Here is a 67875-nt window from a genome sequence, read left to right as displayed (position 1 = left end):
CTAGATGTTCATGGAAGTATTACCAAAATTTTGCATTAAAATATTTCATGAGTCTCACAAACAAAAGACAAATGTCTAGGAGAATGATATTGTTAACTTTCTACATTGCAGGTTGCCAAGCTGCGATACACTGCGCAGAACTTTGAGTTGCCTGATGGTGCACCCCCAATTCTCTCAGAACATGTAAGATCTCCAAAGTCTAATCATTAACCTGTGTGTTGTGCCCGCAAATGATGTCAAATTTTGGCAAAATTACCATTTTATGGGTGCAATGAGCCAGCAGTCATTCCTCAATGTCAGTGCCTGACTGGACTCCCAGAAACACGGAAACCCGGCATTGACATTAGAATTGCACGAAAGGTGCATAACAAAACAAAGTAGTTTCGCCTTTCTAGATGAAAATAGGCCACATTAGCTACAAATACGTGTTGGCAGCTAGTTTCCGCTAGCGTGCGTTTTTACACCACCATTAAAATTTCAAAAAAATTTTTTTCAATTTGAGATGGGAAATGTTTTCCTTGCCTGTCGCTTTGAGTGCACGCCCCGTAAAAAGGTACAAATACTATAGCAAAATAAACAAGAAAAATTATAAAGAATTCTGATATTTTAACTTCCATGACCATGCTGAGTATGAAGCACGCTGCAGTGGGGCACTCCTCAATAAGTTTTGACCGCCGGGGGTTCTTTAACATTCACTTTAGACATGGTACAAAAGCGTTTTTGCATTCCCCCCATATCAAAATGCGGGAGTTGTGGCCTGGAATCAAATTCCCGCCCTCGTGCATAGCTTCCGCAACGTCAAATCCAAGCAAGCCTACTACTGGAGTATTCTATTACAAGCACCACATCACATGGAATAAGAATATGAAGTAAAAAATATTAGGTTGGGCCACGACGGCTGACGTGTTAAACAGTTGAAGAGCATAAAGTAACACAATGTAGCCAAATCAACGTAGCCGCGAATTCCTGCCTAACTCGTTACACTCTTCGATTGAATGTTCATCTAGTGTTTTTACGTCGCAGGTACTGATGCTGCTTGACTGCGTCGAAAGTGACGTTTTCACAAACTCGTTCGGCGGATTTATTGCAATCCAGCCCTCCTTAGTCGCTACCGTAAGTAGACGTAGTCGTTACTTTGACACACAGACTCGAATTCTAAAACGTTCCTAACCTTAGTCATGAAGACTTCTTTTCTGTTAGGTCCCCCTAGTTCAAATCGGAGAAATTATTTAATAAGAGCAGTTATAGCGAAAGCTACTTTCGTGCTTCGAATCCTCACAGGAAGGCAGCCCCGGAGATACCTTCCGTTTTGATTACCCGCTGCTTGACCTCAACGAACATTTCACCTCTATGCATAGCACTGTGCAAGCGCTTCACCTAACCGTTGTCCCAAGTGACGCTCACCAGTGTGTGAACGAGGTTGCTTGTTACTGGCGGGCAGCGGACTCCATTAGAGGAGCGAAACTGGGCGAAGTACACAAGAAACTTTAACAAAATATCTTTCCCGACGACGGGATGCCGAGGTTGCCCGATATAACTAAGTTCGGACTCGTTTGCGTCAATTCCTAAAGTAATGTAACCAAATTCGCAGAGAGTTGCTCATGCGTCTCCTTATTAGTATTTCGATTTAAGGACTTTGCCACAAGTTGCTGACTGTGACTGGTAAGGTTTCTGTCACGGCTCTCTTTCAACAACGCGATACTGTTGTTCTGGATTCCGCGTAAGGAAAGAGACCGACAAAGTGAATCCTTTAAAAGAACACTAAATTCAATTAACCCATGAATTCAACTCTCAGTTTTTAAAACGATGCGAAAATTTCGTTCGCCACCGAGAATGCAGTTGTACTTCACACAATGTATTGCACAAAACGAAATTACCAGTGTTTCTCAGAATATATATATATATATATATATATATATATATATATATATATATATATGCCGTGTATGGTAGCATCTTCACGTGTGTGTGTGTGCGTCTTTTTTGTGTCTGTAAGTTTTATTTTTTTCCGCTCATTTCTTCCAGGTAATAGGTGCTGTGGCCGCTTACACTGTGCTCCTTAGACAGACAACAGACGTCCTCACAGCCTTGGGAGAAACGCGCTGTGAACCGTAACACAAAAAATAAACAGAAACTATGCTAGTAAAAAAAAGAAAAGCTTTTGTTCACCTTTGTCTTCTATGTATTTTCTAGATTTACGGTTTTATGGTATTTTCATGTTTTGGTAAGTATGGGGAACATCTCGTATTCACAATGAGTAGGCCTATAGTTATTTCTCCGTGATTCAGGGTTCCTTTCTTTGATTCATAGTGGGCAGGGACTGTATACATCATGAATTCTCTTCGATTATTGTATGCAATGCAAAAGCATAAACGACAAGATTCAATGTGCTGTTTCAAAGCCGTTTCGACCTTATGCCGGCTTCCCACCAGTAGACAACTTCCGAATAAAAGACGTGGGCGCGTCCAGGCGACAGTCAATTATTGATCTCCGCGCTCCACCCAGAAGGCGTTCTTTTGTATCTCCACAGGGTCATGCCAGCCCCCCCCCCCCCCCCCCTCGGCATGGTGACACACAATCACGCAGACAGTACAGCTTGTTGTTGTTTTTTTCTTTGCCCCGCCTACGCGCGTCGATTTCTCGACACGTCCTGGTTTCCTGAGCAGTTTGCGCAGTCATAAATGAAACTGGCGACATGCAGGCTGCTCATCACATTGTTGTAACTGCATGAGAAATAGCAAGCGGAACTCCAGACATGGTAAAAACTACTCCACGTAGAGGCAATCAAGGGCGTCTGTATGTTTTCTTGGCTAAGTAGATAATGTTTGATTAGGCCGCATCTTCTAAATTTCGTTGAGTTTATTCCTAACCAATCCTGTGATGAATGTCCGAACCACCTAAAGATTATTTCATTGCACGGGAAACGTTCATTATGTCTCGATGTGTTGGAATGTACCTAAGAAACGTTCCTGAACGAGCCAAGGGTACTACAGATGGGACTACAGACAAAGCGCACGAGCATGCAGCGTATCCGGGATACCGCATATTCTTAATGACCTGCAAACTGACCGGCTGCTGCTTCGTCAATGGCCTTTGGACGAAACAACATGCGGGCGAGCTGACCACGGGAGTCGGTTTCGGTTACGTTTGCTACGGCATCATCACGCTGCTGTTCTACGTATGGTCCCTGAGCGTCATCGTCACGACCCAGGCTGGACCAAAGGCAGGCCTGACCCGTACCGCAGCCGTCATATTCTACGGTTTGTACATCCTAGTTTTCGCGCAAGCCGCCGTTAACGCCGTAACCATCGCCACCCGATCTGCAAGGCTGTTGGAGATCCTCAGAACCTGCGCGGCACTGGAAACTCAACTACACCTGAGGAAAACTGAAGCAAGACGGAGGTTGACCAAGGTGTCGCGATGGTGTCTCGTCTTGGCTATCCTGGACAGCGTGAAGTACGTCACCTCGGACCGAAAAGTGATCCCGGCGGCACTCAAACTGATGACGGCAGTTCACGACTGGATCAAGATCATGGCAGTGTGCCTGTATTGCGTCGGCGTGTTCCTCGTAGGCATGTGGTTCGGCATGACCTTCTGGTTGATTGTCTACAACGCGCACGTCATGCGCGAGTACTTCGCTGGCGCGAACGAGAATCTTGTGCGAGCTTTGGTAACGCCGTCGGGATGTGCAAAGACGCTGCAGAACGTGCGCTTGCACCAAGCTGAACTCCGAAGGGTGTTGTCCATGATGAATTCGGTGCTGGGAGTTCCATCAGTGCTGTTCTACGCACAGGGCGTGTTCTTCATGTGCGCCACCACGTTCGGCGTCCTGCTCTCCGGTGTCTCCGTGGTAGACAGGATTCTCAGCGCTTACTACGCGGTCAGCATGGCCGTGATCCTGATCGTCTCTGCCAGGGCAGCCCACAAGATGACGTCAGAGGTAGTGTACTTATCCACTGCAAAACTGTCAATCAACTTCTTGTGTAGGCAAATGAGAGTAAACATACTGTACATGCAATTTCTCGTGCTCACATAAAACATCATATAAGTTGTTTACTTTTACATTCTTACCTGTAAAGTTTTGAATATGTAGCTCTTGCGGTAGTACTTATTACTTTTAATAGTGTTACTCAATGAAAAAAAGGGAATATTTAAAAAAAGCGTCCTGCAAAATCCAGCACGGCGTTTCTAATGAATGTCCGAAATTAAACCTCAATAATGGCTTCATTTATATTACGAACTCACCAAACCACAGACAGGCATTTTTAAAAGCTATCTTGTCATCTACTTCCTATTTCCTTTCAACTAATCATTCATGCATTTCATCTAAAAGTAACAACTGGGTTCTCCTGCGCTTTGCCTGGCTTTATTGTATGTTTCTTGTATGCCTTGTAAGTATTAGCGAATGAAAGCCCGCTGAGTGTTTTGAAAAATTAGTTTTATTTTGGTAAAAATATGTTGACAGCATATATGCATCAGGTTTGTTTCTGTAGTGATGTGTAGGTTCTTGATGCATGCAAAATGTTATTTGTTGCAAAAATGCAATTTTACATATTCCTGCACTTTTGAAGTGAAAATATGCGTTCAGCTTAGCTTCATCGCTCTCCTCTATACAGTGCCATAGCTGTTGTCATGGTTCTATCGTCCTGAGTTTCATGCATGTCTATTTTGTCTTTACAGCGAAACAACTACTTATCGACAATTATATTCATTGACTCGTATGCTATTGGTATTGCATTCAGCAGCGTAGCCAGTCTTCCTGCGCTAACTTTTATCTTGCACTTTCTTACCTTACCACGAGACTTAATTAGTTTTGATTCATTGAAGAAATTCTTATTTTGCAATAAAAGGTACTTTGGCCTTATACAAGGGAAGTTAATAGGAACTACGTTCGTAAAAGCCGTTTCAGAATAATACACCATGGATAGTGGGATAGACCGTATGAACTGTTTGTTTATTAGGTATCGAAGTTTATTACATAGTGAAAGTGTCAATGCTCTTCTGAATGAAACGAGTCTTGCTTTGTCTTGCCATGTCACTCCTTATGCGATAAACACTTCATATGCTCCAGGGTTTTCTTGGTTAGTGGTATCTGTTGCTTATTGTTATGGCGCCACACTAAAGGTCACCTTCTGCTGTCTCTGCCCCGTATTATCGTGCAAAATGTATTCAGAAATGTCACATGTGTTTTATTCAGGGACTTATCCCGCAAGTGTCGCGTTTCAAATGCTATTGATTTGAAATGCCGTGCCGCTATCTTTATCTATGATGCTGGCAAACATTCACTAGGCGTAACACATTGAATTCTTCTGCCAAACGAATTACAGCTTCTATTTCGATTCACTGCTGTTCGTCGTTTACTAGCAAAGAACATACAGATGCGGTCCAGGACTTCTAGGTGGTAACCATAGGTGGATATCACCTCACCGGAGGTCAGCCTAAAGGGCCTCCTTGCCACTATTAGACGGCAGACGAGGGTTCCAATAAAGGATCCGTATCCTTCCTTTTCCCCTCCACCTCTAGTCCCCCTCCCCTCCCCGTGTGTGTACGGGATTAAGTTACTCACGCAACGGCGAGCTCAAATCTGATACTGTTGAAGAAGCCTCCCTGTACTCTCGAGAAGTGGACCTGCGATCCATATTTTAAGTGAAATGATTTCGTCACTGGGTCGAGAACAGAAAATGTTGTCTACAAAATGAGTCAAAGAAATTATCACCGGGAACAATGCTAGACTTTAAACATCTCCATTTTTGCTGGAATGAACAACGGTGTCATTCTCGGTAATTGGAAGTTTCGTGCGCGAGATTACGCTGTGGTATACCACAGTAGAATGTTTATTTTCGTAGAGCTAGTCTGACGATCTCCACTATATCTCATGCTTGAATTGAAATTGAATGATTAGAATACTACTTCTTAACCTACCTATGATGCTGAATCCAGAGAAAGAGGTTACTCCAAGCCCCACTTTAAAAGGTCGGACTAGGATTAAGTGTTCAGTTAATATCATCATTTGGGGCATATACTATAGGCTATATTCACTGTGCGCAGTGTTTGATTTTATAACACAAACGAAAGATTATGGCGCTTTGTAGCTTTATCCAGCTTATATTATCACTATTCCTTTCACTGGAATTTATTCCCCAAATCTTTTATTAACGTTGCTTTTATTCTCTGACTCCTCACTAGGGTACTATTTTAGTAATTCCAGTATCTCTTTTTGTTTGTCCTTGTAGTTTTTCTTTCCCCTCTCCAAATAAGAATTTCTGTTAGGCTACCCTCAGCCGCCCAGTTCTTTCCGTGGCATTGCGGAAGCATCTACAATTCCCAGTTGGCGCTCCTGGTTTCTATTCCTCATCAGACTTTCCTTTCTCTCTTTTTTTACAGCAGTTTCTATGACGTGACAAACATATTTTTTACGCTTAAATGTGCAATTTACAAATGAAATCAAAATAGCGTCATCACTGTTGCTCGACAGCCACATCTCTTGCAACGTCGGACCATGCGTAAAAGCACGTTTATTGCACATTTCTGAAGCTACGTTTATTCCCCTGTGGTTACACATGGTGGATAGTGCACCAATGGATCGATCTATGTGGCTGTCTGGCAGGAGTGACGGCGCACCGCTTGCTGTCATCTTGCTTTGTCAGACGTAAGTGGCCAAAAGTGTTTGCGCCACGTCCCGCAAAGTGCCGCATGCAAAATAAAGGGCAAGATAAAAAAATTATTTGTTTTCAACCCAGGCGTCCAGCGTAGCAAATAGAAGATTTTGCCGCAACGCTAACAAAACGGCGGACTTGTGGTCTTCTGTATTTGTAAGACTATAACCACTTACTGCAAACTGCTCAGGCTTCTGCGCGGCATACGTCTTGTTCAGTTCGGCGTTTCTGAAGGCCAATTCTCGCCAGTGTGCCAGTGAAGTGTTCGGAGAAGCGTTTCGCTTCACTCCTTCGGTTAGGTAACGTTTCTGTTAAACTCTGGATCTCTGTTTCCACTCTGAAATCTTGATGACTGTGAAATACTTCAGCACGGATGCATTTCCCCAAGCCACATAAGTGGATTACTTATGAATTATTCACGCATTCAATTATGTGGAGTTGCAGAGCGTGATTGCATCATTCGTCTATTTCCGAGAAGCACACGTCGTTATCATATCGGGTCGAAGGGAAAGGATTGTAATGAATTTTGCTTGCCGTGAGAACGCGCCTGGAGAAAGATTCAGCAGTTTTTACAGCAGTGATGTGCCCGCCGATCACCGCCGGCTGTACCCACTCAGGTACGCTGCAATGCCACACACACACAATGAGCGTTGATGCGGGGAAAGCATATAATTAACTGTTTAGCTTGGTTATACCCGACACAGCTTAACGTCAAAGATGGCAAAACGACCCAGATACGTTGGACGAATTTCTATAAAATAGGCCGGATCTGTCTAGCACACCTGTAAAGAACGCATAAGGGTTACGTCAGACGTACGTTTAGCCAAAGAATTTTGATTTGCCAAATAGTGTGTAGTTTAGGATGATACTGAATTCTGCGCCTTTTATTTCAGGCAAATCGAATCAAGGACGTTGTGCAAGACACCGACTACGGTACCCTCTCGGACGCAGCAGCAAATCAGGTGAAAAGTAGACGTCATTTCCTGCAGTGGCGTCAACAGCAGGCAGATCTAGTTTACGCGTTGAAGCAAACGTTTCGCAAGTAAATGGCTGCAGGTACCTGCTTCTAGCAGTTTGAGAGTTCGCGTGCTCCTCAAGTAAATTTTCTTCCCTTGTTATCCTACGAGATTGACTGTGCTCCACGGGGGCGATGAATGTCTAAAAATGTTGGCAAATACAGTAAAAGAATTTCAGAAAAGAGTGTCCAGCACACTACTCTACAGAGTAAACCTGCTTGCCCAAAACATGTTGAAGGTCACACCTCAATGTTCACACTGGTCACACGTCATCACAGCTCATAGCTCATGTTGTGTTTATTTTCAAGATGAAAGCAGAATTGCCAGTGAATCGGACAAATAGGTTTCCCTATAACTATGCAAAATAGATTCCGCAATTGAAACTCTCTAACCTGTCCGTTTTTTTTTTTTTTTGCTTTAAGAACAGTAGATTTAGCCAACTAAAGCAGTCAGAAGGTTCCGGCTGCACATCGCAGTTAGGTCTCGTTTTTACGAGGAAATTATGTCGCACTGGTATATGCTGAGCATATCTTCTGTAGCGAGAAGTGTATAAATTATGAAGACATCATTAGGAAAAATTTGGAGGTCATTACGCCTTCACACCTCTTGGTGAGTGCCAACATCGATGATGTGCGCCGTGAAGTTGAATGTATAATATTCTAAAACGAACCTCGTTATGAATCAGAGCACATGAAGATTGCTTATAAAGAATTTATGCCTGTCTTCAGTGAATGTCTTCTAGTTCCTGTTCGCGAAAAAAAAACAGAACGAATAAGGTACTTAGAAACCACTCTTATTTCCAGCTACACCTTGTAGTTCTTACATCAGAAGCTGGACAGTCTGCCTTCAGTGGCTGGGGTTTGTTCGAGATCAACCTCCCTCTTCTGGTGTCGGTAAGGGCACAAGCTATTGTTCCTTTATTTTCACTTGAATTATACATCTGAATAATTCATTGAATAATTTATATTCATTATTTTTTGTTTATGGAAACTATGACCTTGCTTGATACTGTACGACATTTTACCATAAGTTAGGGAGAGCTGGTATGAGGCCATTAGAAGTTAAGAGAAGCATACAGGCGATTACAAATCAAGAAAATATCACGAGGCTCTCTCTTGCAATGAAAAAGCTTAGTTACGAAACAGCGTTCGTGGCGCTTACGCCTACTGTTCACTCAGAAAACGCATTTTCTTTCTTGGTATCGTGCCTGGCAATCCTTCAATTTTATACTTGCGCAGATTTTTCATGTCATGATAGCCTCAGCGCAACATACATGAAAACTTAACGACGGCAATAACGGAATGTGAAACGTTTTAAATGTCTTGGTTGCGCTAAACTAGCATGTCGTGCACTGCGGTCCACCGTTAAACGGAATACCAAGCTTGTATTAGAGGGCTCACTGCAGGGCATTTTTAACATGAAGACCTCCGCAAAATTTTTTGTCATTACGTGTCTACATAACACTACACACCAAGCACCTTTGTTCCTGTGAAATTTATGACATGGTAAAATTATGCGGATTTGAACACTCATTAGGGTGATTTCTCTAATTGTACACCATACAGTTCAGCATCAAATTACTTTCCCAGCAATGTTGTTCTAAATATCATGTTTTCTGATTTCACGGTATTACGCACACCTCACTGCTCTTTCCTTTTTTTTTCTTGACTTAGATATCTGGAGCCATCATAACCTACACCGTGGTCCTGGTACAAACAGACGAAGGAACAGCGCGGAATTGCGTGTGAAGCACTACTTCATGTTCATCATAATATTTTCCTTCCTTTCGCACTGTGTGAGACGTTTCCTTCTTCGTCATTGTGTTGCGGCTCAGACGAGACAATAAAATTGATTGAACTGTTAAAGCAATCGGCGCAATGATCTAAGTGCAACGCATGAATGATATAAATTATTCCTCGACATTTCGCAACTCAATAAATAAGTGACATGCTATGTCTTCAAGACCTAGGACACGTCCTGTTCCAGCCCGACTTGTGCGCACTGTCAATCCCTCCCGGTATACCTTTGTTTTCTTTTTTCCACCTTTAACCCTCTTCTACCGCTCTATAGCGTATTAAACCCGGCGTGTGTCTGGCTGATCTTACTCTCTTTCCTTTCTCTTTACTCTCTGTTGTGCCATGCTTTCTATAGAAAACATGGAACAACATTGATAACATGGTTGTGCGTAGTTTTCTGTTGAAAACATGGCCCAATGGTAGTTCATGTGGTTGAGAAGCAATGTCTCACAATGTTTCAGGGAATTCGGAACATTAATAGCTCGGGCACAAGCATGCAGCCCAACCTCTATTCGTCACAGGCACCGTGGCTCCTAACGTTTCGGCAAAGACTGAGCATAAAGGTTTGACGTCGACGAAAGATATGTGTCGCTCGTTTACGCCCAAATGTCATACACACAGTGCATTCGGCAGGGAGTTGGTTTATAGTCAATATTCGTTTATCTAATACTATACAGATATCTACAGACCTGCCGAAAATGGCTGATCCAACAGCAAACATATCATACGCTGTCACACTTTTATTCATGCTCTTGAACAAACTTGAAAAAAAAAACGTACCTTCATTTCTGAAGCAATTGCAAGATCTGAATAACTCTCTCACTTTCAGTGTTAGCGTTTCTGTAGCCCCAGCCAAGATGCTGGCGATGCTACATTTTACGAGCTTGGAATGGCAGGAGCTGAAGGGGAGCAGTGGCTTATTTGCCCGATGCTCATACTGCGAACAGACGTGGTTAGTCGATAAAACTGTCTTGCATCTAAAAATTGTTTGGAACAATCGACTACAAGTTCATGGGTCACTTTTATGGGTGAAAAAATATGCCTAAAAGTTGTCAATGTATTTCTAACGACTACGTCGGAGGCAAAGGAAGTCTTCTCAACAAGGATTAAAAAATACTCAACAAATCTGAAAATTTTTACTACACCGATATGCTCGAGAACATCAGACATGGTTCTGCCCACACGAGCTAAGAAGTGAGCACTAAGGATTGGCGTTAAACATGAACCCATACATACGCCGCTCTTTTACAAGCAAAGACGACCACACCATTCAACGTAGATAGAACTCGGATAGACTTCCAGCATCGCCAAGAATCTATCTTCCGGAATACCACAGTCATATTGAAATGACAAGGAGTCGTATCTGTCTATGCTGTCCTGAACGCACCGAAGCAGCTTTCTTGGGTATGGAATAATAAAGATCTTTCAAATCAATAGAGAAAGCCTCCAGGGTTGACTCTGCATGCCCTGAAGGGAAGTCAAGAACCTCAACGGAATCTTTTACCAGGAAAGGGTCGTTTACCGGGAGAAGTTTAAGTTCGTATTTTAAAAAGGCAGCGAGGGACTTCTGCCATGTGTTGCTCTCCGCCACGATTACTCTTAAGGGGCAGTTTTCTTTGTGTGTCTTGGCACTGAAAAAGACCTCTTTTTAAACGTCGTGCGAAAACATTGTGATGATTTCTGGCGTACTTGTAGACATTTTGGCTGGTCACAGACGCCTAAAAAATGCCAATATTTCCGCAAGCTATACACCCTTTCACACTCATGTGCACTCACGCACGTCCGTAATCACTTTGATTCATAAAATGGAAGCTTGGGCAGTTGGTAATTCAATATCGACTTGTGTGCACAGCGCAAAAGACGAGTACTGGAGGACTGTGTAGTGTTCTTCCTTCAGGCCTCGTCCTTTTCGCTTTGCACACATGTTGACATTTTGATTCACACTTACCGGCGCCAACTCGCACTCATACTCGCATCTACTTTCACTCACCGGCGCTCACTTACACATCCACGTCCACTCACTATCACCGTTACTAACTGTTCGGACTCGAGTTAACCAACGCTAGCTCCCGATCATACTCATGTTTACTCACGCCCTTCGTCACTCCATAACGCTCTTTCCGACACGTGTGGAATGAGTGTGGAGCGAGTATGATTCTGTGTACTCTTGAGTGAACATGCTGACCTATGTCGAGAGAAGGTGGCGCTTCGGAGACTTCGCTACGAGGGTGCGCTTACGCCGGCCGAGATCGCCCTGTGGAAACAGCAGCAGCATGGCGAATATGTATTCTCCTGCCTCTTTTGTGACTGTGCCATGAAGGACATGAACCTGACGCACATGTTACGGTAATGCCAGGCAATGTAGTCCTATAAAGCAGACGCTGAACAATTTTACTGCACGGCCGTGACCCAGCCATTGTCTACAGGTAGGTGAATGTTCTTCCAATGCCGTCTTGAATAATGTTATGGGTCAAATATGCAGCCGTACATGTCGTACAATCTAGAAGTTTATGTGACTTTCATTTGTAGAGTTCATTGCATAAAAATATTTTATACCAAATTAAACAGGCAAAACGTCTAGGCAAAACCTAATAAAAGAATGAACTCTCCCAACTGTTCTCTCGATTGCGCTTTTAAAAAAAAGAATCAACAACAATTCACATTAATCACCCATTGATTTTTTGAAGGTATTTGAACTGTTACAAACTATTGCTGAATAGGGAAAAGTGGATTACCTAGCATTTGCTCTTCCTTTAAATTAAGTGTAATTTAAGTGTCTAACAACGCGAGCCTACTATTGGTCTATGAGTGACACTGTTGTGGAGAGCTCCGGATTAATTTCGACCGCCTGAGATTCGTTAACATGCCACTATAGCAGAGTACACAAGAGTTTTTTTCATTACGCTCCCGTTGGAGTGTGGCCGCCGCAGCCGAATATTGTACCCTTAACCTTATACGCGGCAGCACAAAGCCGTCTATTCCTAATCACTACTGGAATTAAGAAATGAGTACGGTATCGGCAACATCACCACGGTCATGTAGGCGGACAGGTTGTATGCTGTCTCAACGGTATGAATTACATTGTAGTTTCTCGTGCATAGATTTCCCAATGTATGCTTCATTCATACGAACTATTGTACAAAGGAGCTAGATATTTCTGAAACGGTACCATGCAAAATATTTCAAGGCACTGAAGAGCGCAAATAACACAATTTAGCTCATTCAGACACCTAAATACCCCACATTCGTCTTAATTGTTTTTCGTGCATCACGTATTTCAGGCCAAATATACCGTTGAGTTTTCTTATGACTAGGTTTTAAGGATGCACCAATGTTTGACACTTGTTGTTGTGCACGTTTGAAGTTGAAATACGTTCGGTATAAGCAGGCAAAACAGCTAAGTGCATGCTTTTCTCGCGTCCGCACTCATTCGCTGTGCGTAGTCGTACAGTGTACCTGAGTCTGCACAACCCATGCAGATCGGCGTGCTCATCACTGCTGTCAGAACTGCCGCATCTGCTTCGATAGCGTTCGTGCACACTTTCCGAGCAAGAAAAACGCATTCCATTCAGTGCCATCCGACGCGATACTCTGAGAACGTGTCCTTTTCGCAAGTAGGCCAATGTTGCAATTACACTCCGCTAGTGATCCACTCAAGTGACTGGTGCAAAGGCATTCGTGTTGCAACATTTCGCAATAAGAACGATGGGGAAGTTGAAACTGTGGTCCACAATTTAACAGGAGCTTTAACTAGCCCAAGCTGAGAAGCGTAACCCTTTTCTCAACTGCTAGCTCCACTGACCGCTCTTCAAATCGCCTTCAGTTTTCGTTCGCGAACAGCTGCGTGTGAACCTTCCATCGTTTGCTGTGTTTCCCAAACCAGTTCTTTCTTGACTCATTTTCGGGATACTGAATTAATCACACCGCCAATCAGGCCACTTATGAAAAATTAATTATTTTTATAGCGAGTCACGGAGTCGTATAAGTCGTCCTAATTCTGTATACGTATTAAAGCATTTTTAAGGCCGTTTCTGTAGATACATATTTCTACTTTGATGCTGTTTCATCTACTTAAAGTAGTAAGTGCTGTATTAACACCGAGATCTTTGAGTGGCACCCTCTCGACTGTGACGTCAGTGGGGGATCCCCTCCGCTGCCGCGCAACGCGCGCGATCGCTACGTGAAGGCAACTTCAACCTGTCGGCTCGACCAACCTTGCTCAAGTTTTTGAAATGCGAGTCTGCAGGTGTTTCGACCCATACGTACGGAATCTTACAGAACACTATTCCCAGGGAAATCGAGTGGAGTAGTCGTCGTCCTCACGCTCAGTGTGAATTGGTCCTGGAGTCGTCTGCTAGTCATATGTGCGTATACGTGCTTGTATGGCGTTGGCAGATGATTCATTGCGACCTTATGCCTGTTTTTTTTTTCAACAGTGGTACATATGTGATTCTTGCAGAGTGCTTTTCAGATAAACCGATAATTACTTCCTTCTTTACTTAAATGGAGCTTCCAGTGCATTACAGTTCATTTCCAGGTTTATATAAGTTTCTAATATGAGGTATAAGCATCCATTTCTCGTGTGCTAGTATTTGAAGATTATAATATTTATGTAGCATTACTCAGTCTTATTGTACACTGGATTACAGTGGTGCTCACTTGTGACAGCTGATTTCCCCATTTGACTATTATATGCTATATTCACTTTAGTGTTGCTTTTTGGTTTGATGGTTCTTTAAATTCTCACACCATTACATTACATGATCTATCCTAAAGGCAATAGTTTTGATTTTGGCACGTTCCCAGTGTTTCTTTTTGATGGTATGCGGCGTTATTCCTTTTTGTGTTCTTTTCAAGCATCGAGATTGTTATTAACATTGCTTGTAGGCAGCTACCATGCGATTAACTCTCGCATTTCTTAGTCTGCTTCTTGCAGTTGCTGTGATTATAATTTTCTAAATAAGTCTAGTGTTTTCATCCGAGAGCATGGGCTGTTTACCTTGACAAATACGAAACTTTACGAATTTTGTTTGTATGTTCTACTCATTGTTTATAAGTTTCTAGTTCATTAAGAATTGTTTCTGCGAGCTTTAGTCATTGTTGAGTACTTTTAATTCAATTTAATTTGTATTTATTATACATTTTGCTCAAATCTTGCAGAAGTATTACTTGTTCAATAAAGTTGCTTTGTCATGCTGTCCTCATTTCATGCACGCTTGGCGCAATAGCCCTGGCCTGGGCGCTCGTCGAGACACGCCCATTTTTTCTTAGCGGGATGTCATTCCCATTTTGCGTGTCAACATCGTCACTACATACTAAAGGCAGTATTCTGGTATAATTTTCGTGCAGATGTTCATTTTAATGTGACTGATGCGACGTGAGGACGTTCATTTTAATGTCAGGATGCGTCGGAGTCGATAGGCTACAGTGCTTGGCACTGAACCAGGAGCTCTGTTGCACTCAACACCGACGCTTCGATTCATCTGGGACCCGAGAAAATTAGCTTCAGCATATTGTAAACCTTTCAAGACCATTCCTAGACCAGCTTTTTGATAACGCCTTACAAACGTTTAGATATTGATATGAATAGCTTTGGCAAGGGGATTATTTGTGTCTTTCCCAATTATATTTCTAGACGAGCTTTTCGAATACGAATTTAAGATCTCTTATAGATCGTCTCAGAAAACTAATTAAGCCGGACGCTATCAGACATATACGACGTTTTACCGGCGAAGTCGTCTTACTAGTAAAAAAAAGTCGTCTTACTTCTTTAAACCGTTTTTATCGTCTTGGATAAACTCTACGAAAAAGTTATGTGTCTCTTTTGTATTATACCTCGGTTGCGCGAGCGGATTCCGATTCGCGCCTGCAAATTTCCTAACTTCATCAGCCCACCTAGACTTCTGCAGTCTTCGACTGCGCTTCCCTTCTCTTGGTATACATTCTGTAGCTCTAATGGTCCACCGGTTATCCATACTACGCATTACATGGCCTGCCCAGCTCCATTTTTTCCTCCTAATGTCAACTAGCATATCGGTTATCCCTGTTTGCTCTCTGATCCACACCGCTCTCTTCCTGTCTCTTATCGTTAAGCCTAACATTCCTCGTTCCATCACTCTTTGTGCGGCCTTTACATTGTTCTCGAGATTCTTTGTTAACCTCCAAGTTTCTGTCCCATATGTTAGCACCAATAGAATGCAACGATTGTACAATTTGCTTTTCAACGACAGTGGTAGGCTCCCAGTCAGGGTTTGGTAATGCCTACCGTATGCACGCCAACATTCCGTAAATTTTCTCCTTATGATCAGGGACCCCTGTGAGTAATTGACCTAGATAAAAGACTCCTTTAGAGACGTTACAGGCCGAGTGGCGATCCTGAATTATTGTTCCCTTGCGAGGCTATGGAACATTATCTTTGTCTTCTGCATAATATTCTTCAACCCCCACTCTTACACTTTCTCGGTTAAGGTCCTCAATCATTTGTTGTAATTTGTCCCCATTGTTGTTGAATAGGACAATGTCATCTGCAAACCGAAGGTTGCTGAGATATTTGCCGTTGATCCTCACTCCTAAGCCTTCCCAGTCTAAGAGCTTCAATACTTCTTCTTAGCATGCAGTGAACAGCATTGGAGAGATTGTGTCTCCTTGCCTGACCACTTTCTTGATAGGTAACTTTCTGCTTTTCTTGTGGAGAACCAAGGTAGCTGTGCAATCCATGTAGATTTTCGCCAATATATTCACGTATGCCGCCTGTACTCTTTGTTTACGCAGTGCATATATCACTGCTGGTATCTCTACTGATTGAAATGCCTTTTCATAATTTATGAAAGCCAAATAGAGAAGTTGATTGTACTCCACAGATTTCTCGATTACCTGATTGATGATGAATATGATTCATCGTAGAATATCCCTTCCTGAAGCCAGCCTCTTCTCTTGTTTGACGGAAATCAAGTGTTGCCCTGATTCTATTGAAAATTATATTGGTGAATACTTTATACGATACTGAAAGCAAGCTAATGGGTCTATAATTCCTCCATTCTTTAACGTCTCCCTTTTTATGGATTAGTAAAATGTTGGCATTCTTCCGGCTATCTGGTACTTACTTCGTATACTTACGTCTTGCTTACTCCTTACTTCGCATAGCTGTCCACTAATTTGCTATCGCAATCGGTGCTTCGCCTTTTGGGCGAAACTGAGACTTTTTTGTCGGCAGCTGTTTTCCTAGCATGGCGAAGACCTTTTTCCGCCACTTGTATCTAAAAAGGGATAGATGACAGGAAGCAGTGCGTCCTCTCTGCTGCTAGACAGCCACATGAATTGGACCCTCAGGCAGGCGTTTAGGTTTATTGCACCGTACCTACATGCTTTGCCGAACAGATGTAAAAATGCGTAATCAAAGAAGTTTATTAACAGTGCAATGAAGTTATTGATTCAGATTACCAAGAGCATAGATGTGGGTGTCGATGGGCACTGAGGACGCGCAGCCTGCTGTCCTTTTTATCAGACATAAATGGCGAAAAAGATTGAACTGCGTCTAAGAAACTACCGCATGAAAAAGTAGAAAAAGAAAATAATTAAGGATCAACCGAAACGAAGCCGTGACGGGGAATCAAACACAGAACTACAGCATGGCAATTACAGGTATTACCGCAATGAGGAGATTTCTGGTATCACCTACAACTGAAAACACGTAATTCTGTGCTAACCACCACTTCGAAGGCTTCGCTTGTTTAGGCTGTAATATTTTTTTCTATCCAATGAGAAAGAAACATTCACACCGTCTTGAATTAGTCATCTTTATTTTTAAGCCCTAGTTACATAATAAGTAAAATGAAGTAGAACATTCATCTTGAATCCGGCGACTTCGCAACTGATCGAATTCAACCTTTTATTATGTCTGTCCTAGTGTTTCTTCTCGTAGCAGAGGTCGCTGTAGTAGGCCAGTTTAATATACTCTTCATTGCATAGCTGGTACAACTTTTCTTCGCAATGACTAAAATACCTTGCTTTGGTCCGCCTTTCTTTTATGGCTTTGCCTCTCACGTGCAGCTCACAATGAGGCTTACCTGCATAGAGAGGATAAGATTGTAATATACTGGTAAGCAGCTAACTAACGTACACTGTGTATGCTAGCAATTATTAAAAAGTCCACTGACATCACAGTTACAGCTAATTGAACTGGTGTTGTAATAGGCACTAGAGGAGCGCATCAGCGCTCCGCATCTTTCACGAACCAAGCGCTACTGATTATTCTTTTCTCCTTACCTGTTATAGCTCATGTAGGTATAATCTCGCATTTCGTGGTGGGGAGGTCACCTCAGATGGAGACTGTGTTTCGAGGAAAAAACTGGTGTATGCCAAGAAGTATCCGTACCATCAATTGCCTAGACTTATAGACTGTAATACAGACACTGCTTTTTCAGTGAAATGGATATAAACGCAGACATTTTTATGTCTTATAACAAACTTATAACATTTTATGCAGATATATCAAACGTGTGCATACTTCAGTTATTGCATTGACGATGAAACAAATAGTGAAGCTGATCAGAGAGCTTGACCAAAACGAGAACGTAAGCTGCAACGCAGTGAAAACCAATACGTACGTTCCGTAATTGTACAACGAATTAAAGTTTCGTACACGGTGAAACTATGGGAGCGAAAAGTAGCACAACCGAAGTGGTTCACCATTTTTGCAGAGACAAGTAAGGCGTTGTGACGTCGTAAAAGGACCCCGTCATCGTCACTGAGTTCAAATGACATCTTCTCCACTAGGCCACGTCGCAGACAGCACCGGTATGACTGCTCTGACACCTTTTAACGGCATTTTGACGGCCGAACTCCTGGAGGCAAAGGCTTTTAGCTTGATCGGGCGAGGCCGACTTATAGGTCTTTGGGTTTGCAAAGAGAATGGTGCTCAATGACTCCTATGAAAGGTCCATGGTTCATACAAATACGATTTTAACGTGGCTATTGGCCGCACTGACCGCTACACATTATTTCCTGTGGTCGAATAGTTCCATTCAGCTGACGACAAGGGGGGGGGGGGGGGGGCTACACCGCTACTGCTTGACTAAGCAATCGCTCGCTCGGCAACCCCTTGCCACCGTACAAGGACTGTTCTGTTCCGTGACCGACATTGCTGCTATCAGTGCGCTCTTCAGTTCGGTGTGTCACTGTCTGTGCTTAGTGACCCCCCATTAGGCTAATATCACCCGCTATGCTTTTCGTGTCCCCTGTATGTTCAGTAACCACTCTACGCACGTTAACTGCTGAGTCATCGAAGCGCAATCAAGAGACCGCATGAGGCCGGCGCTTTCATGCGTCACCTGTGAGCGCTGCGTAATCGCTAAGGGGTCAAATTCAATCACAACACGTCACAGAAACTTTTGCTTTCATCGTATACCTCAAGCCATCCACTCTAGGCCTCCAGCGCCCATCGGTGACGCAAGAAGTGCCGGGAATCATGCGCTCAGAGCATCCCGCTTCCATCGCTGAGTGTTGTACACGTATACTGGCATAATCCACACACACAAAAATATAAATAGTACAAGCTAGAAATAAATAAGTCGGGCGCTCACTCACATGTGAGCGCCCGACGCCCTCTGTTGCCTTTGTTGGGTTTTTGGGCTGGTCAAGCTGCCTGCGCGCAACTTTTTATCCAGAACCCCACCATGTAATTCTTTTCATGGGAAATAAATTATTATTATAATTGCTCTCGCAATAAAAAAGCTACCATTACAGTGATTTCAATGCTCCATATAAACACCCGCTAAAATTTGCAGTTAAATAATGAGCAACTTGTTATAAAAATCTTGTTGCTCATTTTTCACGTTTCTTGCCCATGCACCGCGCAAAGAATGACAACGGGCTTCTATGTAGTGATAGAACATGTCATTTTCCCTCATTAAGACCGCTCTGCTGTTGCCCAACCTGCATTGTCTTTATGTCCTAGGGTTACGCAACGCTGATATACGTTCCTGCGTTACTAATCCATTCATTGATGCATTCATTACTTCAATCGTTCATTTGTTTGTTCGCTCGTTAATGAAATCACTGGGGCTCTTACCAGAAGGGTCTCCTGACGAGATATTTCTGCCTACAAAGGGGAAGGAAATGAAGACATAGTTTATTACATATTTTAAATTACAAATAAAAACAATTTGCTCAGTGAACAATTTCAACCCAAATGCAGCTACAAAACGAGCGCAAATAAACAACTTCAGACCGGGTCACATAAGAAAAACACGAGTGATTGACACTGATTTGTATGAAACGTTCAGTGAACAGGAAGAATTGCATGCGATTAAAATATATTCGTTTACGCCCCCCCCCCTCCTCCCTCTCCTTTAGCGTACCAGTTAGACCACTCGATTCAGGTTGATCTCAGCATAATCATACCCGGTTTGTTAGGGTTAGCATTTAATACCGCAAGGTGCACAGAGTAAATTGCTGTCTTGCTTGAGAGAGCACGAAGCTCAAGCTCTTCTGTAAAGTGGTTAGACTGGTGTAGATGTAGAACCTAGATGGTACACTGTCGAGCAGGTCTCATACCAAAGATTATAAAATATATTGATGATGAGGTGCACCTTCATGGCGATAATTCTGTGTCCTCATATAGTAATTGCCCGATGTCTGTGTTGTAATTTTGCTTTATTCTCAGTGTGCATAAAATGTAAAATCCTATATACACCTTCAAAAATAAACATGTGGCAGCGCTCTCACCGTGAAATAGACATCTATTTTTTATGCGCATTACTCAAGCGAAATATCACCGAGGGCATCATCATCGTGATGTTTCGGATATGAGAATTGTAAAGGGGTTTATTAGAGATCGGAGCAGCGCAGCGTCGACAGTCAAACTATACACGGCTTTCAAGCACGAGCGCCGTTGCGAGCAAAAGCGCTGGACCCACTAGCGTCTGGCAGACTAGAGCTAGACCCACTAGCATCGCTCTTCGCTACAATTACCCCGGCAGTGATAAGGGAGCCGTCCGGCGACCTAACAGCTCGTCAGGATGACAGGATCGTAGTATGGCTTGAGGCGGTCGACGTGGACAATGTCTCGTCCACAACGGCGCTGGTCCGAAGACGACTGAACTGGCTCGATAACAAAATTCATGGGAGATGCGCGTTCGACGACGCGGTAAGGGCCTTCATATTTCGGGAGTAGTTTCGATGAGAGGCCAGGGGTGGTGAACGGGACAGAGAGCCACACAAGCGCACCAGGAAGCAAGGTGACCGCGGAAGTGGAGTCGCCGCGAGTGTTCTTCTGGCGCTCTTGGTCGTTGGAAGTAAAGGCACGTGCGAGGTCAGAGCATTCTTCAGCATGCCGTGCTGTGGCAGAAATAGGTGAGCCCTCGGATGTATCCGGCCGGTAAGGTAATATTGTGTCGATGGTATGCGACGGGTGCCGACCGTATAGTAAGAAAAAGGGTGAAAAGCCAGTGGTGCTCTGAGTAGCGGTGTTGTACGCGTAGGTGGCGAAGGGCAGAATGGCGTCCCAGTTCGTGTGGTCGGAGGCGACGTACATTGAAAGCATGTCGCCGAGCGTGCGGTTGAAGCGTTCTGTGAGGCCGTTGGTTTGTGGGTGGTACGCCGTAGTTGTGCGATGAATAACGTGGCACTCTTTAAGAATGGCTTCAACCACTTCCGACAAGAAGACACGTCCGCGATCACTGAGCAATTCCTGGGGTGCACCATGCCACAGGATGAATCGGCGAAGCAGGAATGAGGCAACATCGCGCGCTGTAGCTGCTGGGAGAGCGGCGGTTTCGGCGTATCGTGTGAGGTGATCTACTGCCACAATAGCCCAGCGGTTACCAGCCGACGTCAAGGGAAGTGGCCCATACAAATCAATTCCAACGCCCCCGAACGGCCGGGTAGGGCAGGGTAGAGGCCGCAGACCAGCCGGCGAGAGCTGGGGCGAAGATTTCCGGCGCTGGCAGTCGGGGCAGGAGCGAACGAACGGTAGAACGTACTTGTACATTCCACGCCAGTAGTAGCGCTGTCGAAGGTGCTGGTAGGTTTTGAAAACTCCCGAGTGTGCGCACTGTGGATCGGTGTGAAAGGATGCGCAGATTTCGGAGCGCAGACTGCGAGGAGCTACTAACAACCACTGGCGGCCGTCTGCGGCATAACTGCGTCGGTGAAGCAGGCTGTCGCGAACCGCGAAATGGCGAGCCTGACGACGCAACGTACCAGTGGTTGACTGTGGTGATGGGTCAGCAAGCAAGTCTATAATCGAAGCAGTCCAGGGGTCCTTGCGCTGCTCGGAAGCGATAGTCTCAAGGTCGATTGTAGAAACAGCTAACTGGGATAGTGAGCAGCAGGTATTGTCGTCAGGCAAGGGAGAGCATGAAAGGGCGTCGGCATCAGAATGTTGGCGTCCGTTGCGGTACAGCACGCGGATATCGAGGTCCTGCAGGCGAAGTGCCCAGCGGGCAAGCCGACCGGAAGGATCCTTCAACGATGACAACCAACATAGTGCATGGTGGTCGGTGACGACATCAAATGGGCGGCCATACAAATAAGGCCGGAACTTAGTAAGAGCCCAGATGATCGCCAGACATTCTTTTTCCGTGACAGCGTAATTGGTCTCGGCTTTCGTAAGGGTGCGACTGGCATAGGCCACGACATATTCAGGAAAGCCAGGCTTGCGCTGCGCACGGACAGCGCCGAGGCCAACATCGCTGGCATCTGTGTGTACTTCTGTAGGGGCCGTCGGGTCGTAGTGGCGCAAAATTGGGGGAGTCGTCAGCAAACGACGGAGATTTGCGAACGCTTCCTCGCACTCTGAAGACCACGAATGAAGGGGTCCGTTGCATCCAAGGAGCTTCGTCAGAGGTGATATGATGGCGGCGAAATTTCGAATGAAGCGTCGGAAGCACGGAGTAAGATAAGACAGGAGCGCCGACTCCGCTCGTCTGGAAGGGACACATTCTGCAACGCCGGCTCCTGCTTCACAGCGTGTTCGCCAGACGGCGCTACGAATTAAGAAAAACTCTGCAGCGGAGAGGAGCAAAGGCGCGGGGACTCTCTCGCGGCGCCTGCTTGCCTATCCGTTTTGTCGCCTGCTCCGCGCACGCCCTGACGACTGTAGTACTTGCGCTTTATTATTTGTGCGCATATATTTTTTGTGTTTGATTGCTGTCAAATTGAGACGGCCGACGGTCCACGTTTGTAGCAGACGACACGCTCAGCGGGTGCCGCGCTGCCCGTTCTGCGCCGCCGTCGCCGCCGGTCTCCGCCGGTCTCCGCCACTCAGCGCATGCGCACATGGAAGCAAGCTGTTGAGTGTTTTCCACGCGCCTCGACAGATGGCGCTACGAGATGTATAATTTGCGTTGCACGTTTTGTCCCGAGCGAATGCGTTGCGCGGCGGCGGAGTCGGCGCTCCTGTCTTATCTTACTCCGTGGTCGGAAGTAAGAACACAAACCGACGAAAATTCGCAGTTCTTTGATGGACGTAGGTTTAGCGAATTCAGCGACGGCACGAAGCTTGGCTGGATCGGGGAGAATTCCATCCTTGGAAACAACGTAACCCAGTATCGTCAGCTGCCGCGCTGCAAATCGGCACTTCTTTAAATTCAGTCGTAGGCCGGCGTTTCTCAAACACGTCAAAACACGCCGGAGGCGTTGACGGTGCGTGGAGAAGTCCGGAGCAAAAACAACGACATCAAGGTAGCACAAGCACGTGTGCCATTTCAAGCCGCGCAGAACGGTATCCATCATGCGCTCAAAAGTTGCTGGCGCATTACAAAGTCCAAACGGCATGACGTTAAATTCGTACAAACCGTCGGGCGTGACAAAGGCTGTCTTCGGTCGATCGTCATCTGCCATAGGTATTTGCCAATACCCTGAGCGCAGATCGAAAGATGAAAAAAAATTCTGCTCCTTGTAGGCTGTCAATAGCCTCGTCGATTCGCGGAAGCAGGTAAACGTCCTTACGAGTGATCTTGTTGAGGTGCCGATAGTCCATACAGAACATACATCGTCTTCTATGCCTTTCATAACATTCCTGATCTTATCAGACTCCGACATGGTCGCGTTGACTTTCTTTCATAAGTCCAGGATGTCTTCGATATAACTTGTGAAGGATTCGCCTGCTTGCTGAGCTCGTTCCCGCAAACGCTGTTCGGCGCGCAGCTTACGAACAGCAGGGCGACCAAAAACCTCGATAAAAGATGTCTTGAAGTCTGACCACGGCGGAAAATCCGTTTCATGGTTGTTGTACCATAAGCTGGCCACACCCGCGAGGTAGAATAGCACGTTTCTGAGCTTAGCTACTTCGTCCCATTTATTGTGGGCGCTTACCCGCTCGTAGGTCGCAAGCCAATCCTCAACGTCGGTGTCGTCCGCGCCTGTGAAGATAGCAGGGTCCCTGTGGCGCGGCACACCAGAGCATGGTGCCGATGCAGGGGGAGGTACTTGCTGGGAGGCTTCTTCAGGCATGGTCGATGGTACGGTGCGGGGTAGAAGTTCCAGGTTGCAGGTTTTGAGGGCGCAGCACGCTCCACCAATTGTAAAGGGTTTATTAGAGATCGGAGCAGCGCAGCGTCGACAGTCAAACTAGACACGGCTTTCAAGCACGAGCGCCGTTGCGAGCAAAAGCGCTGGACCCACTAGCGTCTGGCAGACTAGAGCTGGACACACTAGCGTCTCTCTTCGCTACAGTATAAATATTCTTAAGTAAATAAACGTTATTACAATTGCCCGACTGCAGATTATGAACAAATAACTTTTAGCACAGAAGCTCGATACTCCCACCACTAGTCCACGGACGCTTGCCTCAGAAGGTGGAATATAGAACATCCTTAAGAATTTCCCGCTTGCACGAAAGTATTGTAGCTGCCAGGAGGCTGTTGTTTTCACCCAGCAGGTGTTGTCCGTCATGCTGCATAGCGCGCCAATATGTCACAACCGCGTATAGCTTGAACACCGTTCGAGTTGTGTTTGTTGTTGTCCATCCAACTCATGGCTGATGTCCACTATGGGTTATTGGTCAAGAAATGGGTGGTATACTCGAAGTTATGCGAAGTTTGTACCACAGAGTGTAAAAAACATCAGTGACACAAATTTTGCAATGTCTTCATACTTGTACAGAGCTAATTTTTGTTGTTTTCATCGTATCATATAGTTTGACAGCACTTTTGATACGCTTCTCCATCGTTTATGCTTAGATGTAGCCCACAGGTCGCCTGAAGTGTGTGTCGCCTGAAATGACGAACGTCCCAACACTGTAGTTACTGGAGTAACTCCGACACTTCAAGGAGCGTATTACCATACTATGACCAATCGCGGGTTCGACTGCGTGACGGCTTCAACATATTTGACAGGCGTCGCAGTAAGCATAGTGCATGGACCGTGGCCTGATCTCACAGTCATGTTCCCCTTATGCATATATGAAGACACTTCTGTCGACTCATTGACTCATGTGTGATGGGTGACTATCCGATAGTTACTCTATGGTGCTTTCGGTGCTGGTGGCACGTGAATGAGACGGCATATGCGCGCCTTGGTTCTTCTGTGTATGGTGCTCTCTCATACTTTTTCATTTCGTTTTTTTTATTGCTGCTTCGATAATGAGTTTGGAATTTTGGGATAGCCAGCCCTGACCTAGCCTACGTTCCGGTGTTTCAATATCTAAAAAAAACACAGAGGTTATAGTGAAAAATTACCTTTCAGGAATGCTATATCGTAAGTGCGGTTAAAAGATCAAACCACAAATAAAATAAAATATAAATGGTAGGAAGAACCAATAATCATTATTTCAAGAGCACACATACAAAAAAGAACAATTCAAATTTAACCGGCATTTGGTTGGACGTCATTACGAAATTCTGGACTGCGGAGCAATCCTGGCATCCCTGTGGTTGAATTTTACACTACATGCCACAAACAAAAAGTCCGAGTGTTGTACTAAACGTTGCTATTGCTGTGAATGCTTGAAACTTCGAGCCAAACGGCTGCATTATTTGTTGTGCGTGCATTCAGCTAAAGAAACCATAATATTGTCGAAACCATAATATTATGCTGTCAATCAGAGTGGAGATTCTCGTTTGTTGGTACATCATCTTGAGGATCTTTTAGTGTAGCGTAAGCCACTTAGTCATTGGAACGGCTCTGACTGAACCTACGTTGAAATTTCTGTGAGCAAGACGTCATTGTTACAGCCTTAAAATATGTACACAAAGAAATAGATTTTCTCCGCATACATGGGCGATAGTAGTGACTTATTGCTTGGTTTTGTCATGTCGTATATTAGCGGTCATTCATTATCACTCTGAATGAACGTGTGTCTGTGAAGTATGTGCGGGATATATGTGTCGCTCTTTCCCGAAATACACCACTGTTCGAAGTTAGTGCAATGTGTGTGTCTTGCGCTTTGTGTGCGTAAAAGTACTTGTTGCGCTTCACCAAAAAGCTTCAAAATATTATGTGGTTGCGGGCGAACCAGATACCACTCAAGGCCAATTTATTTCGTTCAGCCTTAATCTCACAGCTCTAATAAATGCAGGAGTGCAAACTAGCAAACCAACAATGCGTGTCTCAGATTGGACATAGGAAACAACTGCCACTTACTTGGTGCAGGCAATATTTTATAGACGCCACATTGTTTTTCTGAATCCCAGTAGAGGAGAACCTTCGAATCAATCTCATGTATAGCTGTAATGGATGTACATGTACAAAAAATTGCAAGTCACCCAAACAGGCGCAACATGGCATTCTATGACGTACTGAAAAAAAAATGTGTCGATACAAACATGCATTCAAAACGCGAGTCTGTTGTGAGCAAAAGAAATATTCAGTTCTGCTGTTTCATAGATATTTCGGCAATCATACTACCTAAAAGTTTCATCAAATATGAATTCCAGTATATATAAGCTAAATCTCCTAAAGTATTATAAAGAAGACGACCGTCTGAGTTGTGCCTTATTCAATTTATTGCATTGAGCTTTAATAACCAACTCATGTCTTCGATAGTGGAATAGAATATTTCGTAAGTATATATGCCTGAGCCCCATTATACATTGTATTGTATATTGCGCTTTAGCCTTCTCAAAAGTAACTACGAAACCATTACGTAACTTGTTCATCCCAGATATGACAAATGCATACGGAACTGCATGAAAGTGGTTTATACATTTTTTCACAGCAAAGTTGTATATGGCTAGCATCCCGGGATTTCTTCGTGTCGTAACGTCGACAGAAAATTATCATCATTTATGGCTCATACCCCTGTAAGGCAGAGGCTAAATGCACTGAGGCAGAAGCTACAAGAACAGCGCATAATTCTTTGGAATCTCTCATACAACATACAGGACAGCATACGTTTCAATAAAGAGCAAGCTCAAAACAAGCATCCGAACCACATAAATAATGATGAGGCGCGCTGCTGCGCCTACATGTAATGGAAAGCAAGCAATGCTCCCTGCATACGTTTCCCGATAAAGATTATTGTTGCGCAAGCTGCCGCGGCGACGGCAGCTTGCAACATGGGGATTGACGTCTCTGGCCTTTCGTCTGTAAGATAACCAGCCTATCAACTGATTTCAATGTTGCTGATAGCAACACTATGACCGGCGGCGCGTGGTACAAATTACCATTGCTCGCATTACTACCATTACTCTAAAGCCATAAAGCATTGAACACGCCCTGAGCAGTTGTAATGGTGGTTTTCAACAGATTCGCTGGACATACACTTTCGCAGGACCGGGATGGCGAGTCAATTTTTTGCACCATCTTTTGATACAATAGGTACTAATTTAATATAAGTGATTTTGTTGTTAAAGAGGACAAAAAGCATCAATGGAGTGCATTTTGAATACGTTGAAATAACATAAAAGTCGAGCATGCAGGGTTCACATGGGAACTAACCGCAAGATGTTTCACTTTCATCGCTGTGTTTAGTGCGAAGGAAAACACTTTACCATATGAAACATGAGGAGTCAGTTACTTTGCATCTGTACAGGACCGGCCCCTGCTAGCGGGAATAGGACTGCCAGTGGCATCGCTCCGCAGAATGCCCCATACCGGCGCTTGAATAATTATTGTGGCTTAGGCGCAATTAAAGCTATTTTCGAGCGCATGGCAAATCGTCTGCCAAGATTCCACGAGTCGATGGCGGCGGCGCTCCGTGGAGCACTGCCAGGGGCTCCCGTGTTCCTGCTAACAGCAGCCGCGCCTGTACATGGAGATGCTGCTTCGGGCATCTAACATGGGCATGTAAGCAAAAACTAAATTGTTCATGTTCTTAACGCATCAGTCAGTTACAAAGAACTGACTTAGAAAAAACAATTATGTCTGTGAGATGCCTTCGGGTCTCAGCAGCATATGAAACATGTTTTATTTCAAGTTGTAGGGTGCTTATTCTGCGAGAATAATTGCCGAATTACATCAGTTTTCTTGTTGGCAGTTTATTCACACAGCTTTTATGGGTACCAAAAACGTAAATTTCTGTTAACTTGCTTACGAGACTAACACGGACGCACGGCTTGCCCAATACTAGACCCAGCAAAATTAAATACATACAGGGGGAAAGATGATGTCCAAGCCAACATGGTACAATCTTTCAAAAACGACAGATCATTTTAGGTAAGCGAAGTTAAATACGTAGTATTTTAACTGTGGGGTTTTACGTGCTACAACATCGATTTGATTACGAGACACACCGTAGTGAGGGACTCCAGATTAATTTTTGACAACCTCGGCTTCTTTACCCTTCACCCAATCCACCGTACACGGGCGTTTTTGCATTTCACCCCCATCGATATGCTGCCGCCGCGGCCAGGAATTCGATCCCTGCGCTCTCGGGCTTATTGGCGCCACGTCATAGCTACTATGCCACCACGGCGGGTACCTACATATTGAAGCATGTACAGATTTGATCTTTTTTTTACTTTTTAACTGAACGTTTTTCAACATTGAACCACTGTCACAAAGGTATCGCTCGTTGCGGCTAAGTGTATAGGAATTTATTCACCATCACTACAACGTGAAATTATTCTTCACAATCAAGCTACCAATATATTTTTGCTTATGACGCTCACTTCAATAAAATTGTTTATATAACTTGTCTTTAACTCTCCAACTTGAAGAGACGTCAATTCGGAAGCGGCAAAGAGCGATGAGAAAATCGAACAGATTTCGTTTGAACAAAATACAGAAGCTTCAGTTTTCCAGCTGAATATGAAAGCTTGCAAAGCGTGAGAAATACAGCGTCATTTGCGCCGACGGGCAAAATGATGACAATGATGATTATCATGTTTATTGGAATATCCTTTGAAATGAAGCAGGGACAAATAGTCACCTTGCGTGCTTGATTAATTCACGTTTTGCGGCATCTATCGCTATCTAGCCATTTTCCTATCTGACCTTGATCTTAACTTTCGTGTTTAAATTCTTTATCGCTAAATTGTACCATTACCTAGGCTTGCAATGACTCCGGCTCTAAACCAAAACTCTAAATGCCTCTTACTTACTTATCTCCACTACTGACCAGGTATTTCTTCTACCTTTGAATCCGAACACTACTGGAAGGTGCACTCTTCCTACTGATCTCGCTGAGTGAATATCTTGGCATTCCAGTGTGAGTCCTTTCCTTTTTGCAGCACACACAAGTCTCATCTTGTGTCGCATATTTGCTTCGGTATGTTTTTGTCCTCAGGCAGCCAACCTGGGACAGAAATTGCAACGCACTCCCCTTTGCGTTATCTTGCAGTTTTTCCCTACTCATTTCTTTTTTGCCGTGTTTGTAAATCTCCATGGCCTTTCTTGTTTCCATTCTTTACATCCAATTTGCCATCTATGTTTCATTCACTATTAATTGCCCTGCACTTGCCTGCCAACTTTCTTGACCTCTTCCTCCATTTCTTGTCAACGCTATTGAGGTACAGATATTTACGCACTTTAGCCGGTCATTTATTTCCATCCATGTTGCTTAGTCTTTATTCAAACCTACTCTTGCTTTGTGCTTCTCTGACTTCAGAAGAAGCTCAACCCATGACACCTTGCGGTGCCTCATTTGTCGTTTAACCATGTACCTCCAAAGCGGGTCGGCCCACTGCCCTCTTACTAATCTCCTACCCCTACAAGACGCTAGCAACTGGCCCCCTTACTCCTTTCCAGATTACTGGCAGTATCTCATATTTATTGTAGTCCCAAGATGTTCTATGTTTTATTATCGCTGCATTTGGGTTTTCTTTCATTTTTAGGTTATCTTGATGGACGCTTGAGTATATTTTTGTTCCATTATGTATGCCCCCAGGTACGTATATATTTCTCTTGACAATGGGTATGACTCCCTCTTGAATTCATATCGCGTCATCACTCTTCCCTTCATTAAAGGTTGCAATGCCCGATTTCTCGGGGCTTACATTCCTCACACACGATCGCAATGTTCGCAAGACTACGCAAATACGTTAAATTGTCCGCTACCAGCACTATGTCGTCTGCATACATCAGGCCAACGCCCTTCTGTTGCACCTTTTGCCCATTGCTGATGCAAGATAGCTCAAAACATATTCCACTGCTTTTCAGTCATCTTTCTATGCACCCAATAAAAAGCGTTAGCAACAATGGAAAGAGGGGTTATCCTTTCTTCAATCCTCAAAGAAATTGCACAACTGCATTGCATTTCCGGCCTTCCCATACGACTTTTACCGGTTGTCCCTATATATCTCTCTCTACAGCTCCACAACATAGTCCTCTATGTTCTCGTGCTTGAGAAGAGAACGCTACTGGCTTGCCTTTCCTCTCCTCTCCACTTTAATGTTGCTGGCTAGGCCGCGAGTCTCCTCTTCATCTCACTGCATACGACACAGTGCACCAAGCTTCTTGCCTATATAGGCAGATACCACGTAGTAAACTTTGTGGCGCAGCCCCTTGCACCATTCTTGGCATTCAACTCAACAATAAAATAATTTTGAAAGCACTGACAAGACGAACTACAATGCGTAATAGACCTAGCTCACGTGCAGCATTGTTTCTTTGGAGACAATGCATGCCAGATCGGACGAAACAAATGTCGCTTATGGGAGCGACTGCGAGCGGACCACCTCAGTGTTTCTACAATATGTTATTGACAACACTGGTCGGTGCTCCTCTTTCACTCATTCTGTGCACATTTCTGCAAACGGAGTTGCCCAAGAATAGGGCAATCCAAATAAACGTAATTTAACAATATATAAAAGAAAACACCGCCCTTTCCACTCCATGAAGATCGTCGAACAGCGAAGCTGTGTTAGTTACGCCAAGTGTTACACCATGCAAGTCAAACTTCGCGAACAGTGTTTCTGCCGATATGCTTTCGCGTCTCGGGCGCGCACTTCGAGATCGGCCTCCCGGCGCTGCCGTTTAAACTCCGTGTCTCTGTCGCGCAGCTCGGGCTCAGCCCTACGACGACGAGCCCGTTCACGAGCCAACACTCGCTGACGCTCGCGGTAGGCAGATGCTTCCTTCGGAGTACGCACTATATACTCGTAGTCTTCCCATAGCTGAACTGGGATGGAATGTGCCGAACCGCTAATTCAAAGCTCCGTATATACAACCAATGTTAACGCGAACTCCTCGCACACCCCACTCCTCCGTTGACCTGCTTTTTTCCTACACCGCCACTGGGTGGCACCCCTCACACTATCCCCCTCCAACGCGAGTATTGGACGGCGCGACTTACATCAACCCCCCTCCCCGTTCTCATTTTCATCTGCACCCTCTCACAGCATTCTCACAGGGGGAAAGGCGTCACTCAATCCTCTTTACTCCTGTTGAGCTCTTATTTTTCGCTGCCTCTGCTCTCCCGCTAAGTCACGTGACCCCTTTTTAGCGAAGTCCGACAACGACAGTACAGGGTCCGCATTAACAGCTTCGCTGTAAAAATCCGTTGAACATCAATTTCTATTTCGTTAAGAAGTATGGATGCTTTTGAGCTGGGTCACCGCCTGACCACGTGGCTCGCCGCGCGCTCGCCTAGTCAGTGCGAGCTTGGCCATGGATGAGAGCGAGGCCGGGCCGCCTTCTCTGAGCCTTGTGCGGGAGCGGGAGGCTTTGAGCCGTCGTCGACAAGCGGCGTCTGACCACAGCTCGGATATCGCCCGGCAAGGTGCTTCACTGGAGAGGGTCCGGAATGCCAAGGGCGCGAAGGTAGCGTCGGAGAGTGAGGAAGAGCGAGCCGTTCGGCTCGCAAAACGCTTCGACTTCACAGCTTATAATTTATACCTGGCTTAACGCTGAGTGTATACCTAAATATAATAATTACAGCTAAATCAAAGGTTAACAAAAGCTGTCTATGGCTAGGGTTCTATGCATTTTTCGTGTTGGTCAACAGATCTGCGTGTGCCAAAACTCAGCTCCCGAATTTGATGCAATATTGCTTCATTCTACGCCAAACCTTATACGTCTCATCACTTGCATATGCATTTTGATTAAATTAGTTATCAAAAGGCACTATTTTCAAGACCAGTAGACTCTCTAGTAGATAATAAGCTTTCTCGCAGATTTACGGCTGTGCGGCCCGCGTCAGCGATGTCTACGTTTACACCGCCCTCTCTTTTCGTCGTTCAAAGCTCGTGCGGGTCTAGTTTCCTACCGCTCTCCCGGTAGGCGGCACCGTCGTGCGTTGTCTGCGTGGAGGAAGGAAAACAAGTCAAAACAAGTTGCCGTTCTCCATTTTGAATTTCACTTCTCTTCTGACGTCGTAATAGGGAGGCCGCGTATAGTGCGCAATCCCGAGGAGCAGCGCGCCTACGAATAGCGACCGCGAGAACAGATGCGAGAATGCACGTGGCGGCGGCGGGCGGCAAGAACGATGAAGATCGTTCTCTAGAGACCAGTCGCAAGCGGCTCTTCATGGAAGACGACGCAAGTCGTGTGCTCTACGTCGTGTGCCAAACAGCTTCGCTGGTCATCCACCTTCACAGTGTGGAATGACTTATTATTTTTTTTTTTACTAAGAACGAATGCAAAGCACTGGAACTATTAGGCCTGCCGAATATAAGCCGCACTACGCGAACCGACATCCCATAAAAGTCATGGACCAATCCCAATAGTGCTTCACGATAGAACACCGTTTCGTTTAACGTTCTCGCCTTCACCAAAAATACTGTTTGAGAAAGGAAACGATACATTCATGTACTGCGATATTCCGCTGAGGTTAAATCATCTCAATAGTTTTGTAAAAACCGAGGCGTTATGTGTTTAAACATACAAGTATACACCAGCCCAAAATGGAGTGTCGAACCGTCGCGGTAGATTAGTGGCTATGGCATTCCGTTGCTGAGCTCGAGGACGCGGGTTCAATCCCAGCAGCCGCGGCCGTATTTCGGTGGAAGCGAAATCCAAAACAATCGTGGACTTGGATTTTGGTGGACGTTAAAGAACCCTAGGGGTTCAAAATACTCTGGAGGCCTCCAGCTACGGAGTACTTCATAATCATATCGTTGTAAGGGCACGTAATAGCGCAGAAGGTAATGATGTTTCTACGAATGTTGTTGATATGTTTTGAAAGATGGCATATTTTTTTCTGGCTGTCTCAGCTGAGACGAGCAAGGTAAGTGCACTAGTGCACTACACAACGACCATAAAGACATGGTGATGGACCCTTCATGGCGCACGCCGCTCAATTTCTTGCAATTTTTCCAATTGCATAATTGGTTTAGAAACGTAATATATTGTATATTGAAAATTTTACATATAGACAAAAACATCCACTACGTGTAAAGCAGATGAAGAAGCTTCAAATTTAGTACTTCGAAGTTTCCTACGTGGAACCTCATTTTATTAGTGTGTCATAAGGAAATAGTGAGACAATTTCTTTTTTAAATACGTGTCTGCAATGTAGCTTGCCGTAATCTAGTAAGTGACATGGCAAGAGCGCAGGCATTGGCTGCAAACTTCACGCCAGCGATCGGTCTGGCATGCGCTGTCGAAACCAACAAGAGCGGTGTTTAACGCTAACTGACAAGAAATATGAACGGGAAGTATTCGCTGCCGTACCACTTTCTTAGTCGCAGCAAAGTAAGTTCAGGCAGTAGGTCACTTCAGTCGTCTTTCCCTCAATGCTAGCAGATAGATGTTGATAGCTTCTGCTACAAAGTCTACTCCAAAATTTATGCAGACATCTCATACCCTCCGTAAAACTTGCACAGAAATACAATACACAACTTACTTGTGTTATCCCGCGTTACTATGCACGGATCCTTGCGATAATCCATCACAAGACACTCTTTTTGAATTTCGGCGACCCGGGTCTCCCTTTGCCTATAATTGTAATGACATTTCATTAAAAACATAAAAACATAAATTTCTTCAAATTGCTGCAAGCCTGGGACTGTTCTCCATATAATCTATAAGAGCGGTATGAGTAACATACCGCTCTTATAGATTATATGGAGAACAGTTGTTGTGCTCAAGGACGTTAGTATTGTGGCAGAAAACAGCGTTCAACATCTTTGAACCTCTTTGGGATATCTGATAACGCTTAAAATCTAACAAAAGGCGTCATGCGAAAGATGACGAGCCAAATTCACAAGGCTTTCTTTTCGTAAGAGCTTTTTGCCAGTAGCTGGCAGTTTTCACTAATATATCCAACATGACGATTACCTGCATCTCCTCTTACAAACAGTTTTAGCGTAACAATCTTTTTGGTAACATGGGCAGGGAGGTATAAGTCGCACCCAATAGAAGCAGCTTTGGGTGCAGTATTTGTTATCGAAACACGCCGCCTAAACAGAGATATTAATTCCGGCATAGTGAACGGTACCGGGATTCCAGCGATTGCCTCTGGATTAGGGTGTCGGCAGACCGTGGAAGGCAGGATCACAGAGTGATCCACATGAGCAGGAAGCATCGGTCAGTGTTGAGCTTTGGCCATACGAGACGCAACAAACTTGGTAACAGCTGCTTCCACGTCGCCAGCACCGGTTATAATAATACGCACTGACTCCACCTCGGCCATAAAGAAGATTCGGAAGGTGTACAATGCCCACCCTGTCGCAAACGAATGACTGCACAGATTCAGATACAGTGGATCCCACGGGACACTATTTCTGCTCACATACAAGCTGACACCGCCACCCACAGTGAGCTGCCACTAGCTGTGGAAGCACGTTTCCCAAGTGACCCCCAGTGTGATTTCCTCCACCGCAAGGAGATTCTCCGCCGCACCACACGAGATTTAACTCCACCATGTGGTTCAAACCTCCCAGGCGGCCTTACACGCCAGGAGGAGGTGGTGTTGCGGAGACTCCGTGTGGGGATGGCACTTACACAATAGGTCACCTATGCCTGGCCACAACACCTCCGTGGATTATTTGCGGATACCTGCCCATATTGCCCAGGTCGAGCGTTCGCGGCAACAATTAAACACCTGTTGTGGACATGCCCTGGTCTAAACCAGGTCCGACGGCGCTACCTGCAAACAGTGGGCCTTCATCCTACGCGACCACCGGACTATGAATCATGGCTCTATGGAAGCAACCATCGAGCACTATTGCTGTTCATCGCCGAAACCGGGCTACATTGTTATATTTAATGGTTTATGCCATTGGGCGAACTTTCGAAAAAAAAAAACAGAGATACCGAAGTTGCGGCCATATTACAAGTAACATATCCTCCCGAATCACTTCACATGCATTGTATTCGTAAGTCGTAACAATGCAGCTTCGTCGACGAGTGCAGTGAAAAGCCTTGTCAGATCGACTATTTGTTTACATTTTCCTTTATAAATTTAGTTGCTAAGCTTCCGGAGACGGACGCCATAACGACTCGTTTTAAGAAAACTTCAGAGGAAGGTTTAGCTCGGCGGCTGCTTTCAAAGTACATAAGAATAGAGAAGTCATTTTGCTGCGTAACCACTGGGCCGAATTTTAAGCAATCAGTTGCATTAAAAGACGCAGTTGAAGTCGGCAGCGATTGCAACTAGCGTAATTTCTTTTCTTGCAATTGAACCGTTTTGAACGTTTCGGTAAGTGCAGAATAAATAAAAAAAAATGTGGTTGATCCCTCTTATATAGGAATCGGTATAGAACACGAAAGTGAAACGTGTCTTCACAGAAGTAGTGTAATGTTTATTGCACATTGATATATAATGTCTATTGGTGTTTTGTGGCTAAAGCGCCCTTAGGCGTTGATGCACCCACGCTGACGCCTGGTGGCACGTCTCCTCCATCACGACTACCAACGTCGATGACCATGAGCAACCGTCGTGCATATGGAAGCTGCACTACGCTGCACACGCTAGCACAACGCGAAAGACGAAGCACGTAACTGACACACTAATACAACGCGCAAGACAAAGCACGTAACTGAATCGTCACCGAGTCAAATCAGCGCGTACAGCGCGTCGTAATTGCAGCCTCCGCGATCAACTTCAGAAACATTTTCAGAGCTAATTGCGGAGGCCGCGCTCCGCTGTGCTGAGTACGGTGAACGCCACTACCAACGCCACCTAGGTGGCGTTGGTAGTGCTTCTTGATGCCAGCGTCCCTTCGAATGCTGGCATCGAGGCGTCGTAGAGCTGAGACCACCGAAGCGTTCACTGTCGGTGCGCGTTAGTGTCATAATGCAGTACTTCTCTTTTCTGCTCGTAGGCGGCGGCACCGCCCCGAGCAAGAGCGCGGGTACACGGAGGAGAGTTAGATATATAAGGCGCGTCTGTGTAGCTCTCTGCAATTGCGTTTGTGGCGCAATGGGTTAAACGCTCGGCGATCTATCGTCGCGGACCGAGAGGTCGTGGGTTCGATTCCCAAATTTTGCATGTTTGTGGAACTTTTTCTTCTGGTTTCTTTCTTTGTATTATGTTCCATGACGTATTTCCGTGACGGAAATACGTCAGTGAAGTCTTGGTGGACCCCGGCATAAAACACTTTCGTGTTAAAAACAGAAAACAATTTCTGTAGCACGTTTACAACTCTGCAACTCATCAATGAAAAACAGTATCACAATTTCCTAAATGGTACCTAATAATAAATCAGAAGCGAACAAAATTGATACTATATATAGAGCTCTGAAATTAGCCATGAATTTAATAGTAGGACTTTTGTGAATCCCATGTAAACATATCAACAATTTTACCTATGCTGTGTATTCACAAATCACTTTTTTCTGCTTTAGGTGGTCTAACGGGAGCAGTTTACAGAATTGCAATACCTGTTATTGGTGCAAAATTACCCATTTCTAAACTTCGTGCTTCACTTTTTAATGTACAAGTTTTTCGTAGTTTTCCTAATATTTCAAGTCCCAAATAAAAATTCTGCTTCATGAAGGCACCGGAACCTAGGCGTTTCTCTCAAACGCAACACATGTCATTCAAATCATTTGGTCTTATCAAAGCATTTCTATGTTTCACATGTATTTAAGTACGCGGCATTGGCGTTAGTCCGAGCTGAATCTTCCTCGTAAGAAGATGCATTATCTAGAGGCCAACCGTGATTTCCTAATTAATATTCATGTAAAACACAAAATTTTTTCATAAGACAACAGTCTGAACAATTTTATTCAATTTGTTTACATTAAAGAAGAACGAAATTGGGAGGATGCGTAAGCTTTGTCTTTAAGAGTGGAATGCGATAGCATTCAAAGATCCCTGACTGCTTGACAGGCTTCCCGGCAACTGCAGGATTCTTTTAACAGCGAAGCTGTTCCTAGTCGACCCTTCGCCGTCTGTCCGGTGTCACGCCGGTCACGGGACCGGGAGTGGAAGAGAGCCGCGCCTAGGGAGGGCAGGTCACATGACCAGCAGAGAAGGAGAGGCGTGCTGGGGAAAGAGGCGACCATTGAGAGGGCGCGCGCTGGGGGGAGCAGGCGACCAATGAGAGGCCGCGCTGGGCGCGAGGAGGAGCGGCAATAAGAGAAGGTGTGGTGCGCCCTTTCGGATAACGCGGAACGCGTAGAGCTGCGGCCGACGCTCATCCGCCTTTCCCCGCGTTCGCGCCGAACGCGTGCGGTGTCCATGACTGCAGCCGATGCCTCTGGCGGCGGCTCGGCAGGTTTCGACCAGAGAACTGGACACTCACCGAGTAGCGTCGGAAGTCGCTGCCTCCTCTCAGCTCGAAACGTTTCAATATAAGTTCCTGTTGTAGATCTGTGTTTACTTGTTTTTGCGCAATTGCATCGCGTGTGACACTCGGTGTAACTAACATAGCTTCGCTGTTCGACCATCTTCACGGAGTGGAAGGGGCGGTAATTCTGTTTCTCCAACTTCGCCAGCACGCTCGGCTGCCGTGGAGGCGAGCGCCAACTGGATGATATTTTTGCAAGCAACCAACCGGAGCGCGCAGCTATATGAATGATAGAAATGCTGGAAAAGAGGCTTGTGTTTGAGTTTCCGCGTAAGATAATGATATTTTCTCGTAGGTAAATTGAAATTACAATACGACGCGATCCAGTCTACAGGTTGTGGTTAAGTCGTACTTCACGATTTTTCAGACGCATTTTACTTTAACTAGTTCACTAACGCCTCTGCGCCACGCGGAGGGCCTGCGGAGCCGGGGTAGGTCGCGATGATTTTCTCCGCCGCAGATGCCGGCGCCGACACCAATGACCCATTGTCTGCGGCATGGGGCCTTAAACGCTTTCGCGTTAATACTTCCGATAAAAAACAGCAAGCACACTGTGTGGCTCACGAGTACCATCGTCCTATTGCAAAAAAAAAATATTGAGGTATTCCCTTATTCTTATTCTTATTCTTAGGTTATATAAACTAACGTGAGCAGGATCAGTCCTGTTTCAACAGTTATTTCACCTCGCTTGGGCTCAACTGTAAGTTAACCGTTTTCTCTGCACCACCAAGAAAAACCAGATCGAAAAAAGTTTCCGTTTGACACTTGCCCCATGGCATCAAGAAAATAGCGCAGAGTGTTAGTTTACCGTTTGGGTTTTGGGCCCCGAAGATATTGGCAGCGTTGACACCATTGTAGTGGGCCTGATTGTAGCTGTCACCGCAAACACCGCAATCCTTACCTGTGCGCAACGCATCGTGCACAATGTTCCCTTACCACGTGATAGTCATTACATAGGTCAAAGAGGGCGTTGTCTCACTGACCGATTAGTCACTCACTAAAAACGGTAGGTGACCATAATCTTTGACTTAGGTGTCTCTTAGTAGCACTCGCACCTTTTTGTTGGTGTTCTGGGCATTGGTGAGTGGTAATCAGTGATTTCTAAATAATTCTAGTTATTCCAGACACTTCAGTAACTCTACTTCTGACTATAAACTTATGCTCTGTTATATCTATAAGGAAACTCATGAATTTTGTACTGTACTCTTTTTTATTCGTCCCCGGTCGCCTTCGCAGGTGAACCGGAAGTCTTGCGCAAGAAGCAAGAGTGTAACTCGATGCTCGTGCCGAAAAAAAAAACATCAGAAGAGAAACTATAGCCAGCGTAGAGAGTGCCCATGTCAGCCACGGTTCCCAGAAACAAAACTTGTCCACATTCATTACACTTTCGGGATACGGCAAACTTCAGACGGTACATTATTAGCTTTGTCAAGATTTCTCATTGTATTTATTCGCATCAAACTATGGTATCTTTTAATAAATCTTGGACTTAGTTATGTAAAAAAATGTGAAATCACTGCTGCGTACGTCTCCACTATAGTCCAGAATTTTATTGCGAGATCAATTATATGGGCACTCCAGGCACACTTTCTGCCATCTCCATTGCCGTCACCGTGAGGTTTCGTATAAACCCCAACGTCGATTAAGTCGTCGCGGCGCGCCGTATGCTCTATGTGAGAGTGAAAGTGCGCGAGGGGAGCCGACGATTACTGCTCAATCTGGCGCGCGCGAAGGAGGAAGGCGGAGAGCAAACGCGACGTCTTCCGTCGCGCGAAAGGCCGTGGGTGGATGGGACGGAGAGGGGCGACGTTGTTCTTCGGCACCAACTGCGTATTTCACGACTGGACGCAAGGGGAACTGGCGATCACAGCTCTATCTCGCGCGCTAAAGGAGCATAGCGGGGAGTTGGCTCGGGAGGGAGGGGCAGGTGCGGCTTCGACGCCTCCAGCAACTGCGTAATTCGCACGGCAACGCGCGGTCGCGCGCGCCGTATACCTTGAAAGAGATCTGCAGACGGCTCATACCTCTGGCACGCAGTTTTCGCCGCTCAATTTCCATTCAAGCGATCGACAGCAGGAAGATAACTTCGCTCGCAGTTGGGTCGCGCTTGCACACGCCAGCGTTTTGACAGCGAGTGTATGCACTGTCATGGAGTGTGATGTGTTCACGTTTTCTTGGGCATGCTGAAGCCATGCTTGTTAATTCAGTTAGTAAGCGAATGTTTCTAAGTTTATACGGCCGATAAGACTATTATCTTGACTTCGTATAGCTATTACTAAATTTCTATCGCAATTGATGGTTTACATTTCGGGTGAAACGGCGACTTTTTTCCGGTTTTATTTCATTGCAGATTATCAGGCATAAAGAACAGCATATGAACTTACTTCGTACAGTTTTTCTCGAAGTAATAGAAATACGAAAAGAAACAGGATTGATGGAGACAACTAATTCGAGGCTTGCTGTAATAGGCACATTTGTATTCACTTCCATTTCGTGTTCCAGAGTATATCCAAGTACGGTCAGTTGTGTTCACCACCTGAAATATTTGTTGAAATATTCAGTTTGCCTGAGGCGTTTAGTGGAGGCTAGTTATACATACACGCGAACTTCCTGAGAGTGTAAAAGACGCAACATATTTTATAGCTACAACTTGTAGCATTTCTTCCAACAAGTTGTAACGAGCTGCACCGTGTGAGATCCTGCATTTCTACTCGGCTCCATTCTATTCAAACATGTCTGAGCACGCAGACACACGGATCAGCGAACTTCTTTTCACACTGCTAAACGTAAAAGTGAATGGGGTAGAATTTCTCTAATGTACCGGCTGCTCACGAACAAGGTAACTATTTCGTTCCCTTGTTCATTGCATATCGCAGGTGTAGTGTCTGTGGTTTTCCACTACAAAGAAATAGTCGCAGTATACGAGTAAGGAAAAGAAAAAACTAGGCAAGAGCATAGAACCGCTAACTCTGTAGGTGTACGATAGACAGTGTAGCCAACCTCCCAATCCAGTTTCCCTCCCCCATCTCGGATAAAAAAATATCCCTACGTTTTCCTCGATCATTGTGAATAGGTTTTCCGTAAACACAAGTATTTGTTTGTGTTAAGAAAATTGGTTGGAAATTCCATAGAATACATTTATTTTCAAGCTATATTAAAATATTTATACAATGATGCCGCTCCTCTCAAGCCGCAGTAATTCATCACACAGTAATTCATGCACTAAGTTCATCGCGGCAGAAAATGTAGCCGGCAGAAAATAGAACAAGCCTATAAGTGCAACGTCACCATCGTGAGATCAGAATGAGCTTGCAGAAATTGCAGAAATCAGATAAAGTGAAACTTCAGGAGATAGAAACCACACACTAGCAATGCATAGCGAAACTGCATGCGCATGACGCTATGCACAAGAAAGCACGAGCCGTATTATTGCCACGGCTACTCACCACAACAGACCAGGACAAAAGTGCCGCTCGTTCACGTGGGCTGAAAACTATACTTACAAAAAACTCACATGGGGGGCAACGCGGATGTTTAAATGTTCGGTATAGTCCGGACTAGGCGTTTTCGTTGCTGATCTCAAGCTCACCGAATCGGTTGGGGGTCTGACTGCTCTTCTGCTTCCATGGCATCTCTGTGTACAGTATGTTTAATAGCGTTCTTGTTTGAAGTACTACGCTATTCTCCGTTGTCCGAGTGCTCACCGGTTTTCTAAGCACATACACTGGCGCAACCGCGCGCGCAGCTGCTCACCAAGTGAGCCACTACTGCCTGTTCTCCCAAATGCAGTCATGTTAAACAACATGCGTTTCACACGTTAGTGGCAGCGAACGCTGCCACAGCGTTGCCACAGGTGGCAACGTTGTGCCGCCACTGATTTCTGCAGGTGAAATCAATGGCTCTCGCCGCCCATGATCCGCGGAGGGCAACACTGTTTGGTGTATTAGAGAGACATGCTTTGCGTCACGGTTCTCTGTAATACTCCTCTCTCATTGGTGAAAGCGCACGTGGAATGCGTGTGTTTCCACTAAAGGAAGCACCTACTGACGCCTCGCTTGCCTGTCTTACCTGTCTCGCTGCGGATGGCGCCAACGGCGCAAAACTGAGCGATGAGCTAAAAAAAGCTAGCGCATTACATCAATTCTTAAAAGAGGACTGCGGTTTTGTTCTTAGTGCATGTAACCTCCTTTTGTTCAAGTCGTATGTGTCACCACTGCGAGAGTAGTTTGCTGCTTGAAGCCCCCATATTCCTACTAGACGTCAGCTCCTTGGTACTTTCCTCTGCATTAAAAAAAATTTCGACAACTAAGAAGTGCCCACATCGAGAAGGAATGTGTTTCTTGTTGTAAACATATCGGCGCAGGGCCAGCCTTACCGAATGTAAGAATGTCAAAACAGCATGCCACTTCACTGTGTTGTTGTGTCGTGCAATATTTGTAATAAATTTCCCTTGCGGGCCGTGTACTGACTGCCATGCTTATGTGCATACATACCATTTCTAGCGATACACGCAGATACGTGGCCAATTTGTTTGCTTAAGGCACGTTCACACCGAAGGCGTACCCGCCAAAGCGGGCAGTCGGGTGCGCGCAAAGCGTCGAAAACCTCCTCGCCGAGCGGGTATACCAGGCGGAAAACGCGGCGGCGAGCCCGATCGCTCTCGGACCGATTTTTTCCGCCCCGCCAGAATTCCCGCTTTGCCGCAGCCAATCAGAAAGCCAGACGACAGTGGCGCTGGTGTATCGCGGCGCGAGATCTGCGCGCGGGCGGACGACCGGCGCCACGAGATGGCGACACATCCCCCGCGAAAGCGCTTGATGCTCCGCCTCCTCGGCGGCGCGGGCAACCAGGCAAGCCGCGTGGTCTGAACAATCCGGCGCGCTCGACGACTCGCCGCGTTGAAAACCCGCTTGGCCGCTTAGACGCTCCGCTTTCGGTGTGAACGTGCCTTGCGTGCGGAAACTCGCCCGAGCGCGTGACCTCTGGGACCCTCTAAAATGTTGCTTTGCTTGAACGGCTCCTATAAAATTTTATTAAACGCCTGCATAGTCGGCTGTTAAGCGCCACGACCACCTTGTGCTCGGCGTTAGGTATTTGTGCCTGCGTACACAAAGATTCGCCTCGGCTACTTTGGATAGTTTTGCAGCGTTTGTTTGTTTCGCTGGTTACACATGATGTTTCCTTCAAACTACACAGAAATCATCATCACAACTAGAGCTATGAACGGCAATGGCACAATAGGAGTGCTTTGCTAACGAGTCCAAGGCGTCCACACACAGTCGGTGAGTTAACGGAATTGGTGAAATTTGCTGCACTACGCTCATAAGATTTACTTCGTGCGAAGATAATTTATTGCGATCCAAATCAAAACTAATTGTCCCGTCAGCAATTCCGCGTATCGATTATCGCGGCATCATAGCAGTAGTTTCTCACGTCTGGGAGTTTTAAATGTGAGATTATTTCTCTTTGCTATCCTACCCTTCCACATTTATGTGTCTAGTAAATCTTCATACCAATACCGCCTCGAAATAACTAAAAATGTCTAGCTTCTACGAGGAGTGGAGCCCATGACTACAGCGTTGTAAGCAGGTATCTAGCCTCGACGCCAACAATTAAGAAGGGGCTCAACATACGTACGACCGTAGAGTAAAAGAGTCCTACCACCGTTGCGCCATCATAATATTGGCGTACATTCGCGGCTTGCGCGGGGAGGGAATTAGAAGGCCTCCTGAGAGGCACAGTGCATTTGGCTGCAAAAATGACAAAGCCAAACGAACGCATCATCTGGCTCTGCTTAATCGGCCTGAATCGAGAGAGAAGAGAGAATAACTGTAATGAGAATGCCTGCAGAGTCAATTAGGCTCCATCCACGCAGGGAGGACGAGATCAAAGTTGAAAAAAAAAAAAACATGTGTGCAGTGCGAATGACTCTCGCGTTACCTAGAAAGTATACGTAGGCAGCTTTTGTCGGCGATTTCCCCTTCAAGTCTGAGCGCAAAATTTTGCAAATTAGGACTGTGACGCTTCGACAATTTCACGCGCGTGAGTAAGGTGACCTTGCTGACTCTCATTTAACAAAGTGACGTTTATATACTTCGTATCTCTTACAAGATTGCGATATCATGCGCACCGTGACACGGTCGCGTACGCTCCCCGTATGCTCAAACACACCTCGCATTTTCCTTTATATACGTTCAAAGTGAGGGAAGACTGCCTATATTGCTATAAATAAATGCGTGATAGACGTTGGAATCGAACATCAGTCTGCCAGGATAGCACCCCAATGGTCTAACCATCTGGCCACGATTTCCACGTTTTTGTGACAAAGTCGTTCCTTTAAACGTCTGGCGCATTCGTCAGGTGCCAGTTTCTCCCATTCTTCCCATGTGGCAGCTCGCGCTTCTAAACACCACGTTAGACTGGATCGCAGTCAGGATCGGGTCATATTTTCAGTTAGCTACCTCCAGTGTTCCGTTAGCTACCTCCAGCCGAATAAAATGAAGGTGCGGGGAATTTTTTGTGATATATATACAGCTGCTAACAGCGTAATTCTACCGCGACTATGAGTTAACATGGTGGGAAAAAAACAGTACTGCCCCAGTCCGCAGTTACTGTTCTTGTAGAATTCTTTATCGAATTTCCGTGAAAAGAGGTTCCATACCAAAGGGACCATAGGGAGTTTTAGTATAGCGGAAAACAGCTAACGCAAGAATTTAGCGTCAGCGTTAGCGTGGCGTGCTGCAAACTGGGCATGCGCAGAACGTAAACGTAGCCAGAACTCTCACGTACGCACGCTATTTCCGGAATATAGCGTTCAACGCTCACGCACGCTAGGGATTCCGTACGTAGGAGCGGGAACCGTCCACTTCGGATCTATCGAGTCGTCGGCCTGCACTGTTCGGCTCATTCGTTCCCCACTAATGCTCGTGTTTGCCTTTAGATTTGTGTGATGATGCTTCTACAGTGGCGTACAGGTGACAAATGGACGTTGTTTTCGATATACGTCCTCGATTAGCGGCGGAGTAGGCTTAACGAGAGGGTTTGCTCATGTTTGCTCATATTTGCTGTATCCGCCTCGAGATGGCGCCCAAGTGTATTTGTGTTTGCGTTAGCGTTTTGCTTCCGTTCCGCTATTCTAAAACACTACCTTGTACCGCTCTGTGCAGCTTTTCTTTACGTTAGCGTTGCGTCGCAGGCTAACGCTAAAGTAAGCGTTTTCCGCCATAATAAAACTCCCTAATAACGAGAAAATAAGCCCTTAGGTGTTTTAAGAAGTGAACTGTTTTGCAACACATGTGTTACTGTGACTAGATGCAATGCAGAACGCCGGCTCCGAAACTCGCGCTCAAGAAAATAAAAGAAAAAAAAGAAAGGACGAACATTTATCGGGAAAGTTATTCAAATTAGTGCAATGACATTCCCGGGAGGCATGGTAATGGTCCTAAGTAAGCAGTATTAGAAGCCTGTGTTGTATTAAATCACCGCAGGCAATTGAGATTGGCTGCATAAAAAAACTATAGTAGAAATCTATAACAGCACGACATAACGCATACACACATGCCCTAACAAACACATAATAAATACACAGAAACGCACGCACCCTAATGTCGCACTGTTGAAGCAAATATTCTGAGCTAATAAATACTGTAAGCAGTGTTCGCAACGAAATTTATGAACATGTACAAAAGCACAAAGGGGTAATTACGCTGCGGTTCACACCAACAATCTCAATAATCATGTGCGCTCCCCTCCCCGCCGCTCATCATCATCCCCATCAGCTTGCGCGTGAACTAACATTGATGCAATGGAATTCCTCCGATTTCACAAGTGCACGCCTTCATGCCCTGGACCCTAATTTACAGCTTCGTATTCCATTCGACCTTCCACGACGGGACTGCACACTTCTAATCCGTCTATGGCTTGGAGTAGCATTTTCAAATGCGTACTCCTTTCGTATCGGAATGGCCAATAGCCCACTTTGTGAATCCTGCGGGTGTAACGAAACAATCGCACACCTTCTTTGTGAGTGCCCTCGTTTCAACCCGCAGAGAGCAGCTCTCTCAGTGACAATAGATCAACTGGACAAACGCCCAATAACAGAAAAGAACATCCTTGGAAACTGGCCTACACAAACAACGGCGCGAGCCGCCCTGAAGGCACTGCTGCGTTACTTGAAAGACACCGGACTCAATGACAAATTGTGACTCTGCATTGTGTTACTTAGGACGGAACGTTCAGACAATGCAACACGAGAACGCCTTCGCGGACTTCATGACAGTGCCCACAGAAACAGTTCTGTTTTGTGTGCGTGTGTGATTTTCTTGTTTCCTTCCTTTTTGTTTATTCTTTATTTTCACTTATTTTTCTCTCTCTCTCCTTTCGCATCCCTTTACCCCTCCCCCGGTACAGGGTAGCCAACCGGAGATAACCTCTGGTTAACCTCCCTGTCTTTCCTTTACCTTTTTCTCTCTCTCTCTCTCTCCCCGCCGCTAGTGTAGTTAACCAAACTTCTTAATTGCACGTTTTGAAGTTCAATCGAGTGTAAAGCGCTGCTTTAGTACAGAACTATTTCACTTATCCGCTTGAAACTCGGTAGAAGTAGGTCCTAAACAACAGAAAGAAGTTCTGCAAAGCTTTTAAGGCATTTGGTGCTCTGAGGTGCCGCACCAAATCTTAAAATAGATGCTAATTTGGTCCTTCATGATGGCGGTGGGCAATAGCGTTTCCCGTTTTTTGATCTTCTAGGTTCATGAAGCTAAAATTTGCAGCCAGAAAACGTTATTTAAACAAAACGCTACGAAATTATTGCTAAGTTGTAACTTCACAGCGGGCGCGGTAAAGAAATTGGTATTTGCCGTCTGAGCTTCTCGAACTCTTCTTTGAGAATGACATAAATTGTAAAAATATTGCAGTTAGCAAAATGCTCTACGTTCAAGCTTGAAATTTTGAGCTTAATGTACATTTTCTGTCACAACGGCTGATTTGAGAGGGTTAATCTGGAACCACATGTCGTGATTTCCCGCGCAAGTGACACGCGGCAGGGGGCACGCAAGCCCCCACCATCGGGTATCAAATTTCCGCGGGTTTCTGTCCGTGTAGAAAACACCGCCTCGCTTCCACAGAAAACAATGCAGAGCTCACCGCAGTATTTTCGAACAAACCATGACTCCTAGTTTTGCCTCCACTCCACTGAATTTAGCACAATGCCTTCCCTATGCTGAACATGGCACTACGCTCCTCAAGAATTCGCGTGGGTTTCACTGAAGCGAAGTGATTACTTATGACGAGCGGCAGAGCTGCCATCTACTTTCTAGAGTCGAGGTGGAGTATTGAGTCAAGCAGCTTTCTAGAATACGGAGGTCAGTTACGTGACACGAAGCTAGGTTTCCAGCAAAGTCACCTGATTGTGTTGTTCTCTGCGCATGACGAACACGTACAGACCGGTCACTGTAATGTTGCTGATATATTAAATCTTAATGCAAGCCATCAAATGAAGGCTCACATTGTAGGTGGAAACTAATGCTATATTAGATATGTGCAGAAAAGATTTCAAAGGCTAGGAGTGGACTATTATTTATCACATGACAAGATGTAATCGAGTCTACGACAATGTAGAGCGAAACTTGCTAAGATATATTCTCAAGTATATATGGGTGCATGGAAGCTGAGTTCGTCGAGTGGAGAAAGAAAAGCTTTACGATGTGAAGGGCAGAAAGGGCGGCCTGGGGTATCTCGCTCTAGATATACAGGGACAACTCAGTACAAATCACTTGGGAATACTGGAAATGCACAAAACTTGTGAAAATTTACCCAGCCCTCACAGCAAAATGCCCTCGGTTTCTACTGTTGCTCACGCCTATGTTAGGGACAATGAAAAAATTCGGATGAACTGGGTATTAAGTTTTGATTTATCTTACACGGGTAATGGCCAAGGGCTACAACACAAGGACCCTAAACTGTTGATGTAGGCGGACAGCACAGTGCTAACAGCTGGCAATGCAAGGTATTTGTAGAGACTTGCAAATACGTGTGAAGGTATATCATCATTAGCCTATTTTTGTGTCCACTGCAGAACGAAGGCCTCTTCCAGCTATATCCTATTATCCCTGTCTTGCGCTTGCTTATTCCAACTTGAGCCTACAAATTTCCTAATTTTATCACCCCACCACACCTAGGGAATATAGAGAAGCCCCCCCCCCCCCCCCGAATCTCAACGAGATGACTCATAAGAGTGCGCGAGAACTGACCCTCCGCGACGCCACCCTCGAGGGTACAAACCATCTCCAAAAGAACAGGGATGCCCCCTCTACATACAACGAGCTCACCAAACATTTCTATCTCAGCCGAAGCGAATTTAGCACTCCACACCCCACATTAAAAAGCCCACAGGCACTTACTTTAAAACTGCTCCAAACAAACACTTATCCTACACCAAGAAGACTACATTTCTACATGGCAGACGAATATCCTAACACACAGTGTGCACACTGCAATGCACCACTTGACTTGGAACATATGCTCTGGTCGTGCAACCGAACCAACGAAAATTTAACCAAGGATCGGGACAGGCTAAAGGCCGCGATTCGCAGCCTGGACCTGACCGAGCAACTATGGGCCGTCCAGCAAGCCCACGACGCGGCCAAAAGGCTCTGCCTGCCGATTCCAACGTGGGAGCAGCCCACTTTGTGAGGCAACTCACAACTTGCCGGACCTAATAAATGTTTTCCTTCCTTCCTTCACCCCACCTAATTTTCTGCCGTCGTCGACTGCGCTAATAAAGTTTTCCCATACATAATCAAATTTTATTATACCATCGATTGCGCTCACCTTCGCTTGGCACCCATTCAGTAACTACAATGGTCCACTGGTTATCTACCCTACGCATCACATTGCACGGCCAGCTTCATTTTTTTCTCCTAATGTCACATTGAATATTGGTTATCCCCGTTTGCTCTCTGATTCACACCGCTATCTTCCTATCTGTTAACGTAACGCCTAACATTTTTTTTGTTCCATCACTAATTTTGCTGTCCTTAACTTGTTCTCGAGCTTCTTCGTTGACCTCCAAGTTTCTGCATCATACGTTAGTACCGATAGAATGTAATGATAGTTCCCTTTCCCTTTCAACGACACTGGTAAGCTACCCGTCAGGATTTGATAATGCCTGCCATATGCACTTCAACCTGTAAATTTTCATCTCATGATCAGTGTCCCCTGTGATTTGCAACCTAGATAAATGTACTTCTGCACAGACTCTAGAGGCTGACTGGCGATCATGAATTCTTATTCCCTTGCTACGCTATTGCACATTACCTTCGTCTTTTGTACATTAATCTTCAACCCCGCTCTTGCACTTACTCGGTTAAGGCCCTCAGTCTTTAAGGCCCTGAATCATGAAGGGATGTACCTAAGCCCTATATAAGTATTTGGGTGCATATATAAACCAGGACAATAATTTGTCAAACACGTCTTAGGGTAATCTGAGGATGAAGGGAAAGCGGAATGCCGGTATAAGGAAACAGCATGTTGGGGTTATAACGAATAAGAGATGATACAAGAAATTTGGAAAAGAGTAAGCGGGCCAGTTGCAATTTGCATAAATGGCATTTCATGCTTAAAATTAGAATAGATCGTGGTTACAGTTAACCAAAGATCACAGGTTCAATTTGTATTGGCGGCCTTCTCTCTTACCCCAAGTGCTGTGGCAGTGTAGGTTGACTTGGTTTAGGCCTTTTTGAAGTCATAGAAGCGCGTAGCACCCGTAGTTTTTTTTATAAGATTAATTCTATAGAAATATATTGATTAAACGGAAAATCAGTTAGTGCGCAGGTCTGCGTGTTATTGTAACGTGTTATAAACACAAAAATAAAACTTTGAGGTATTTAGTAGCATCACTGATAACAAGAATTATCAATATAACAGCTGCACCTTATTTGAATGGCTATATAAACCTCATAAAAAACTTCTTACGTTCATAATATTCTTATCCCATGTCTCTTGAGCACCTACAACGAATCCAAAGAGCAGTGTAAATGTTTGGTACAGCATTTTTCCAGTATGCAGCAGGTAGATTGCCGGCGAAAGGCTGGGAAACTCACAGCACTGCGAGATATATGTAGGCAGGAATACTCTAAGGTTCACAAGCGCGACCTTGCGCTCACTTTTGTCCATCTTGTTTTGTGTTTGTTTTTTCATGATGCCAGAACAATTTGCAAGAAAAAGCAAATGAACAGATTCGATTTCGAAATGAGATACTTTATCGGAATAGATCATTCTCTCAATAGAAAGGCACATAGTGAACTACAAGAACAACTCAGACATTTGGTACGGTGTGGAAAATCTAAATAAGTAACCTTTTCCAGCAGAAATGCTTCAATGACATTTCTCCATACATTTACTGCCTCAGGTGGGTGCCCTCTAAAGATCCTTCATGAAGCTCAAGTTATTTGTGGCAAGAAAAGGTCACAGACAGGTAAACTTTCCCCTCTCCCTCACGAAAAAATATGAAGGTTTGTAACTAAGCTAAGAAAACAAATTCGCCTTTTTACTACTTTCCAGACTTCTCTTGTCTTCTTGTTACCCTTATCCTGCAGCAAGCTATGCCTCTCCGTCTTCGAGGTCAATGCTACCCCTGGTTTACGTCAACACAATTTACGGTCTTGTATATTAAAGGGGCACTGAACCACCCCTCGACCTTGGTGAAATAACATAGTCCGCGGGTAGCATATGCTGCTACGAACATCTCAGCCAAGTTTTGCTGTCGCACGCGGTGCGTGGAGCTCGCAAGCGGAGCGCGAAGTCACCTTTCTCTCAAACGCTCTCGTTTCAACAGAAGCACTGATCCTCACTCTTTTCTGGGTGCTTTATTTCGTAATAAAGCACATTCCCATACGCGGCTGCTAATTGGTCGCTGCGGTCGGCTACACCGCGGCCGCCGCGCGGTGCTGCCACGAGTCCACTGGCTAAGCGCACTGTGGCTCGCTGAGGACAACCGCGTTTGGCTTAAGTTGAGCGCGTCGTACGCAACGAAATCAGAAGTCGTGGCGTCGACGTTGACCTCCAAAATGAAATGTGAATTGCGCGCCACAATGACATTCAGAAGGCGGAGAGTTGTGGCACCGCCCCACTCCACCGTAGCCTTCGCAGTGCAAGGCATTACAGAAGGAACGGGAGCACAGCGGATGCCGTCTTTGCATTACCAATAACTCAGCTTCACGGGGGGGGGGGGGGGGGGGGAGTATTCTGTAAGAGTCCACCTAGTGGACTGTGCCCTTCAGCTGTCGCCATTGGCTGCCGCTTCACGAGCGCGAAGGTGCCAGCCAAGTCTCCTTCGCGCTCGTGAAGCGGCAGCCAATGGCGATAGCTGCAGTGGACAGTCCACTAGGTGGACTCTTACAGAATACCCCCCTTGGTCAACGCATTGAAGTACTATTTGCGGCAACGATACTTCTGAAATAGCCTACTTTCACTTCAAATGTTTTTCTTCACTTCGATAACAAGTGGTTTAGGGCCCCTTTAATAGCGGAGCTGTTTAAGGCCGAGGTTGAACCGTGCCATTGCGTTGATCAGTTTTGCGAAGCCAGGCGAGTGAAGGAGTCGAAAGAGAGAGAGAGGAGAGCAGAGGCGCAGGTGCTGAGGGCGGAGCCAAGAAGAGGGAGAGCCAATCAGGAGCGCGCGCCAGCCACAGGTGGTCGGAGGGTGGCTCGGATGCGATAAGGAGAGCGCGCGCCGAGCGACAGGTAGACAGAGCCAAGGAGACAGAGGCGGTGGCGTATCGGCGGCGCGACTCACCTGGCGTCACCAACTTCCACCGACGCTAGCTGATGCACACGTCAGTGGCCTTTAAAGCCTGCACTTTCGGCGCAGAACATTCCGACGTTCGGCGACGAATATGGCGAGGACGAAGAAGCAACTGTCTCCGGGAAGAAGCGGCGTGGCATGAAAGACGATGGGAAGCAGCTCGAGCATAAGCAACAATGACAAATACAAGAAGTATACACAAAGTAATGTCTCGTTGTAAATACTGTAGTCTTGCTAAACGACAATTACACATAAACCTGCCAAAAAATATCACCTCAGCTTCAGTGACTTAACGTCGCGAAGACTTATGAAACATGGCAGCTGGTGGCTTCAACTACCACCACCCCATACTGTAAAGCTAAAGACAAGTCAAAGCTAATTAAAAGGCATGTTGAAGCCACCAGCTCCGCTGTTTCATCAGTCTTCGCGACGTCAAGTCAGTGAACCTGCGGTGATTTTTTTACTAAACTTTCCATTGCCTTCGACAGCCATAGCAAAATATGAACCTCATCGCCAGACATCTGTGTAAGCCTGATCTCTTCAGAAACTCTTAAAAATCAAACTCAACACTCTCCTCCTTTTTATTGCGATAACAACTATATGGACACTCCAAGCGAATTTCTGCCGTCGGCGTCGTCGTCACCGTGAGCTTCCGTATGAAGTCCACCAGCGATGAAATCGTCGCCGCGCACCATATACTGTATGTGCGCGTGAAAGCGCGCGAGGGACGCGCGCTTTCATGGGGAGCGAACGCACGGCGGAGAGCAAACGCGACTTCTTCCGTCGCGCGAAAGGTCGTGGAGGGACAGAACGGAGGGAGGGGTGGGAGGCGACGTTTAGCTGTGGCACCAAAGGCGTATTTATATAAAAACGTTGCGAGGCGTGAAGGTGGTAAAGGCTTCCAACGCTGCTCGACGAGTGTCCCTTTCTGATCTCGTCGAAAACCTCCGAGTTGCCGCCAGAGGCACCGGCAATAGTGAGACACCGCCTTAGCGTCGCTAGGACTCGCCCTTTAGTTATACCGACGGCATGCTAGTCAACAGCACCATGTGCGCTGCACTTGCAGGTATGCAGAGGGTACAGCGTGTGCATCACTGAACTTAGGGATAGGTATATAGTGAATGGCGTAAGTCGCGCTGAACGGCAGTATCGCATCATACCTAAAAAGCCGGCAGAATGGATTTTACGCGAAGCAGTGTGCGGGGAGCCTACGAAGTTAACTAAACGACCATCAGAGCACCAAAGCGCAGGCAGCTGTTTCGGGACCTTTATGACACGCATGTCACGACATCCATGTCATGAGTCCTCAGGAATCCTTCTAGCTACACCTAAGAGACCTTAAAGCGAAAGCCTTAGTCATGCCCATAACTATGACTTCGACCATCAACCTTTAGCCTTTTCCGTCTCTTACCACGACATCCGAACCCATTCCATTGGTTTTTTAGTGTTAATCTGTTCTCGGCTGAGCCATTGTGATTTTTGCTGAGTCATGGTCATGACTATGACTTCGGCCATCAACATTTAGCCTTTTCCGTCTCTTAGTACGACATCCGAACTCATTCCATTGTTTTTTCGGGGTTAATCTTTTTTGCTGAGTCATTCTCATTTTAGCTGTCATGGTCATGACTATGACTTCTACCATCATCCTTTAGTGTTTCCTTCACTATGTTGCCACGTCAGAACCCATTTCGTGGTTTTTGAGTGTTAATATTTTTTGGCTGAGTCATTTAAATTTTTGCTGAGTCATGCTCATGACTGATTTTACCGCCATCGTTTAGTGTGTGTGTCGGGTTTTCTTGGCACAAAAGCAACTGTGGCTATCTTGCACCAAACACAAGGTGCTGGTTAGCGCAAACTTCGGATGATGATGATGATGATTATTATTATTATGTATGGTGTTTAATGGCGCAAGGGCCAAGTATGGCCAAAGAGCACCATGCCAGTGTTTGTGAATTTGCAGTGGAGCGATGTATTCTGAGAAGTACATGAGGAGTGGCTGTAAAGGGGCCTAAAATAGTCGCTGTGAAGTGCGTAAAATATACATGTATTAAGATCATCGCAATGACTAATGAGGTGTACTATGAAAATGAAGAATGCATTGAGGAAGAAAGATACGATTTACAAAATATAACAGATGCAAGAATTGGCCAGAAGCACAAGTGCCTAAACAGAGCCCTTGAAACACAAGGGCCTGAAGGCATGTGCTATAAAAATAAACTATCACAGCAGCATCCTCTGGAGAGAGGATGCGCTACGAACTTATTGGGCTAATAACATGTAGTACAACATCGTTCAAGAAACCCAGTACTGCTTTGGCGGTAAAAAGCAGTTCTTCACCAATAAACATCACAGGATGAAGAGGGATATGATAGTGGTATGCTACAGGGAAATGTTTCCTTCTCTCCGTTTCGGCTTCCCGACACTCCAGTAAGACATGGAGAACGGTCAGCCTTTCCCCACATCTGCCACAGAGGGGAGGTTCAGCGCCAGTTAAAAGGTATGAATGTGTACCATATGTATCTCCTATTCTAGGGCGGCAAAAGAGAACTTCAGTACGTCGTGACTTTGTTAATGATGTCCAGTTGCCTAAAAGTGGCTTAATTACATGAAGTTTATTCAGTGTTTGTTTATCCCATAAGTGTCGCAATAGTTTCTGAGTTTTTTGCGTAGAAATGGCTTTAACTCTGTGGCAGGAACGGGTATGGACAAATTGCTAGGTTTGGTTGCTATGGAAGTTCCCATTTTGTCGGCAAGCTCGTTACCCTCTATCCGCCTGTTCCCAGGCACCCAACATATTGTTACGTAAAACGGCACAAGGCGGGACTATTTACACTGTATTTACAGTATGAGAGAGACACAGTAGCCAAGATGGTGGACAGCCACCAGCACCAGAGAGAACATTCTTCTTCGTCGTCTGCCCCACGATGAATGTCTCTCGCGTGGCATTACCCCCGGCGGTGCAAGCGCCGTCTCGGCGCACTTCACACATGGTCGTTAAGAGGAAGGCGGTAGGCTTTCAGTCTGCTAACGTGAACTATGTCACTGGGAGCGATCGCCGGCGGTAAAGTCGGAGAGACAGGAACAATCTCGTAGGTGACGTCCGTGACTTGGCGGACGATTCGGTAAGGACCCGTGTATCGAGATAGCAACTTTTCGGATAAGCCAACACGGCGGAATGGACACCATAGAAGAACTAAGGCACCGGGTGAGAAGCGAACGTCGTGATGCCGGCTGTCATAGAGGCGCTTCTGGGTCGCTTGCGAGGCCAACAGCCTACAGCGGGCGATCTGACGAGCGTGATCGGCACGAGCGATGGCATCACGTGCATATTCGCTAGGCGGCGCGGCAGCAGCCGGTAGTAGGGTGTCCATTGGTAACGTCGGTTCACGGCCAAAGAGCATATAAAAGGGTGAATAACCGGCGGTGTCGTGACGCGAGGAATTGTACGCGAAAGTCACGTAAGGTAACGCCAGGTCCCAGTCACGGTGGTCAGATGAAACATACGTTGAGAGCATGTCCGTGAGGGTGCGATTTAGTCGCTCGGTGAGGCCATTTGTTTGGGGATGGTAGGCAGCGGTCAACTTGTGCTGCGTTGAGGAGGAGCGCAAGAGATCGTCGATTACTCGTGATAAAAATGCGCGGCCTCGATCCGTGAGCAATTGGCTAGGGGCGCCATGGTGCAGAATAACATCGTGGAGCAAGAAATCGGCAACGTCAGTAGCAGTGCAGGTGGGGAGCGCTCGAGTGATTGCATACCTGGTCGCATAATCGATAGCAACGGCGACCCACTTGTTGCTGGATCGTGACTCAGGAAAAGGACCGAGAAGGTCCAAACCAACACGGAAGAATGGTTCGGTCGGGATGGAGAGCGGCTGAAACAGTCTAGCCGAGGGTGCGGCAGGACGTTTCCGACGTTGGCATTTGTCGCAGGAGGTCACGTAACGTCGAACAGACCGGGCGAGACCGCGCCAAAAGAAGCGGCGCCGGACACGGTCGTACGTGCGGGACACACCAAGGTGACCAGCAGTTGGTTCGTCGTGCAGCTCACGCAGTACCGTTGAACGCAGCTGTTTAGGCACAACGAGAAGCAGCTCAGGGCCATCTGATCCGACGTTACGACGGTAAAGTGTGCCATTCACGAGGACGAACATGCGCAGTGAGGCGTCGTTAGGTGCGGATTCCAGCCAATCAATGAGCGATCGCAAAGAAGCATCACGGCGTTGTTCGTCACCAATCTGGAGAAACTGAGACCTAGACATAACGCAGGGGTTAGGTTCGATGTCCGGTCCCTCTGGTTGGTCAACAGGGTAGCGGGACAAGCAGTCCGCGTCCAAATGGAGGCGGCCAGACTTGTAGGTAACTGAGTAAGAGTACTCCTGAAGGCGCAGCGCCCAACGACCAAGTCGTCCAGTAGGGTCCTTCAGTGAAGAAAGCCAACAGAGAGCGTGATGATCGGTGACAACATGGAAAGGGCGGCCATACAAGTAAGGACGGAATTTCGAAACCGCCCAGACAAGGGCAAGACATTCCCGCTCCGTAATAGAGTAATTGCGTTCAGATTTCGATAGGAGACGACTTGCGTACGCAATAACACGGTCAACGCCTTGTTGGTTTTGGGCTAAAACTGCACCGATGCCGTGACCACTAGCATCTGTGCGCACTTCCGTGGGAGCAGCTGGGTCAAAATGGGCAAGAATAGGGGGAGTCGTTAGGACGGCGATGAGCTCAGAGAAGCCGTCAGCTTGCAGAGGACCCCAACAAAACGGGACGTCTTGTTTGAGAAGGTCAGTGAGTGGATATGCGAGCACCGCAAAGTTTTTCACAAAATGGCGAAAGTAGTAACAAAGCCCCACGAAACTACGAACGTCATGGACAGACCGTGGAACGGGGAAGTTCGTGACAGCGCGTATCTTTGCTGGGTCCGGTCGGACACCGGAAGCGTCAACGAGGTGGCCCAGGACAGTAATTTGACGACGGGCGAAGTGGCACTTCGAGGAATTTAGCTGGAGGCCAGCTCGTCGGAAGATTGCTAGAATGGTCGAAAGCCGCTCAAGGTGTGTTGCGAAAGTGGCGGAGAAAATTATCACGTCGTCCAGGTAACATAAACACGTCGACCATTTAAATCCTTGAAGCAGTGTGTCCATCATTCTCTCAAACGTGGCTGGTGCATTGCAGAGACCGAAAGGCATGACCTTGAATTGGTAAAGGCCGTCAGGGGTCACGAAGGCGGTCTTCTCGCGATCCAGGTCGTCTACAGCGATTTGCCAGTAGCCAGATCGAAGGTCCAGGGATGAAAAGATGGTGGCACCATGGAGGCAGTCGAGGGCGTCGTCAATACGTGAAAGAGGGTACACGTCCTCCTTGGTGATTTTGTTGAGGTGCCGATAATCAATGCAGAAACGCCAGGAACCGTCTTTCTTCTTTACTAATACTACGGGAGAGGCCCAAGGACTAGATGATGGTTCGATGATGTCCTTCGCAAGCATTTTAGCCACTTCTTTTTGAATCACTTCGCGCTCTGATGCGGACACACGGTAAGGTCGACGGCGAATGGGAAAAGAGTCGCCAGTGTTGATTCGGTGGAAGACAATCTTAGTCTGGCCCAGGGGTTGATCACGAATGTCGAAAATGTCGTTGTTGAGGCCAAAACCCGGCAAAGAGCGTCGGCCTGGTCAGGCGAAAGGACTGATCTAATCATGTTGCTAAAAATGCTGTCGTCGGAACTTGGTGACGGGGAAACTGCAGCTTCCGCAGGTGCAGTTATGGCGACAACCTCGACGTCATAGTCTGTTATCGCGGTGAGGTGGGCAAGTGACATCTTGTGGGGCAACACTTGGGGGGTCAGACCAAAGTTTAGTAGCGGGAGGAACACACAGTTATCAACTAATGTGGCGATGGTATGTGGCACAGTAACATTGCGCGTCAGGCGGACGTCTGTAATCGGAGAGACGATATAGTCGCCGTCAGGAACGCGAGGGGTCGATGACAAACACACGTACGTGACGGCTCGCGGTGGTAGGCGAACAAAATCGGTGGGGCTTAAGCGGCTGACGGGCGTATCGCAGGCATCTGATACAAGAGGAAGATCGAGGCAGAGCGTTTCAGAAGAACAATCAATTAAGGCCCCAGTGTGCCGAAAGAAAGTCAAGGCCAAGGATAAGGTCATGGGGGCAGTGAGCAAGGACGGCAAAAAGGACAACAGTGTGACGACCGGCAATGCTGACACGGGCGTTGCACATTCCGATCACTTGAACAGCACCACCATCGGCAACACGTATTGTCTGTGTCGTAGACGGCGTCATAATCTTCTGTAGGCGGCGGCGTAAAGGGGCGCTCATAATAGACAAGTGTGCGCCAGTGTCGATGAGGGCGGTCACAGGAACATTGTCGACTTTGACTTCAAGAAGGCTATGGTGAGTGGGGAGCGTCAGTAGAGGATTTGCAGGGGACGATGGCATTGCAGCTTCACCTCCATAAGCTGCACTATCTAGTTTTCCTGCGGCGATCGTCCAGAGAAGGACGGCGAGGAAAAGCGGTGAGGCTGCGGAGAACGGGATTGGCGGCGTTGCGGCGACGGGGAGCGGGAGAAGGGGCGAACAGGAGCAGTGGCGTCAGATGGAAGAGGCTCGTGGGAGGACGACGAGTAGTAAGTAGGGGAACCAGCGGCTGGACGTCTGAAAGGAGTAGGGTACATGGAGGCCTGGCGAGATACGGAGGCCCAACGGCGACGGCAATAACGAGGAATGTGCCCGGCCTGATGGCAGGAGAAGCAGATGGGCTGATCGTCGGGCGTTCTCCATTCCGCAGGATTGCGGAAGGAGCCGGGAGAGGTGTAGGAGCGTCGAGCGGGTCCAGAGGAATAAGGGCGAGCGTCAGGACGAGTCAGTGGGCACGCTGATGGAAGGCCAAGATTAGCAAACTCCTGCCTGACGACAGCTTGAATGAGGGACACCGATGGCTGCGATGGGTCACTGGCGTGGGTTGTAAACACGGGGGGTTGAATAGGTGCGGGACAGGCGGCTTCAATTTCGCGACGAACAATGCGAGTAACGTGGTCACAGGTGGGCGGCAGGCGAACGGCATCACACGAAAGTTGCAGCCGTATTGGGCAGCCGGGTGAATTTCTGGGTAATACGGCGGCTCTTCGCGTGTTCAAACCGCCGGCACTCTTTGATGATTGTGTCGACGGTATCAACGTTGGTATAGACGAGCAGGTTAAAAGCATCGTCGGCGATACCTTTGAGCACATGAGAAACCCTCTCGGACTCAGACATGTGCTCGTCAACCTGGCGGCAAAAAGCGATAACGTCCTGAATGTACGAGACGTATGACTCGGAGGATGTTTGTGCACGAGTTGCAACTTCATTCCGCGCAGCAAGTTGCCGATCAGTGCTGTCACCGAAAAGGTCGCGGATCTTCTCTTTGAAAAAGTCCCAGCTGGTAATTTCCGCCTCGTGCGTCTCGAACCACACCCGCGGTGGGCCATTGAGGTAAAAAAGCACGTTGGCGAGCTTAAGGGTCGGGTCCCACCTGTAGCCGGCGCTGATCTGTTCGTAAAGGTTGAGCCATTTGTCGACGTCAGCCCCATCCTGGCCGGAAAATACGCCAGGATCACGAGCAGGAGGCAGAACGATGTAGGTCGGAGCGACGGGAGGGGCAGGGGGTGAAGACGATGTGCCGGCACCGACTGACATGGTCGCAAGCGTGATGAGGCGGCCGTTGCGAAGCTCCGTGATCGAAACAGGGAACTACCCAGCACTTCCACCAAAAAGATGTTACGTAAAACGGCACAAGGCGGGACTATTTACACTGTATTTACAGTTTGAGAGAGACACAGTAGCCAAGATGGTGGACAGCCACCAGCACCAGAGAGAACCGTCTTCTTCGTCGTCTGCCCCAGGATGAATGTCTCTCGCGTAGCAATATTACAACCTGTTGATTAGAACCATACATATTGCAGAGAAGTGAATAAAGGTTGTTTATAATAGGATTTTCTGTTTTCGTAGCGATTTCAAAGATTTCACGACGCTTAAGGAATCTGTGAATATAATGGCCTTTGGGAGCTTTGCTTTCTTGATGTGTTTAGTAGCCGACAGTAACGCATAGGCCTCTGCCTTGAAGATACTGATTTCAGGATGTAGAACGTCAGATTCAGCAAACGATAGGCCAACAGCCGCGTAATTGACGCCGGCTTGTGATTTCGACGCATCTGTGTAAAACTCAGGACAGGTGTACTTCGACTGAAGCTCTCGAAAGTGCATATGTGTGCGCCTCTGGGGTGTGTTTTGTTACATCTACAAATGATGTGTCGCATTCAACGATTTGCCATTGCCACGGCGCAAGCTCTACTGGAGCTATTAGGCAATGTTCGAGGATTGGGACATTCATTTGATCAGAAAGTTTTCTGACCCGCATTGAGAAAGGTCTCCACTATTCCATAATTGACTGAGGGTCGATTATGTTATGGAATAGTGGAGGCCCGCAGGGGCGTCTGCGCAAGCAGGCGTTTGGTGAGTTGCGTCACCACGTACCCGAGAACACGAGGGTTGGACCCTCCCGCGTGGAGTCGTGCGCGGCTTAGCCGTGTCTGGGGAAAGGGGGATCCTGGGGGTTGAGCCGAGGCCGGGTGTTTGGACCTTTAAGGCCCCCCGGCGGAGGCAACACACCTCTTTGGCCTCTGCTTCACATAGACGGCACCTCCAGACTGACCCACCTGGAGGAAATCGGCAGTCGCCTTTTCCTGTCCCCCTCTTCAATCTTTTGTCTTTCTCTCTCGCTTTTCCATCTTTCCTGTCTTCTAGTCACTTCTTCTCACTTCAGAATTTCTGGGCGGCAAGGGTTAACCTAGCGTACTTATCCAACCTTGGGTATTTCATATTAGGTTATAACGGCGATGCATGGCTGGCGTCTACAAGTATTCCAACCTTGTAGCGTCTCCTTGTTGGGCTCGGTGGTGGGTGGCTACCATCGCCGCCGAATTTTGCAATTTTATATGGCTAACGCTTTTCCCTCACTACCTGATCGCTCCCTGAAAAGGGGGCGCACCGATGAAATATTCAATCTTTTTTTGCAACCCAAAGAAATATTTCCCAAGTACCATGTAATACATAGTCAACACGATACTAAGACAGTCCGAATGATTTCACCCTTTGTTGTAGCAAAATCTCTCAAGGAAGCAATCGGCCCAGGCTATAAGGTAACAAAATGGAAGTGGCGACCTTCTCGAAGTCCGCGACAAACTACAGTACGATAAACTTTCTAAACTTGTGGCATTTGGAGACATTCCTGTTTCAGTGGGCCCACACAGGTCAATGAACACAATACGCGGTGTCGTCTCGGAAGATGACCTCCTTGAACTGAGTGAAAGTGAATTACTGGCAATACCAGAACGTAGTCACGGTGCAGAGAATAACACTAAGGCGAGATGACAAGCAAATACCTACCAAGCGTATTATCATTACTTTCGGAACTAGCAATCTACCAGAAGCAATTGAAACCGGCTACTGCAAGCTACGTGTCAGACCATACATCCCAAATCCCCGCCGATGCTTCAAGTGTCAGCGTTTTGGGCATGGGTCGCAAAACTGCCGAGGGCGCGCTACTTGTGCTAAGTGTAGTTCAAATGAACACGCTTCTGACATTTGCACTTCAGCAACCCGTTGTGCCAACTGTGAAGGCGATCATCCCGCCTACTAGCGATCGTGCCCCTCGCGGAAAAAAGAGAAGCAAATTATAGAACCGAAAGTTAAACTAAACCTATCTTTCCCAGAGGCACGTAAGCGTTTCTATCTCCACAACCAGTCCAGTCCTTCATACACCGATGTGGCGTGCCGGGGGGCAGCACCACATCATCCGGCGGCCGCCCAAGTCACACGGAGTGTGACGGCGGTCACGCCACCAGCCCCCCCGCGGATCAGGCCAGCGCTCATGTAGTACGGCCGGCAGAAGACTATCGTCTTTCGACGACATTTGCAGCGAAGCACGCAGATACGCGGCAATTTTTTTAAATATGGATACCCAAGTATTACAATGGAACGTTAGAGAACTTCTCCGCAATCTTGATGATGTAAAAGAACTCCTCCGCAAATTCAATCCAAAGGTGATGTGTGTACAAGAAACACACTTAAAATTAACACAGACAAACTTTCTAAGGCAATATGTCACTTTCCGCAAAGACCGCGACGACGCTCTCGCCTCATCGGGGGGTGTAGCCGTAATGGTCGATAAGGGCGTTGCATGTCAGCAATTAAGCCTCCGAACGTCCCTTGAGGCAGTTGCTACATCCCCCCTACATCTACATCCCCCCTTCCTATCAGCTTTCCAAAACACAGTTTCAGAGTTTCGTCAATGAACTTCCTCCGCCATACATAGTCGTAGGTGATCTTAATGCTCATAGCCCCTGTGGGGCGACTCTCGTTGCGATGCGCGAGGGCGCCTTATAGAAAATTTTCTGTTTTCTTCAGGTGAATGTTTATTGAACAAGAAAGAACCTACATACTACAGCATTACACACAACACATACTCGTCCATAGACTTAAGCATAGTGTCGAGCACACTAATGCCATACCTGGAGTGGTCCGTCCTCAGGAACCCCTATGGAAGCGACCACTTCCCAATTATGTTAAACTCAACAAAACGAGATGGATGCTTGCCACGATCACCTTTATGGAGCGTAGACTCGGCCAACTGGGAACTGTTCCGAGAGCTGACACACCTAGGCCGTGATGACATTGTTGCTCTTAACGTAAACGACGCCGTAACATATCTAACAGGTTTTATTATTGATGCTGCTACGAAATGTATTACACAAACTAACGGACTGACTAAGAAGCGACGCATTCCTTGGTGGAACGAAGAATGTCGTAAAGCGCGCAAAAATCAAAACAAAGCATGGGGATTGCTTCGCGATTCTCCTACTGCCGAAAACCTTATTAATTTTACACAGGGTAAATCGCAAGGCAGAAGGACACGTAGACGTGCAAAGAGAGAGAGTTGGGAGAGGTACATTTCTGGTATAAACTCTTACACAGAGGAGGCAAAAGTATGGAATAGGGCGAATAAATTAAAGGACCATGAGACGAACCCGCCGCCCTTAGTAAATATCCAAGGAGATTGCCTGGAGGATCAGGCAGATTGTCTGGGCGAATAATTTGAATATGTCTCCAGTGCATCTCATTACACACAAACATTCCTTAGGTTCAAAGAGCGCGCACAGCGACAGCCCCTCGATCGGAAATGTGGCCGAAATGAACATTACAACTGCCCGTTCAGTTTAGCTGAACTTAAAGCTTCTCTTGCTTGTTGCAACGGTTCGGCACCAGGTGCTGACCGTATCATGTATGAAATGATCAAGCACCTACACGCTGAAACACAAAAGACACTCCTTTCTATATTTAATGTCATGTGGGCCGCTGGTTACATTCCATCTTCTTGGAAAGAAGCTATAGTATCCCCATACTTAAACAGGGCAAGGACCTGTCCTTGCCCAGTAGCTACAGACCCATTGCTTTAACAAGCTGTCTGTGCAAGCTCTTCGAAAAGATGATTAACCGGCGCCTAATTTGTGTCCTAGAAAGCAACGGCGTGCTAGATTCTTACCAATGTGGCTTCCGAGAAGGTAGGTCGACTACAGACCACCTTGTCCGCATTGAGACAATCATAAGGGATGCCTTTATACACAAACAGTTTTTTCTCTCCGTATTGCTTGACTTAGACAAAACGTATGACACCACATGGCGCTTCGGTATCATTCGAGACCTTTCCACTATGGGCGTCTACGGAAACATGTTGAGTACTATGGAAAGCTACCTTTCTAACCGTACCTTTAGTGTAAGGGTGGGCCAGGCCTTGTCGAGGTCTTTCACCCAGGAAACTGGTGTTCCGCAAGGCGGTGTGCTTAGCTGCACACTCTTTATTGTGAAAATGAATTCTGTACACACGGCTAGTCCACAAACGATGTTCTACTCTGTATATGTAGATGATGTGCAGATTGGTTTTAAATCGTGCAACTTTGCTGTCTGTGAACGACATGTCCAGCATGGCTTAAATAAAGTTGCTAAATGGGCTAATGAAAACGGTTTTAGGTTGAGCCCACAGAAAATCACATGCGTCCTTTTCACTAATAAGAGAGGAATAGTACCAGACCCTGCTATTGAGCTCTCTGGTACCACATTACCTGTAAGCGCAGAGCACAAGTTTCTCGGCATCATATTCGACTCGAAACTCACATTCGTTCCGCACATCAAATATTTGAGGGCTAAGTGCCTGAAAACAATGAACTTATTGAAGCTGCTGTCGCGTACAACATGGGGCAGTGACAGGAAATGCATTTTGAACTTGTACAGGTGCCTTGTCGGCTCACGACTTGATTACGGGGCGATAGTTTACCAGTCTGCTGCACCCAGCGCTTTAAAAATGTTGGATCCTGTTCACCATTTAGGAATCCGCCTCGCGACCGGGGCCTTCAGGACAAGCCCCGTACAAAGCCTTTATGTGGAAGCAAACGTGTGGTCGCTCTACCTTCAGAGGACTTATGCCAGCTTTACATATTTCCTGAAAACAAATTCAAACCGTACACATCCTACCTATTCTACCATAAACGATACTACGTGTGCCACACTATTTAATAACCGACCAACAGCGAAGCAGCCCTTCTCGCTACGTGTGAGAAAGCTCAGTGAAGAAATGGGTGCTCCACTACTTGAACATCACCTAATGCCTCCAGCGAAGCTGCTACCGCCGTGGCAGTGGAAGCTGGTTGAATGTGACACATCGTTTATTGAAGTCACAAGACACGCGCCAGATGCACACATTCAAATGCACTTTTTAGAACTAAAGTCAAAGTACTCTTGCCCTGAATTTTACACAGACGCATCAAACTCGCATGCTGGCGTTTCCTATGCGGCCGTCGGTCAGTCCTTCTCGGAATCCGATGTACTTTATGCCCAAACAATTATCTTTACGGCAGAGGCCTATGCAGTACTATCCGTAGTGAAACACATTGATAGACTGAAACTCCACAAGGCTGTAATATTTACCGACTCTTTAAGCGTTGTTAAAGCGTTAATGATGCCGCAAAAACATAAACACCCTGTAATTATCAACGTCTACTCATTTATCTGCTCTGTTTATGCATCTAAACAACAAATCATAATATGCTTGGTGCCTGGGCATGGAGGCATCGAGGGTAATGTTCTTGCCGACCAAATGGCCACGTCAATAACATCGCACGCTATTAATCCTACAGCTGCTATACCTGCAACAGATTTGAAACCTTTCTTGCGTAAGAAACTGCGAAGCCAATGGCAACGCTTGGGGGATGCGGAAACAAATAACAAGCTTCACTTTATTAGGCCTTAGTTAGGTTTCTGGCCCTCTGCATCGAAAACACGGCGAACTGATGTCCTATTCTGTCGTCTCAGAATAGGACACACATATGGTACTCACAATTTTCTATTGAATGGTAATGATACTCCAACCTGTGGTAGATGTGGCGAGAGGCTCACCATCCTCCACATCCTCATGGAGTGTCGCGAAGCGGAGAGAGAGAGGAAGAAACATTTTCCTCTCGCATACCGCCATTGTGTTCCTCTCCATCCCGCTATGTTTCTGTGTAAAGAACCGCTTTTCATTACCAAAGCAGTCCTCAATTTTTTGAATGATATGTTGTCTTGCATGTTATCAGCCCAAGAAATACGTAGCGCATCCTCTCTCCAGAGGATGCCACTGTGATAGTAGCTCAGTATAGCAAATGCCTCCAGGCCCTTACATTTCAAGGGCTTCTGTTAAGGCATTAGTGTTCTTGAAAATTTTAGCCACTGACATATTTTAGTATATCATCAATCTTTCACAATGCATACCTCGTATCCATAGCACACTTCATTAGTCAATGCCATATTCTTAGTAGCTATAGATTCTACGCACTTTACAGCGACTATTTTAGGTCTCTTTACAGCCATGCCACATCTGTTTTATCAACACCTTATAATTCACCATTCATGTACCACAGACAACTCCTTATCATCACCTTGGCGCTCTTTGGCCACATCTGGCCCTTGCGCCAATAAACTCCAACAATCATCATGGAATAGTTGAGCACATGCCAAATCGTTAACATGTTTGTAGCAAGGATGTCAAGGGTTAGACTGTACTTTGAGGAAATATGTGAAACAGCTGTATGTTCTTTGTAGGTGAAAGGACCACTCATTTGATTCTACGTACAGACTCTCAATGGGGCTTGTTCAGAAGGCGCCTGTGGCTAATCGAATACCCAGATGGTGGATGGGATCCAGTATTTTTAGCGCGCATGGCGCGGCTGAGTGGTATACCATGGCACCATAATCCAAACGTGATCGCGAACAAGGCTCTTATAGAGGTTCAATAGGCACTTCCTATCACTTCCCCGTGTTGTATGAGAGAGAATTTTCATTAGGGTTAATTGTTTTTAGGCATTTTGCCTTCAGATATTTGATGTGTGGAATGAAGGTCAATTTTGCATCAAGTACAATACCTAAAAACTTGCGCGCCTTGTTCACAGGTATTCGTTGCCCAGACACTTCGATACTGGGATCTAGCCCTAGTCCTTGCTTTCTTGTGAAAAGGACACAGGAACTTTTCTAGGGGTTAAGGTTAAATCCGTTTTCGTCTGCCCATTTAGACACTTTGTTTAGGCATTGCTGTATCTGTCGTTCACAAACTACGAGGTTACAAGATTTAAAGCCGAATTGCACATCGCCTACATGGACAGGATATATAATTGCTGGAGGTAGTGATGCACGGAGTGAGGTCATCTTAACAATGAACAGCGTGCAACTGAGCAGCCCTCCTTGAGGTACACAAATTTATGGTGTAAATGGGTGGGACAATACGTTGCCAATTCTGACTCGAAAAGTACGGTTAGACATGTAGCTTTTTACAGTGCTAAGCATATTCCCTCGAATGCCCATGTGCGACAGGTCTCGTAAGATACCATACCGCCATGTCGTATCGTGCGCCTTTGCCATATCAAGAAATATAGACAAGAAATACTGCTTGTGTACAAATGCATCACGGATGTTTGCTTCGATGCGCACGAAGTGATCGGTTGTAGATCGGCCTTCCCTAAAGCCACATTGAAATGGGTCAAGCATTTTCTTCGACTCTAATGAAATTTACTAGACGGCGATTGATCATTTTCTCAAAAAGTTTGTTAAGGCAGCTCGTAAGCGCTATAGGCCGGTAGCTGGTCAGCAATGATGTATCATTGCCGAGGTCCAACGGACTAGCAGAGAAAGGCATGCAGGATATATAAAAGAATTTTCAAGAAAAGGAAAGATGCAAGGGAATATTTCTGGCTGGGGCTACTTAACTAGACGTCAGCACCAATAGAACATGGACGATCACTCGGAAAACTACTCCAAGGAAGGTCAATTCTTCCTGATTTCAGCGAGCAGAAGAGAACGCAAATATGGAAGCATGTTAAAAAGGAATATTGGAGATGGGTTCTGCCACCACTAGAAAAGAGACATATCGTTAGGCTCTATAAGAAGTTTTGGAAGCGGAAAGTGAAAGTGGTTAAGCAGGTGTATCCAAGATCGTACGAAGTCTTGACAGCGGACAACAAAACACTCCATCGCAACAGACATCTGCTCCCCACAGGTGAAGCTTTCATCCAGTACACACTGGAAGATGACCATGGTACTGACGAACGCCAGCAAAGGGCACACGCTGCTCCTGACCTGCCCAACCGAGGTTAACGCACCACCTGTAATGGCAACAGACCCCACTAGCTCATTACGAAAATCCAGCCGCCAGTTCAGACCACCTCAACCTCTGCAGTACGACTCGAATTTCCAACAGTTATCCTGAACTTGTTACTTTTTTAATGCTTTTTTAAGGACGTGCATTACATAGCTGTTCTAATATGTGCACTTTCAAAAGGAGAGGGATGCATCGTGATCTGATAATACGCTTACGAGCGCAACCCTAGTCCTTATTTCTACTGTCCTTATTTCTACTACACTCTAAAAACTAGGGAGAGTATCGCAGGAGTGAAGGGGCCGATTTACTCTTCAAAGCATTGTTTTACTCTCGCAAAATGACGGGGAGAGTGAAATGCATTGTTCACTCTATCCGCATCGAGAGAGTGAAATGTTATTTCTACTCTGCCCATCTGAGAGAGAGTAGAATGCCCGTTCCACTCTCGCGGCAACAGAGAGCAAAACGTAGTATATACTGCTGCTTAAACTGCATGAGGCTGGTTGGGAACATGGTGATGTATCGCTCACGCAGGTAGAGCAAAGAGCGCATCGTTTTTCTTGTAAGAGGCATCCAGCGCGCAAACTGGTGCGGAGATCAGCGCACTACTTTTTGTGTTGGAGTCGCCCCCACCGCGCGCCCGCACAACATCGCGGAACAGCACAGCGCCGGAGAAAGGCGATCCGTTTAGCGGGCAGGCCCGGGCAGGCGGAGCGCGCCAAGGCCATGCAAGAAAACTCTTGTGCCAGCCACGTTTCACCGCCGCGAAAAGAGGAGAGTCGTTCATCGTTCGTTGGATTGAACAACAAATACT

General features: G+C 46.2%; 1 protein-coding gene across 1 annotated transcript; it reads right to left on the bottom strand.

The window, feature by feature from the left end:
* Nucleotides 1-17257: 17257 nt before the first annotated feature.
* Nucleotides 17258-49597, bottom strand: LOC119463799 (uncharacterized). Its single transcript, XM_037724624.2, has 6 exons — nucleotides 49497-49597; nucleotides 39911-40062; nucleotides 33635-33726; nucleotides 26053-26136; nucleotides 19538-19567; nucleotides 17258-17534 (listed from the first exon to the last, which is right to left on the bottom strand). The coding sequence occupies exons 1-6, from the start codon at nucleotides 49572-49574 to the stop codon at nucleotides 17371-17373; spliced, it is 600 nt and encodes a 199-aa protein (XP_037580552.2). The 5' UTR covers nucleotides 49575-49597; the 3' UTR covers nucleotides 17258-17370.
* Nucleotides 49598-67875: the final 18278 nt, after the last annotated feature.

Source organism: Dermacentor silvarum, chromosome 9 (assembly GCF_013339745.2).
Source record: "Dermacentor silvarum isolate Dsil-2018 chromosome 9, BIME_Dsil_1.4, whole genome shotgun sequence".
NCBI classification, from domain to species: domain Eukaryota; kingdom Metazoa; phylum Arthropoda; class Arachnida; order Ixodida; family Ixodidae; genus Dermacentor; species Dermacentor silvarum.
Note: the sequence above shows the minus strand (reverse complement) of the source record. Positions and strands in the feature narration are given on the sequence as shown.

What these genes read in the sequence shown, in the direction of transcription:
- LOC119463799 (XM_037724624.2), bottom strand. Translation starts at nt 49,574, where the DNA reads ATGCTGTACCAAACATTTACACTGCTCTTTGGATTCGTTGTAGGTGCT. An exon ending in GGGATAAGAATATTATGAAC is followed by an intron (nt 40,063 to 49,496) that starts GTAAGAAGTTTT and finishes CAAATATTTCAG; the next exon opens with GTGGTGAACACAACTGACCG. An exon ending in CTCGTCAGGAGACCCTTCTG is followed by an intron (nt 17,535 to 19,537) that starts GTAAGAGCCCCA and finishes CTCTCTATGCAG; the next exon opens with GTAAGCCTCATTGTGAGCTG.